This window comes from Saccopteryx bilineata, chromosome 6, assembly GCF_036850765.1.
Source record: "Saccopteryx bilineata isolate mSacBil1 chromosome 6, mSacBil1_pri_phased_curated, whole genome shotgun sequence".
NCBI lineage: Eukaryota > Metazoa > Chordata > Mammalia > Chiroptera > Emballonuridae > Saccopteryx > Saccopteryx bilineata.
The window spans coordinates 205,887,030-205,949,428 of NC_089495.1; the positions used below are offsets into that span (position 1 = coordinate 205,887,030).

Below are 62,399 nucleotides of genomic sequence, written 5' to 3' on the forward strand. Positions count from 1 at the left end.
GGCCAGTTCACTGTCCCTCAGACCGTTGGAGGGCCAGACTATAAAAAAAAAACTATGAACAAATCCCTATGCACACTGCACATATTTTATTTTAAAGTAAAAAAACAAAACGGGAACAAATACAATATTTAAAATAAAGAACAAGTAAATTTAAATCAACAAACTGACCAGTATTTCAATGGGAATTATGGGCCTGCTTTTGGCTAATGAGATGGTCAATGTGCTCCTCTTACTGACCACCAATGAAAGAGGTGCCCCTTCCGGAAGTACGGTGGGGGCTGGATAAATGGCCTCAGGGGGCTGTATGCAGCCCGGGGGCCGTAGTTTGGGGACCCCTGTATTAATCATAATATTTATCAAGCACTCACCAGGTGCCGAGCCCTATGCTAAGCATATTGTACGTATTAATTCAAGGATTCTTTTTTTGTTTGTTTGTTTTTTGGGTTTTTTTTTTGTATTTTTCTGAAGCTAGAAACGGGGAGAGACAGTCAGACTCCCGCATGCGCCCGACCAGGATTCACCCGGCATGCCCACCAGGGGGCGATGCTCTGCCCACCAGGGGGCGATGCTCTGCCCCTCCGGGGCATCGCTCTGCCGCGACCAGAGCCACTCTAGCGCCTGGGGAACCATCCCCAGGCCCGGGCCATCCCCAGCACCCGGGCCATCTTTGCTCCAATGGAGCCTCGGCTGCGGGAGGGGAAGAGAGAGACAGAGAGGAAGGAGAGGGGGAGGGGTGGAGAAGCAGATGGGCGCTTCTCCTGTGTGCCCTGGCCGGGAATCGAACCTGGGACTTCTGCACGCCAGGCCGACGCTCTACCACTGAGCCAACCGGCCAGGGCTTAATTCAAGAATTCTTAACCTGGGATCTTGTTGGGGTCCATGGATGAAATTTATCTTTACTGACCATTGATTAAATTCAGCAGTTCCTTTAATTATGAACACAGGACACGAGCCACCCACCACAGGACACAGGGTATCAGCAGTGCCTGAAACTTTATCACCAGTTTGAAACACAGCTGCTGTCCTAGCCTGTCAGGGGTTATGGGGACCTCAACATGTTAATTAACACTTACCGTTACTTTGAAATAACGGTACTTATGAAATCCGCCACCACGAGGTCTTGTTACGTGAGCGTTAACCAAGAGCCGTGTAGAGTACTACCTCCCCGTTGTGCTTTTAAAAACTATTTTGATGACCATGTGTTTAACACAGTTTGCGTCCCACGGCGTGACAAATATTCCGTCCTCCCCTGACCCCCTGAGCAGCTCTGACACCGGCGGGTGGCAGAGGGGGGCGTGAGGCGGAGAGAGGGCGTGCTGTTAGCTTCAGGTCACGCTGGTGTGGAGCGGCCGTGCCTTGTTAACTCTGTCCGCTGTCTTTACGGCCCGTGGGCTGCTGTGGCCTCGTTCTTTATATTCCGTGCAGGCAAGAGAGTATCCCGGGGCAGGTGCCCGGGCACACGGATGCATGCATCTGTTTCTGGGTGAGGGTGCGGGAAGTGTGTGCTGGAGGAGAGGGAACCGCACACCCTTGTCCTCTCTGGGCCTCGGTCTCCTTTCTGAGATCACTTTAAATGAACGGCATCCTCATAGCTACGCCTTGGGCCCTGGGCTTGAAGGGCTGGGCGGGGGCGGGGGGAGGACTGAGAGGCCAGGCAAGGGTGGGGGGCAGCAGGCTAAGGGTGCTGGGAGGGCAGCCATAGCTCCAGGGCGCAGCCTCTGACCTGGGACAGTCTAGAGATGTGACCTGGGACAGCTTCGGGGGTGGAGGGTGGTGGCGGGGGTTGGGGGGAGGAATCTCCAGGGTAGTGGATACACTTCTGGTGGTGAGACCCTCCCGGGAACTTGTGACTGAGGACTATCTGACACCACAGTCCCTGTGCCAGGCGGCCTGTGGGGGTGGGAGTGCTGTGAAGGAAGGCCACAGCTCTCCTTCTGCTCTCCGCTCGCTGCCACCACAATGCAGCGTCCTTTATGTCTGGCGCCAGACCCGCGGTTTGCCGCCCATCGCTGCGTCGAGCAGTTCTGTGACGTCGGCTGGGCGTCCTACGATGGAACTCAGTTCTGACGCTGTTTGAGCATCAGATCCCACAAGACTGCATGTCAGACACCCGTCTGGAGTCCAGGTTGTCACCCAGGCTTCTGACAACCAGTTACGAGTAAGGAGGCTTTCACGACCCCCTTGTCAGGCTCAGTGTATGAGTGGCTCACAGACTCAGGAAAACAGTTCACTTGCTCCATCACCGGGTTCTAGTAACAGAACACAGCCCAGGAACAGCCGACTGGAAGAGCTTCCCTCCTCTCTGGGTGCTCCACTCTCCGCAGACCCGGAAGCTCTTGGAACCGGTCTTCTTGGGTTCTCATGGAGGCTCCGTGCCATAGTCATGATTGAGTAACATGTTGGCCACTGGTGATGGAGTCAACCTTTAGCCTGTCTCCCCGGGCGGGGACTGGAAGTTCCAAAGGTTACCGGCACTGGTTACCATCCTTCGGGGCTTCCCGAAACTCACCTCATGGATACAAACTCAGGTGGCATAACACCACATTCCTGTCACCTAGTACGGCTCTGGAGCAATTTCGGGAACTGGTGACAAAAGGCCGAGTATAACAAGAGATGCTCTCATTGCTCTTAGCGCTTGGACAATTCCGAGGGTTTTTGGGGAGCTCTGAGCCAGAAACGGGGATGAAGAACAAATCTACATGTTCCTGATTATAAAGGACAGGATCGCTGGAGCTGAAAAGAAAGAAAGAAAAAAAAAAAGGGCAGTGGCGTCCCAAGTCACACAGACAACCCAGGAAGCATATCATATCCTTTCTTATTCATGAGTCTTTCCTGTGCTGGCCAGCTGCTACACTAAACATGATGACTTAGAAAGAAAGGGAAGCAGGGGGCCGGCCATTGTTTCCTTCCCTTTCGATCTCCCTCACTCATCAGCAAGGAGGAAGTAGAGTGGTGGTCCCAGGTGCGCATGTCAGGAAGAGAAATACAAGCGGTTCAGTTAGTTCGGGGCAGCATCTCCACGGTGCTGGCGACAATGAAATACACCCACGTGCACGAGCTACAAAAGAGGAATGGTGTTGTTTCAGCGATTCTGCATGTGTGGAATGCTATTACGTGTGTGTCTTTAAAACTGTCATTGCGGCCCTGGCCCTGGCCAGTGGCTCAGTGGATAGAGTGTCGGTCCGGCATATGGATGTCCTGGGTTCCATCCCCGGTCAGGGCACACAGAAGAAGTGACTATCTGCTTCTCTCTGCCTCCCCTCCCCCTTTTCTCTCTCTTCCCCTCTTGCAGCCAGTGGCTCAATTGGTTTGAGCGTGGCCCTGCATGCTGAGGATAGCTCTGTTGGAGTGTGTCATCCTCAGGTGCTAAAAATAGCTTGGTACTTGGGCATCGGCCCTAGATGGGGTTGCTGGGTAGATCCTGGTCGGGGAGCATGTGGAAGGCTGCCTCACTAATTCCCTTCCTCTCACCTAAAAACAAACAAACAAACAAACAAACCATCACACAATATAAAGACAAATGGTAAAATTCACACACATTACTTGAATTTAGAAGTTTTCTTTTAAATTGTTTAGAACAACATAGAGTAATAAATTTAAAAACCACTATGACAAGTTGAGAGAGACTAGAGGATGGGAAACAACTTTATATTACAGTGCGCCCCCCCCCACCCGCATGCTTTTGGACAAGGGCCCCGGGTTCCCATTTTGCACTGGGCCCTGCAGGTCACACGGCTGGCCCTGTGGGGAATGCTCGCAGGCAGGAGATTTCCCTTTCAGAACCCAGTCGCCATGTTGTGAGGAAGCCCAAGCCACAGGGAGGGGGCAGGCTCCACATCAGGACTCCAGTCAACAGTCCTACCCAGGCCCAGCCAGCCTTTGAATCCTCCCAGCCCGGGTGGCAGAAATAATGCCTGCAGATGATTCTATTCCCACCTCTCCGGGCCTTTCCCACCCCCGCCCCAACTTCCAGACACCTCCATCCGTCTGGGTCTCGGAGCTGAGACCCCGCCCTCCCGGGGTGGAGACAGGCCGTCCCCTTGATGCCCCATCAGTTCCTGACCTGTAGTTTCCTTGGGCAAAATAGAATAAAATCCTTTGTTGTTGTCTCTGCTAAGGCGGGGTAGTTTGACATGCAGAAATAAATGTACCCCAGTTTATTCATTTGGGTTGATCCCCCATCTTTGATTAACACGCGTGAAGCTGCAATATAAGTAACTCCGTGCGTATATTTATTATGTGAGTTCAAGGCAGCTCTGTAGAAATGAGGAGGTCGTCCAAGGCTAAATGCGTATGTAATTTTTGTAGCTATTGCCAAATTCCTCTGCAGGCTTAATTTTTCTCCAGCTAGCTTGCTCTGTGTTCACGGTACATTTATATTTGTGTAACCCCCCACCCCCATATGCCCACACACAGAGACACATCCATGGAGAAAAGTGAACAAAGGTGCAGCACAGTGAGTTCCTGCAAACTGAACCCACGTGTGTAACGCTCACGTGTGATCGGGAACGAACACCCCTAGTCCACCACCCCCCCCCAAAGCTGCCTTGGCCTCCCTTCCCAGGGAACACTCGCTTCCACGGTAATTAATGCCTGTATCACTCTTCATTCGCTTCCCTCGGGGCATTTCCAGTGGGGGGCTGATGTGTGCCCCGCCCCTTGGCTGCTGTGCGGCCCCCAGAGCCTGTGGCGCACGCGTTAGGCCCCCTTGGCTGCTGTACGGCCCCCAGAGCCTGTGGCGCATGCGTCAGGCCCCCTTGGCTGCTGCACAGCCCCCAGAGCCTGTGGCGGACGCGTCAGGCCCCCTTGGCTGCTGCACGACCCCCAGAGCCTGTGGCGCACGGGTCAGGCTCCTTAGAGCCTCCTGCACCTTTCTGCTGGCTTCTTGTTCTCAGACGAGGTCCCTGTGGGACCCTGGAGTCCTTTCCCAAACAATGGGGAGTGGACACATGCAGGGCTTGGCGTCTCTCGGCTTCACATTTTCCCTAAAAACTCTGGAGTCCACTCCCCCTTGTCTGCTGCCAAGTTTCAGCAATGGCCAATGTTCAAGACGCCGGAAATGGTGGGAAAACCTGGAGATGCCAGCGGTTGCGTGGAATCTAACCGTGGTCATCGTTCACCAGAGGCCTGCCCTGTTGGAATAGGTCTTCCCCCTGCGCTGTGGGGAGATGTTCTCTAGAGCCTTGGGAAAACAGGTGTCGTGATTCCTCTTTCACTGGGAGTGACAGCCCAGGATCTGAGAGGGGAAGTAACTCGCTCAAGGTTACACACTGGTCTTAAAGGATGAAAAAGCTCGCAGACTCCGAGCTACCCCCAGGCGCTGGCTTCCTGCTGTTTAGGCTGCAACTTCTTGTGTCCCCTTCTCATTCTAGCACCCAAGACCCTGCCTGCCTCAGTCCCTACCAGAGCTCTGGCCTTTTCTGCCTGAATGCTCTAAAGCTTTCCCCTGGACCTACCCCGGGGCCTTTGCATGTGCTCTTCCCTCTGCCTGGAATCCTCTTTCTCCTGTTCACCTAATAAGGTCTCCAAACTTTTTACACAGGGGGCCAGTTCACTGTCCCTCAGACCATTGGAGGGCTGCCAAATACAGTGGTCCTCTCACTGACCACCAGTGAAAGAGGTGTCCCTTCCAGAAGTGCAGTGGGGGCCGGATAAATGGCCTCAGGGGGCCGCATTATGGCCCACGGGCCGTAGTTTGGGGACGCCTGAAAATTCCTGCTCACCCTATGAGAATGCCTTTCCCCACTGTGTCTCTGTTCTTGCGCCAGCAGCTCCATGCATGTCCCCTGTCGCATTCATTGTACTTTTTGTTGTTTGGTTCCTTCTTGTTGGACTCCTGCTTTCTCCCGGCACTCCTGGCCATGTCCCCAACACCTCGCATAGAGTTGCTAGCACACCGTCGAGGTACCCTAGAAATATTTGTTGAGGAGTGGGACCATCTTATTTGAGTCTCAACCCTGTGAAGAAAGCAGGGCTGGGCTGCTCACTCCCATTTTACGGAGGAGGAGAGTGAGGCCCAGAGAGGGAAGGGGCTGGTCCAATCTTCCAAATTATGGACATAGCCAGACCTGGGTGATTATGGTCCGGACACCCCTCCCAGACACAGAGGGACAGGTGACAGTCGAGGGAAGGGGCCTCAATGAGCCTGGGGGCTTCCGGCCTCTCCAGATTAGAATCAATCAGTGTGGCCTGTCCTTGTCCCTCCGCTGCCCAGGGCACGGAGAGAAGGGCCAGGGAAGAAAACTAAAGTCCTATTCAGAAAAGAATTTGGGGTGGTGGGCCCTGTGGCCCCATGTTCTGAAGCCAGAGCAGGGGAGGCAGGAAGTCAGAGCAGGAAGAAGGTCCTATCCCTGCCCCAGGAGAGTCCCATGGGGACAGTGGGCCTTTTATCTGCCCATGTGAGTTTCAAGCACTGGCCGGCCAGCTTGAACTCAGCAATCGCTTGTGTGTTTGTTTATCCCTTTGACCTTGGTCACAGGGAACACAAGATCTGGGTAAAGCACGCCCTGGAGCACGTGACTTGGGTTCAAGGCCACCTCTGCAACCTCTCCTTTTTTGTGACTTTGGACGAGTGACTTCATTTCTCGGGACCCCGGTTTCCTCATCTGAAGAAGGAGGAGATGAGAACAGTGCCCGTCCCATTGGGTCGTTGTGGGGCTTTTATGGATATTCTAAGGGAAGTTTTCATGAGGTGCCTGGCATAGAGAAATGTCCAGGTAACAGGACAGACAGCTGACTGCACGGGCCCTGTCCTGGGCACCTTACAGCTTCCTAAGCTCGGCTGGGGGTTGTGGAGGCTCTGGTCTGGTGTTTATCTTGTAAGGGGCACCCGTGGGACTCGGACCCAGATTTCTGCACAGCCAGAGGGCGGAACTAGTAAATGTTTTACTTGTCGAACACGACAGCCACTGCACAGTGGGCCTTGCATTCCGTGATATGAGAACATCAAGGTCAAGTGGAAATGGGCATTTCTTCCAGGACAAACGGATGTCCATCTGGGGCCCTTTTACTCAGAAGGAATCCTTCGATCCCAAAGCCTCTGAACGCCAGCTTAAAAACATAACAGGGGTGGGAAATAGTTAACCCACTGCTTTTTGGGGAGATCTTTCAGCTACATCAGCTTAGCCTGTACCCCGAGTCACGGTGTGACCTTGGGCGTGGCACTTCCTTCTCTGAGCCTCCGTTTCCACATCTGTGAAATGGGGTAATGACAGCACCTACTAGGGTTCAGGGGTGGTGCCTGCGGAACTGGCTTGGAGAAGGCACCCAGCCAACGCCTGGCGCCTCCACCCCTGCCCCCCCGGCTGACCACGTGTGGGAGACACTCTGAACCCCCCTTTCCTTTTCTCCTTCTGATCCCCCCAATGGCACTCAGCTCGGAGCAGTGGACACAGCGAGGCCCTGGTCCCAGACTTACACCATCACAGGATCTGGATGACTTTCAGGAACCGCTCTCCTGCATCTTACAGATTGGGAAACTGAGGTCTAGAGAGGGGCAGGAGTTGGCTCTAGCTCCTCAGCGACTCGGGCAGAGTGGTGGCCGGATCTAGTCCTTGGCAGGCACTGGGGTAGGGAGGCCATCTCTGATGTAGGTGCTTGGAGGGCACATTCCCTCACCAATTTCCCCCTTGCCTACTTTGCTCCAGCCACACTGGCCTCTCTGTAGTTCCCTGCAACCACCTCAGGGCCTTTGCACATGCTGCTCCTCTAGTGGGCCTATTCTTCCCACAGCTCTTCCCCTGGCTGCACCTTATTTGTCCTCAATGTAAGCAACGCCTGTTCAGAGAGGCTTTCCCTGGTCACACCCTAAGCTGGCTCCTCTGTAATCTTTTATCTCTACCTCCTATTTATTTTCCTTATTTGCAATATATTCATTTGTTAATTTAAAATTTTTTTTTTTTTAAAAAAAACAGGTTGATTTTGGCCAGTGTCTCCCTCTAGCTGGTTAAGCTCTATGAAGTGCAGAACTGTGGGCGGGCACCTTGTTCACGGCTCCATCCCCACCCCCTACCAAGACCTTGACCTGGGTGGGTCCTCAGCGCCTGGTGGTGGTTCTGTGAGTAAATGAATGCGGGCGTGAATGAAAGAGCCAGGCCTGGACATCCACACCACACTGAACTTGCACGCCTCCCCTGTGAGCCAGATCCCAGGCTCCTTGTGCCGCTGAGGAAGGGGAGGCTCAGAGAGTGGTCTCCTAGGCTGGGGCAGGAATGCACTGGGATACTCAAGGCCTTCAGACTCCCCGCCTTCGGGCCACGTGAGGACATTGGCTGTGCGTTCCCAGGTCGGTCTGATGCAAGGAAGTAACAGGGTTACTCTGGACACTGCCCGGACCAGGTTCCCCTCTCCGAAGGGCTTGCTGCTGCCCGTGTTGCCAAGGCAACGCTGATAGCTTTCTGAGGCATTTTTAAACGGGAGAGGTGAAGGCTCACACAGACATCCATCGAGGGGCGGGAAGTCTGGGAAAAGGGGGTCAAATCCCTCCCAGGCACAGAGACGGTCCATCCTTGCGCTGGCTGCTTGCCTGCACCCTGCAAGGGTCGCCTTCCATGTTGCCCGGGGCTGTCGTCTCTGGGGTGTGCACAGCGAACTCCGGGAACACACACAGGGATCTCGGGAATGTTGTGTTCCGTCCTTCTGGCTCCATCAGCACTTACCAGGCGCCACTGGGAACGACAGGTCTTGGAGAGCTTTGCAGAAAGTTCCTTCAGCCCTGGAGATTGGGGGAGAGGACACCACTCCAGCATTTTTGTGTGGTCAGTGCCAAGATTCCTCCAGAGAGCTCCGGATGAGGGAGGCAGCTTATAAAAAGCATGTGCACTGGAGGCGGTGATGGCTGTGCCACCTTAGGTAAAATCCCTTCCTTCTCTGAGCTCTAATTTCTTCATCACTAAAATGGGAAGAACTCTGGTCTGATGGAAGGAGAGGTGACAAGGATTCCGCATAGGAACCTGCAGGTCCAGGTATCCCAGAAGCCCATTCCTATGAACAGTGGTTCCCAGGAGACCCGGCCAGGGCCAGGTGCACCCCAGCGATGCTCCCACCGGGCCTTGTGCTGCCTGGATTCCTTCTGCGGATCTTGTCTGCAGCCGCCAGGAGCCAGCATCAGTGTCAGAAGGGCTTTTAGAGGTCTGCAGGTGTTCCATCTTTATTGTACCAATGGAAGCCAGAGCCTCCGAGAGGGTCAGGGGCTCTGTTCCAGGGACGAAGCCAGTCCTGTGAACCGGGGTCTGATGTTTCCTGGGCAACCCACAGAGGAGCTGGTGCCTGGGGCCAGGCATTGGGGTTGGGGACGCTGGGTGAGGACACAGAGACAGGGAGAACAGAGATGGGAGTCCCAGAGACGATGGAGAAAAAGCGATGGCCGGTTCCTGCCTTCCCAGCACGGCTGCTTCCCAGAACAGGACCCGTGTCCCCGTGACTAGGGTGGGACTGACCCCCAGCCCCTGGTTCCAGACACTGAGCTGTGAGGACACGAGCCCCGGGCCGGTGGCATTCTCTCGTCAGGAGAGAACATGAATGGGAACGGAGTCCGCATGGCAGATGGCAGGACTGAGAAGTGAGGAGGGACATCCTCTGAACCCCTGGGTCTTACGACACTTGGATGTCTGGGGTTTCCTTGCCTGCGCTGGGGAGTCCTGGCTTGGAAGAGCGGGAACGGTGAGAGGGAAGGGTGGCTCTGTAAGAGCAGGTGTCTGAGGCTAACCCAAGTCAGCTTCTTGGCTTGTTTAGAGAACTGGAGTGCAGTCTGTCCCTGAGGCTCGTGGCCTGGTCCCAGTCTCTTCTCCAGCACACAGCAGTGTGAGTGCTGTGGACACAACGATGAATGCTTGCCTTACCTGGGCCCCGGGGAAGGGATGACGTGCACCAGGGGCCGGTTTCTCACCCCGTTCACCTCTTTGGGAACTACAGTGGTACCTTGAGATACGAACAGACCAACAAACATACGAATATTTTTTTAAGATATGAGCTGCAACTCAGACCGTATTTTTGTTCGAGATCCGAGCGAAATTCTGAGATATAAGTCATGATTCGTGAAGCTGCCGCTGGTTGGCGCACTGGCACACGGGTCCAGTATCAACAGTTTGATCTAGGAGTTGACTGACTTACCAGCTCAGTTACAGAACGAATTAAATTCGTATCTCAAGATACCACTGTAATATGTATTCGGCACCTGCTTCACGCTGGGTTCTGTTGGCATACGTGGTCTCATCTCCTCCTTGCCGCAGCCCAGGGAGGGGTGGGGGCCATCATCCCCATTTCACAGACAAGACAACTGAGGCCTCGCATGGCTGAGCCACGGGCCTCAAGTCTGCCCACCTCCCAGCCCTACCCCCACTGCACACAGTAGGTCTCGCTAGGACAGAAGAGGTTGACACTGTGACGTGGGATGAGGCGGGTAGCAGAGTGGCTGTGGCCCCTCTCTGACCGTGTCCTCTGAGAGAAGCTTGTGAGGAGCCCCTGAGCTCTCAGAGCCCCGAGAGACCCGGCATCGTGTTGGATCGGGCAGCGCAGACCTGGGAGGATCTGGCCCCCGAAGGTCGGTGTCCTGCACAAGGCCCTGTGGACGGTCCCGGCCGTGCCTATGCCTGAGCCTGAGCTGGCCGGGGCGAGCTGGGCGGTCGGGCAGTGCCGAGGGCAGCCCTAGGCAGAGAGCGGGCTTCCTGGGGCCAGAAGGAGGCTCGGAGGATGCTGGCTCGTGGCACAGACAGGAAACTTAGTTCTAAACCCTTCTTCAGGGATGGTCTGTGGCTGTTTTAAGCCCAAGTTTCCTTCCAGTTGTTTTTAGAGACGGTTTGAAATCTTCGTTGCGGCTTCTGTAGCCAGAAAGGATGAGTGGCTGCGGGATGGGGGGTGAGGGGCGGGCCGTGGGGTTCTTCCTCCTGACACTTGGGGACTAGCTTTCTTTACCCGAGGGCATCAAGGCACCGACCTGCCCGAGGTCAAGCAATCTCTTTCAGATCTCCCAGAGCCCCTGCGATACCCGGGCTGCGCTCCAGATGTTGGGGCCTCGGAGCGGTGGACGGCGTGGGGTGGGAACTGACTCCTGTTGTGGGGTCGATGCAGTCAGGCCCTTCAGCCTGAAACAGATGGTGCAAGGACGTCTCCAGGCTGAGAGAGCTTGGAACAGTTGATGGCCTTCCCACCACCCTAGGGACAGAATCTGGGTCTCCATCTGAGCTTGCAAATACCTCCCCACCTGCCTGAAACTCCCCCATCCACCAGGTACACTTCTGAGGGGCCAAGTTGTCTGTCACCAGCCCATTCCGAGTACTGTGAGCCTCCAACTGGCACCCACCCGCCCCTGCTCTCAGAAGACTGGAAGGAGGAGGAAAGGGGGATTCTGCAGAGACAGGGACCCCTGAAGGCCCACCATTTCGCAACTCGGGGACAGGGAGGCAGCTGACTCTTGGGCACTCTGCGGGTCTGGCTCAGGAGACCCAGGCGGCTTGGACCAGGCCCTGGCACGGTGCCCTGTGTTTGGGTCCAGCTTGTCCAGGGAACACCAGGTCCCGTCTCCTGTGGGCCTGGCCACCGCGCGCTGCGACCGTCAGACTCGGGGCCGCACCATCATGCGGGCGGCGCGCAGCGAGTAGCTGGGGCCGCGGAAGTAGTGCCAGCGGATGCCGTTGAGCTTGCGCACGTGCTGGCGGGCGGGGTAGAAGACGCCGTTGAGGTTTGAGAGGCCGCAGGCATCGAACCACCACCCTGGTGGAGGGAAGGAAGAAGAGGCCTTGGAGGGGCTGAGGGCCCAGCTGTGGGGGTGAGGGTAGCCCCCGACCCCAAAGACTAATCAGGCTGTTGCCTCCTCCAGAGAGTCAGATCACAGGATGGAGAGCGGGCATGCAGGGTGGGAGGGGGGGCTCCCAGACCCTCTGCCCAGCCTGGGGCCTCTGGACGGTGGCACTGGGCTCCAGTTGGCTTCTTGGCCCCCCCCACCTTTTCCCTAACCCCTCTACGTCGCTGTCTCCCTCCCTTACCACCTATCCTCACAAGTCTCCATCGCTCTCTCTCCTTGGGTTTCTAATGCTCTCTGTCATTTTGAGTCACACCCTGGGTATGTCTCCTCTCTCTGTTGGTGTCTGTGCTTGTCTGTCACTCTGTGGGTCTCTCTGAAACCGTGCCCGTCTCTCTGATGGCCACTGCTTCTGTTCCTCTGGGTCTGTCTCTCTCACACACTGTTGCTCTGTCGTTCCCTGATCTGCATTTCTCCCTCCCCCCTCTCCCTCTGTACTTCTGTCCCCGTGGAGCTGTCTGTCTCCGCCACTCTGTCTCTGTGCCAGTGCCGGCGTCCCCATCTGTCCCTGTCCCTGTGTCTCGGGGGTCTCCGGTCCCCCACACCCACCTCCGGACAGCATCTGGGCGCACTTGCAGACACAGTTGTCGTTGTCTGCGTCGCGGGTGCTGAAGTTGGTTCCCTGCAGGACCAGGCTGCTCTGGCGCCCTGCCGAGCCGCTGTACCCACTCAGAGAAAGCCTGGAAGCCACCCGGAGGTGGTTTTGGGAGAGGGGCCCAGAGTCAGGTTGAGGCTGGTTGAGGAAGGGGCTCCAATCTGGTTGTTCTGGGTGGGGAGCCACAGCCTGGGGTTCTTGAGCCACCCCCCCCCAGCCCCGGATTGCCCTCCCTACCTCTCAGGGACCGGGTGGCCACTGTGTGCCAGGCCACCTCATCTTGCTGAGCCCAAGTCTTAACAGGAGTGAGCGTGATCACAATGATGATAATAACAGTGAGAGCAGTGGCTAAGATTATAAAACATCTACCATGTACCAGGCATTGCTCAAAGCACTCGTCATGGATTAACTCATCTCGTTTAATCCTCACAACAACCAGTTATTCCCATTTTACAGATGAGGAAACAAAGATCCCAAGAATCAAAATAGCCTTGCCTGAGGTGTCAGAACAAATAAGGGTGAGAGCCAGGTCCAAGCCCACTGGGGCCTGACTTGGGAGCTTTGTGCATTTTCCTCCCCAGCTGACCATCTGCAACCCCAGCCTCATCATACCCCTTCACACCTGGCCACCTCCTCCAGGAAGACTTCCCTGACCACACCGGCCCACCTGGATCTGTGCCCTGGGTGAACCCCTATCCCTGCGTGCCTTCCACATCAGCAGCCAGTTGGGGAGGGTTTATAGTTCTCTGCCAGGCTATGAGTCTCAGTCTGCCCCTTGCCAGCTGCTCAACCTTGGGCAGATGGTAATGATGGTATAGTAACAGTGACAACCTCAGTCAGCTATGGTGACTCAATGGCTTCGGTGTGTAACGGGTACAGAGCAAGGCTGGCACATGATAAACGCTCAGCACAGGTCATGCTGCTTGTCACTTGTCCCTGTGTCCCGGCCCTGGCACACAGCTGGCACAGGCTGCCACTTAGCCTGGCTGGAGAGTGTTGGGTGCTCATAGCACGGAAGGGGCTGCGCTGGTCACAGAGGCGAGGGGCCAGCTTGGGAGCAGTTAAGAAAGATCCTATAGGTAAGGACAGGTGGCCTCCAGGGGCGGCCGGGGCAGCTTGGAGTGGCTGTGGTTCTCCCGGGGCAGGGTCTGGGAGACTTCTCAGGGGGATCCAGAAGGAATGTGGGGCCCGGGCACATGGCCGGGCTAGCTCCCTGCACCTCCCACCATGGGCTCTGTCTGTGGTGAGGCAGGGGCATGGCCCTCAGCGTCCAGATCACTGTGGCCAGCCACGAAGCTCTAACTGGGCCCTTCAGCATGCCACCTGGGGCTCGATGGACTGGTGCTGCAAAGTGCCCTGCCCAGAGGCCCAGCCGACCAGGGGCTCCCGGGGTGGGGCCAGGCAGGCTGGCCCACCTGCTGATCCGGTACTGGCTTCTTCTTAGGGCCATTAAGGGCTCCTCTTGGCAGCTCAGGGATGGCAGTTCACAGCGAGGCTCGAGGCACAGGCTGAGGTCTGGGTCATATTCAGTCTGGGGCTGCGTGCAGTCAGGGCTGGACACAGTTGACTGATCTCAGGGGTCACTCTGGCAGCCCTGGCCTCTGTCCTGTGCCCAGGTCCTGGGTGCAGGCTGTGCCTCTCTTCCTCCCCCACTGGGAAGTCAGCCTAGGGGTCTGTGACCTCTGAGGCACTCCCAAGTCAAAGACCAGGAACCCCCACTTGTCCCGTTGTTCAGGTGCACTTTGAATAATGTTTACAGCTCAGTCCTGGGGAACCCCAACAAACACACGCATCTCTGGGGATCCCCTACATTAGAAACAGCAGGCGTGTCTTCCATGTGTCGGTGAGTCTGTGCGTGAGTCCATGTGTCTGTCGTGTGAGCATCTGAGTAGCATCTTCTTGCCTGCGTGTGTGTGTGTGTGTGTGTTGCGTGTGTGCTGGAATATCCACCACGGGTCCAAGGCTGTGTGTGTGTGTGTTGCGTGTGTGCTGGAATATCCACCACGGGTCCAAGGCTGTGCTCTGGAATGTGCCTGTGCCTGTGCTTGTGCATGATTTCCCACAGGGCTTCTGTGAGGAACTGTCTTTTGCACACGTGTCTGGGGGTGTGTGCTTGTTTCTACAGTTATGTGCATGTGTGCTCTTGTGCCTTGCACGTCCCCCAGGGGTGTGGCGAGCCCTGCATTCATGCATGCGTGTCTATCTTGGACTTGTAATCAGATCTGGGAGGGTGAGTGCCTCCGGGAGGCCTGTGCCCAGTGTCTGTGTGTGCCCGGTGTCTGCATGTGCCCGGTGTCTGTGTGCCCGGTGTCTGTGTGCCTGGTGTCTGCATGTGCCCGGTGTCTGCGTGTGCCCGGTGTCTGCGTGTGCCCGGTGTCTGCGTGTGCCCGGTGTCTGCGTGTGCCCGGTGTGTTGTCTGTGTCCCCCCTCTCCCCTCCCCACGGACCACTTTCTCTCCAGGCTTATGCATGCACTGCAGCTGGGCTCCAGAAGCCCCCGTTATTGTGATTGACAAATAAGGGTGCCCTGCCTGCCCTGATGGCCACGCCCCAGCTGCTGACTGGCGTAGACTGCTGCCTCTGGTCCTGTATGGTGGTGGCACAGGGACCAGCGTCTTTTCTGTCGTGTTTTCCCGGGCCTTCGTCTGGCAGTTTCCGGGCCCCGCTGTGCTGTCCAGGGTCTCTCCCCCACCCAACCCCCTAAGCTCTCCACGAGGGAGCGGGGACACTTCCCTATGATCACAGCAGCCTTCGAAGGGGCCTTGCTCAGGCATCAGGTGTCTGCGGCCAGCTGAACGTCAGCTCTCTGTCCTTTTACAGAACAGTTCCAGTTCCTGCGATGCCCTCCCTGGTCCCTCTCTGTCTGGAGAATGCCTACTCATTGCAGGCATCACCTCAGTGCCTCAGTTTCCACACCAGTAAAATAGGTGCCATAGCGCTCACTTTGGAGTGTTGTGGGAGGGTAAATAGAGTAACGGGCCTGGGATGTAGTAGGTGCTCAATAAATGCGCATTCCTTTTCCAATGCAGAGCCAAGGGCCAGGCTGCCAGATGGGCTCATATCAAAGCCTATCCTGTCACTAAGAAGCAGAGGTTCTGAGAAGCCAGGACCTTGGCCCACAACATGAGCTGGATGGAGCGGCACCAGCATGAGCCCAGGTCCCCCGATTCCCAGCACAGGACAGGCTGGGGAAGTCACCTCTTCTCCCCCAGGCCTCTGTGGAATGACTGCTGCAGGAAGACTGGCCCCAGGACACCCCTCAGCATGAGCAGCGTTCACTCCACCCCACCCAGCGGCAGCTGCAGGGACCTGCTGAGTGCTAACCAGCAGCCTCCAGATCCCATGATGGGGACAGATGGTAGGAACGGAAACACCCAGGGACTGACCCTTGCTGCAGACCCGGAAGCCGCTGGCTCAGGGTCCCCAGCTTGCCCGGGTGCCCGGGCCCGGAGCCCACCTGTACAGCTGCGCCTCGCTGCCCAGCCGGAAGTGCTCATACTGGGCGTGGGCCTCGCTGCCGTCCCAGTCCTGCAGCTCCACGCGCAGAGAGTAGGCTGCCCTGCTGGTGAGCTGGTGCACCAGCTCGTTGCCCAACCAGTGCTCCCCCGCCGGGTCCCCGAAGCCCTAGGGGGAGAGGAGGGTTCAGGGTGGGCTGTATGCCCAGGAGGGAGGCTGTGCCCCTGATGGAGGAGCTGAGTTGGGCCAGGGTCTGAGGCCACTTACCCAAAACCACTTTGCTTCATGATGAAGTTCGTTAAGTACAGTGTGGGTGTACTTGGGACGAAGGGAGTTCTCAACTCCTAGAGCAGAAAGACTGAGACTTTCGCAAATGTAGAAGCCTATTTTTAAAAAACTGAATCGGGCCTGACCTGTGGTGGCGCAGTGGATAAAGCGTCGACCTGGAAATGCTGAGGTCACCGGTTTGAAACCCTGGGCTTGCCTGATCAAGGCACATATGGGAGTTGATGCTTCCAGCTCCTACCCCCTCCTCTCTGTCTCTCTCTCTCTCTCTCTCTCTCTGTCTCTGTCTCTCCCTCTCCTCTCTAAAATGAATTAAAAAAATTTTTTTTAATTAAAAAAATTGAATCTATCTGTGATGGCGCAGTGGACAAAGTGTCGACCTGGAATGCTGAGGTCACTGGTTCGAGTCCCTGGGCTTGCCCAGTCAAGGCACATACAGGAAGCAACTACTATAAGTAGATGCTTCCTGCTTCTCCCCCCACTTTTTCACTCTCCCTCTCTTTCTCCCCTCTCTCCAAAAATCAATAAATAAAATCTAAAAAAATATATAGTCATGAACATTCTATATTCAGAAGCTTTTTTTTTTTTTTTTTTTTTAATTGAATCCCAGTCCTATTAACTTTAAGAACAGGCAAAACTGAGCTGTGTTGCTAGAAGTCAGAATAGTGACTTCCTTTGGGGGGAGTACTGATCAGGAGTGGGGCACACGGAGCGTTTCTGGGTGCTGCCAGTGTCCTGTGTAGCTCTGAGTGGTGGTCACGTGGGTAGGTCTCTATGTAAACATTGACTGAATCTTGCACTTAAGAGTTGTGCACTTAAAATTTTTAACCAGCTGCATAAACAGTACAGCAAACTTTGTTCAGTGACATGGAAGCCACTGTGGAATTTTAGCAACATAGAAACGTAAAGAAGTGGGAGTGACGGGTGTCCTAAGGCCACGAGAAACCAACGTCATTTTGGCTAGAATGGTGGTCGGCAACGTCATGAGTCAACAGAGCCAAATATCAACAGTACAACGATTGAAATTTCTTTTGAGAGCCAAATTTTTTAAACTTAAACTATATAGGTAGGTACATTGTTATTAACTTAATTAGGGTACTCCTAAGCTGGCCAAAGAGCCGCACTCAAGGGGCCAAAGAGCGGCGGTTTGCCGGTTCAGCACCAAGGACAGAGCGCACATACGCCCCACTCCCCATTTCCGTCTTGCTGCGCGCCTCTGATTAGATTGAGGGTTACTCTTCAGCACTCTCTTTGTGTCCATCTGCATCTGAGCACCCGAGATCTCTGCTATTTTGAACAACTGCCCCCCCCCAAAGGCTCTAGAACACTCACAGCGTCCTTCGGTATTTATTTTTAAGTATTTGTCAAATGGAGGGCAAACGGGCACAAAAAACATTGTTGCATTTCCTGTTATCTTTTGCCCGTTTCTTTTGCTTTTGAGAACCTTGAAGAGCTTTTCAGTCAGCTCGCCGAAAATCCTTTATTCGAAAGTTAATTTAAAAATCGAAAGGCCATTGGGCGCTAGTTCTCAGCGTGTAAAAGGCACACACGGTCTTTGAGCCAGAGGTCCCGCGCCCCAGCACCGCTCCTGCAGACGCGCGCGCCTACGCGCGTACAAGGACGGGGAAATTCACTGAAGCAATGCGGTTAGGGGCGGGAGAGGGCCGTGACTCTTTCCTGTTCCCTGTCTTTGTAGTCTTTAAAAAATATATTTTAGCAATGGATGTACATGGTCTTTTCTAAAAACTAAAAGAAAAAAAGCGCTAAGTTTTCATTATTAGGGTCTATGTCAGAACTTGGGAAAGGGAAGTTCAGTCTCGGAGCCTGGAGTTCCTGCAAGTAAACGCGCCCTGGGGAAATTGGTTTCAAGGTGCTTGGTTTTAGGAGGGCTCACTCCCCACCCCCCAACCCCACCCCGGAAGGGTTAAGGACAAATCATCCCCCTGCCCGCCCCCCCCCCCCCCCCCCCCCGCCAAGTTTCAGAGCTGACGTAAAGCTGCTCGTAAAGCCCCTCGTTGGGGCAGCAAGGTTACCTGTTTGTACTCTTCCCAGTTCCGCTGGAAATTCACACTGCCGTTCTCACGGCGCTGGATGAGGGTCCAGCCTCCGCCACTGGCCTCCATGTCACAGAAGACCTGAGGGAATTGGGGGCGGGGAGGGGAGGAGGCTGTTGGGAGCCCTAGGAGGCAGCCAGAAGCCAGGGGGAGCTGGCCAGAGAACCTCACATCACAGCAGGTGAGCGTGGTGCTCATGGCCTCAGAATGGTGCAGGTTCCCCACCCATTATTGTCCCTCTCCTGGAGGACAAGTGATGCCTCTCAGAGCCTTTCCTTCCTCGTTTGTAAAATGGGATCGTAATACCCGACCTTTGAGTGCCTCAGTGTCTCCTCAGCAGGCTGGGATTGTTGGGAGAATGAAATGGGAAGAACAGAGCCTGTCACAGACCAGGAACTAAGTAAATGCAGGCTTTTCGCTCTCTGTTGGCAGGGTCGCTGTAGGGACTAAATGCCAGTAGATGTAATTGCTTGGCACGCGGTACAGACTCAAGAAATGCTGCTCCATTCGGTGGACACGTTATCTGAGCACGTCCTGTGTACTGGGCTCCCTTCAAGTCACTGGATGCCAATATGGACCTGATGTCCACTGCCGGGCCTGGCCCCCAAACCTTCCTTCCTGACCTCTGCCTTTTCCCTGGACTCTCCCTTTTCATCTGTTAACTGGACCTCAGAGCTCAGGGCAACCTTGGGAGCCACTCACTGATGACAGTCCCTAATTTCCCAGGTGGAGCCGTGTGCCTCGGTCCCTGCCCTCAATGGACGATATGGAAACTAGAAATAAAGTTCTTCGTGTTCAGACCCTGGAATTTCGGGGTTCGTTTGTTAGGTCAGCTAGCATTGCCTTAACCGACACAGAACTGTTTCCTGCGATTCCATCTTAAAGGCATCTCCGGGGAAGGTGCCGGAGGAGGGTATGCACCTCTGACGCTGGGAACCTCCGCATTAGCCCCTGAGTGATGCCTGGCTGGGTGGGGGCTCTGCAGGGAGGGGCACCCCCCCTTCTGTGGACTCTAAGATGTTGGACAGGCCTGAAGTTGATGTGGGAGGGGGATTTCCCTGTGAGGCCCTCGGCTCAGCGCCTCTGATAGCCTCAGCCCCCCCCCCCCAGAGCCCCCTAACCTTCCTGGGCTCTGTCATATTGGCCACATGGATGGTGTAGACGCCACTGGCATTGGCCCCGGAGCGCTGGATCTCCACACAGTCCTGGAACACCTGCTCAGGGGCCCTCACGGAGGCTGCCGTGGACAAGCAGAAACAACGGGGGAGAGGGATGAGCTGAGGAGAGAGGGGAGGGGCCAGGCGGGCCCTCCTGCCTACCCCGTGCGGGGTTCTGGGCTGGGAAGTGCTGGGGACAGGGAGACGGATCAGACCTGGGCAGGATTTCTAGAAAAAGTGGCAGGGGGGTCGGGTCCTGGGTGAAGAGGAAGAGTTGTCCGAATGGTGAAGGAGAGGGTGTTCCAGGCAAAGGGAACAGCATATGCAAAGGCTCCAAGGTGGGAGCAGTCCTGGTGTGTGCAGGGAACAGGGGGCAGTGAGGGGAACAGAGGGAGGCCGGGAGGGGAAATGATCACACCGTGAGAACAGGGCTGAGGCCGGAGAGAGCTCTGGCTGTTTGGTCAACCGGAGAGGGTCAGGGCCAGGCTGGCTCTGAGGGTCACCAAGGAAGGACATGTTGGGTTGAGATTTCAGCAGGGGGCTGGGTCAGCCCTGAATGTCAGGCTGAGGAGGTCAGACTGTGCCAAGGAAAAAGACTCTATGGACCAGAGGGATAAGACTCAAATCACAGAGACCAGAGAGGCGGCTGCTAGAGTCTTTCAGAAGCGGGTAATTGGGGTCTGAACTCCAATGCGTTCTTCCAATTCCACAGACCAGACAACTGAGACCCAGGAGTGACGTAGGTGGCTCCAGGGCACACAGCTGGCTGGGGCAGAGCCTTCCCTCGCTCTAGGGATTTGTACTTGGAGCTCCTTTGGGTGGGAAGCCCTGGGTCCCCTCCACAGCCCCCCCCCCCGGTACAGCATTGTCCCGTTTGGTCCCAGGCACTGTGCTCAGTCCCTTCACATTGAACTTCCCTGGTCTCTGTGCAAGAACTCGGTGAAACAGGTGTTACTATTATTCCCACTGTAGGAGAGGAGAAGTGAGGCTCTGAGATGTCAGGTGACCTGGGCACAGGCCCAGTGCTAGTAAGGGAGGGAGCCAGAGCTCGAACTCTGGCTCACCTGACTGCAAAGCCCTGTGCTTCCTCTGACGCCTCTCCCCCGGGTCCCCACCTCAGCCCACATCAGGCTGAGCAAACAGGCCAGGTGAGCGAAGGCCGTCTCTGATATCGTGCATGGGTTAGGTTTTTTTTTTCCTACCTGTGTCCCTGTCCTTCTAACATTCTGAATGCCCTGAGTTCTCCACCTGCTGCCAGCCTCCGCGACAGTAGGACAAAGCAAAGCAGGAGGGAGTGGAATGGAGGGGTGGCTTCCTGCTGAATTTCAGGATGCCTGGCTCCTGAGCCTGTCTCCATCCAATCTTCTGTTCTACACTTGGGGACTCACTTTCTTTTGGTGTCTCCATGTAGACAGAGGAGAAATAATGCCGTACCACCCTTCCCTGGTGACAGTGTGGCAGGAGGGCGGGCCTTTAAGCAAGGGTGCCAGAGGTGTCCGACACGCCCTTCCCCCCAGACTGGTGAGCAGACATTGGCCAGAGCTGGCGACTGGGTTAGTGGTGAGCCTGTGGGGAGAGGCGTCATGCCGGGTCCCATGCGCTGGGCAGAGCTTCAGGAATTTCATGTATGGGGTTAGTCCCGGCAGCCTCCCTGCCAGGGCCATGAGCCTGCTGGTGATGGGTTTGGGTCACTCTGCATCTCATGGTTTGGAAGGTCTCTGCCTCTCCTGTCCTGGCTGCCTTGGGTCTCAAACCGTTACCCAGCAGGGTCTGCCTGACTTAGATGGAGCCATGGTGCCCTCCGCTGTCCTCACATCGCTGCCAGCCACAGTATCTGGCACCCGACGCTCTTGCTAGATTTCTCGTGCTGGAAAGACTTTCCAGTGGCGTGGTAGGAGGGACCTTTCCCTGGGTCTTTCTTGCCAAGCCATCCTCCTCTCCCTGGTTCCAGTCCAGCTTCCTAAAGCGGTCCTCCCCTGTTTACAGCCCCCACGGGCTCCCTGCTGCCCTCAGGTTAAAGTTCCCTTTCCTTAGCACAGCCTTTTAGGCCTTTGGTGGTCTGGAAAGTCCAGAAGCACTGCTAGCAGAGCATCGGGCACACAGCAGGCACTCAACAAATATGCATTTCCCTCTCCTTCCCTCAGAGCCCCACAGATGGAGGGGTGCAAGAGACGCAGGCCCAGTGTTCACTGCTGTGTGCCCGGCACCCCACGCCCCGGCCCGGCACACAGCGGGTGCTCAGGAAGTGTTTGCTGACTGACTGAAGCTGGGGCCAGGAATGCCACGGCCACGCCTGTGGGCCCCATTAGAAGGGGCCAGTGAGGAACGGGGAACGGGCCCATGCATTGTTCTTCCTCCTAAGTCAGGGGCAGCGGTGCCTCCTCACTTCTGCTTGGCCCTCTTGGGCCCATGGGCAAGGGTATTAGGGTGAGAGGAGTCCTCCGGGGAGCTCTGAGTCCCACCTCTCCATTCTACAGGTAGGGAAACTGAGGCCCAGGGAAGGGTGGGGCAAGCCCAAGCAAGCGGGAATGGAGTATGGATCCTGGAGTCCAAAACTGTTAGTCTGAGCCGGAGGTGCTCTTGTTATTATCGTCATTAAACACATGGGGAAACTGAGGCCGAGAGAGGGGCAGGGGCATGCCCAAGGTTACCCAGAGTCAGGGAGAGGAGTCTGGGTGGGTTCCTGTTAGGACTGCTGTCCCCAGTATTATTATGGTTTGTTATTTTTATCTCACAAGTGGGGGCAGAGGGGTGGGGGAGTGCTGGCTTCCAGGCCGGGGAAAGGACCAGGAGGATAAGCAGAGTTCCCGTCCACGCCCCCCGGCCCTCCTCCCGCACCGGGCGCCCCGCTCACCCGGGCCCTGCGCCACCACGCGCACCAGGCGCTGCACCGACTCCAGCAGCCGGCGCTGCTGGCGCTGCAGGAGGCTGGAGTTGCTGCTGGCGGCGCGCAGGCTGCGCTCGAGGCCGGCCAGGGCGCCGTTCTGGCGGCTCAGCAGGCGCCGCAGCCGCTCCTTCTCCCCGCGGAGGCCGGCCAGCTCCGCCTGCTGCTGCGTCTCCAGGGCTTGCACGCGCGTCTCCAGCACGCTGCGGGCGGGGCGGGGCGCACAGCGGTGAGCGCACCGTCTGCGCAGGGCAGCCACTCCTGAGCGCCTTCCTTGGAGTCCCCCGTTACAGACCCGCGCTGACACTCAGAGAGGTAGAGCGTCCAGCCAGGGTTACAAAGCCCGGAGGTCCACGGCACAGAATGAGGAGTGGAGCAAAGAAAGCCTCGGCCGGGAGTAAGATGGATTTGGTTCCAGTGGGGGAAAGAGGTGGGGGTGGGAGGAACGTGCCAGCAACCAGGTAGCCAGGATCAGGCCCCAAATCTGCTCGCCCTCTGATCCAGCTGCCCGCTCTCAGGAAATGCCATCCGGGGAGCAAGGGCAAGCATGCCCGTTGGGAGGGGACTGGTTCTGACAGAGTAAAACGAAATAGCCCAAATGCCCGACAGCCGAGCCTGGCCGAGTCTGTTCTGTTTGCTGTTCCTGTAAATATTCTGGAGCCACGAAGAGGAAAAAGGCAGGGCCGTTTGCATGGAATTGGAAAGATGCCCAGGACTTGGCGCGGGACGACCCTGGCGCACCAATGCCACTAGTCTAACTGCACATGCACGGGGATAAAACGAGAGAAAGAAAAGGAAGTATTAATGTTAATGGAGAGCGTTGCAGGTGAACTTACGGGAAAAGGCGCCGAAATACCCGTGGAAGGATAGAGTGTGGTGCCCGTGTTGTAGAAGAAAAAAAAAAAAAAACAGAAGAAAACCCCACTAAGTGCTGTTACTTGTGCAGAGCAGGTCTGAGTGAATGGAGACTAGCAGAGAGGAGTGGGGATGGGAGGGGGACGACTTTCCCTGTCATTGTATACAGGTCTCTATTGTCCGATGATGTAAGTACGAGACATTTTTATAACGAGTTGAAAAGAGAGAGAGGAAGAGAGAGAGAGAGAGAGAGGAGAATTTTTGAAACAGAAAGAGGCGTTTGACTCAGCTCGTCCCCGTTTGGCATTTTATCTCACAGATCCGCTCAAGGGCGCACAGCGAGACCCGGGATGAATGTTATCCAGCGCATTACTGGTTGCAACTGTAAAACAATTTGGGAGACAAGCTCGATAGGCATTCCCTGGGGCTGTGGGGACAGAGGCAGGGACAGCCGGACAGCAAGCTTGCGGATGCGGAGGTGGATGGGCAAGCGTGTCGTGCACTTATATATAAGAAACATTTCCAGGATGACCAAAAACAAAGCAAACCCCCAAACCAAGCTGCCCACGAGTGGAATGCTGCATTTGTGTTTAAACAGGGTGAAACGGGGCCCTGGCCGGTTGGCTCAGCGGTAGAGCGTCGGCCTGGCGTGCGGGGGACCCAGGTTCAATTCCCGGCCAGGGCACGTAGGAGAGGTGCCCATTTGCTTCTCCACCCCCCCTCCTTCCTCTCTGTCTCTCTCTTCCCCTCCCGCAGCTGAGGCTCCACTGGAGCAAAGATGGCCCGGGCGCTGGGGATGGCTCCTTGGCCTCTGCCCCAGGCGCTAGAGTGGCTCTGGTCGCGACAGAGCATCGCCCCCTGGTGGGCATGCTGGGTGGATCCCGGTCAGGCACATGCGGGAGTCTGTCTGACCGTCTCTCCCCGTTTCCAGCTTCAGAAAAAAAATAAAATAAACAGGGCGAAACGGGACTATTCATATGTATTTATAAGAAACCTACATTATCAGCTTATGGAATGTCAGCTCTACTGGGGCAGGGATTTCCCCCTCTTTGTTCACTTCTGTAGCCCCTGTGTCTATAATAGTTCAAAAAATACTGTTGGGCTCTGCCTGGCTGGACAGCTCTGTTGGGTGGAACACCGTCCCAAAGCACAGAGGCTGCTGGTTTGATCCCTGGTCAGGGCACATGCAGGAACATATGTTCCTGCCTCTCTTTCTCTTTGTCTTTCCCTTCCTCTCCTACTAAAATCAATTAAAAAAAAATTGTTGGTTGAACAGATAGAAAGACACATAAGACACTAGAAGAGTGGCGACCTCTGCTGTGGGTGGGGCAGGAGGGACAGTTTTTCTTCTATGTGCGGTTACACTGACCCATTCTCCAGACTAAAACGCTAAGTCCAAGCAGGGCAGAAGGAATTTCTCCCGGATCGCAAAGTATGTCGCAGGAAGAGAGAGAATTTGGGCACACTCAGATTCTCGAATTTTAGCCATTGCCACGGGGCGAGAGCTTACTGGTGACATCCATCTTCACTGATTTCTAGGCACCTGGTACCCATTCAGAGTGATGTCAAGTGTCCCAGTCCTTGCCCTCCCCCACCTGGGGGCGGGAGAATAAGAACAAGAAGGTGACAGACTGTCATTAACTGCACAGATCAGAGGGAGCCAGGCCATCCTATGGCCTTATCTTGACCTGTGATGAGACAACAGGTCCCGCCTGCACCCAGCCCTGTGCTGCCTCTGCCTGCTGGTTTGGCCTCCTCCAGCATCCTGACCCTGGCAGGTTTTGGAGCTGAAATCAGCCTCCGGTGTCTGCCTCCCTGCCTTAGCCGCACCCCATGGCTCTCCTTCTTTGTGGGGTAAAGGCTGTTCCCCTCTCGCCTCTGTATTTGCTTATAAATGCAGAGACTCTCCAACCCGGCAGACGAGGAACTGGTAACTGTGGCTGCTTCTGGGAAGGGAAGTTTGCGAATGAGATCAGATTTGTTTATTTACGAATAAGTAAATCATTTAATTAAAATTTGCAGGGCAAATTGTGTGGTATGTAAATTGTAGCTCCATAAGGCTGTTAAACGTTTCTAAAGTACGAAAGTGGAGAAAGAAAAAGAAATAAAAAGGAAGGGAAGAAGAAAAGGAAGGCAGGGAGGGAAGGAGGGAAGAAGGGAGGGAAGGAGGGAGGGAGGGAGGGAAGGAGGGAGGGAGGGAGGGAAGGAAGGGAGGGAGGGAGGGAGGGAGGAAAGAAGGGAGGGAGGAAGGAAGGAAGGAAGGAAGGAAGGAAGGAAGGAAGGAAGGGAGGAAGGAAGGAAGGAGAGAGAAAGAATCAGGATGTTCTGAGTTCCGGGAAGATGCCTGTTCCATGTCCCCACCGGGGTTGGGTGACTAGGCTCTGCGCCTGCTGGGCCCCCAGCCCCGGCCTCAGCCCAGCCTCCAAGTCCACCCTCCCTCCAAGCTTCGGCCGGTCTCTGACCCTGATTTTCGTCCTTGCCCCTGCCCACGCCCAGTCCCAGCCCTAGCCCCAGATGGGCCATCACCCCAGTCCTAGTTCAGACCCCCAGCTCTCTCTGCAGCCCCTGTCCTAGGCACTACCCCGAGTCCAGCTTCCGGCCCGGCCCTGGCTCTCCCAGCCCGCCCCGCCCCTCAGCGTGGGCCCCTGCCCCTCTCCTGGGCCGGTGCTGTGCCCACCTGTTGTGGCCCTGCAGCTGGTGGAGCTCGTGGCCCTGCAGCAACAGCTGCTTCTCCAGCTTGTTGGTGGACAGTGACGTCTCCAGCAGCTGGATCTCCATCCTTGACGTCTGGTTCAGCACCTGCCTCGGCGAGCGGGAGTGGGTGGGGGGCTGCATCTCCCCGCAGGAGGCCTGCCCACTGCCCAGCAGCCGTCCGTCCACCTGCCCGCGGGCTCTGCCATTGCAGACACCTGCTGACCTGTTTCCACCCTCCCAGCAGTTAGTTCCTGTGGTTGTCCACTCACTCATTCATTCATTCATTCATTCATCCATCCATCCATTCTCTCACTCACGGGCCAGAACTGCTGAATGGTCTGCTTCCTGAATTTGTTGTCCCCGTCACTGCCCATGGCCGTTCCATTGCTCCATCTGCTCAGGCCCCAGGAAGAGTCACCCTTGACCCCTACATCTAATCCACCAGCAAGCAAGTCCCATCCGCTCTGTCTTCCAAATGGCTACCTGACCACTTCCCCCCTCCTCCACGGCCCCACGCTGGCCCTGGCCTCTGTCATCTCCCGCCCTGTGTCCTGTGCCAGTTTGCTGCTGGGGCTCTCTGTGTTCTCGCCCTTGTCCCCGACAGTCCATTCTCTCTGCAGCAGCCTGTGGCAGCCTTTTAAGATGTGGCCCCTCTGCTCAAAATCCTGCTGTGGCTCCCACCTCTTGATGTGGAAAAAGCCCAGTCTTCACACGGCCTGCAAGGCCCTGTGATGCCATCCGCCCCTCTCACCTCTCTGACCTCTCCTACCACACTAGCCTTCTTGGTGGTCCTGGAGCTTGCCAGCCCAGTCCCACCTCTGGGCCTTTGCACATGCTGGTCTCCCTGCCTGGACTGCTCTCCCAGTAAGGGCTCCAATCCCCCTTCTCAGTGGTGAACTTCCGGGCTTCGCTATCTAAAGGTACACTCCCTGCCGCTCTCGTCCGAGCTGTTGTCTCCTTAGCACCGTCGTCATCTCATCCGTTCATGTTCAGAGGCGGATTAAGGTCGGTTGAAGCCCTGGGCGCAGAAGAAAATGTTGGGCCCCTTACATTAGAAAAAAGTGTTCAAGTTGGGGTTTTGCAGGGCCCTTCAGAAGTTGGGGCCCAGGGCGCGTGCCCGGTGCACCCGCCGTTAAATCCGCCTCTGTTATGTTGTATGTTCTGTTTCTGTTCTCGAAAATTCTCAGAGAGCAAGCTCCGTGGGCCTCGGGATGCAGACCTGTGCTATTTAGTGCTGTCAACTAGAAGCAGGTACCTGCAGCAGTGCCTGGCACGTAGTAGGGTTCAACCAACACGTGCCCGTTTCTTAGTCACCTGGTCATCCGTCCACTTAATCGTCCCCCTACACATGCAGCTGTCTCCTGTCTCGTCACTTGCCCCCTGAGGGCAGGGGGCTGGGCTGTCCCTCTTCATCCCAGTGCCCAGCACAGACCTGAGCATCGGAGTCACAGAGGCCAAGGAGCCAAACCCAGCATCACCCCCAGCACTCATGGCCTGGTGGGAGACAGTTCTATAACTGGGTCATCGGCAGAGACCCCAGGGGGGTACAGACCCAGAGGAGGCCCTGACGTTACCCAGGAACGGAAGTCAAGGCAAGATGACCGGGGCTGTGAGCCAGCCTGGTCGCCCCCCCACGCCGCCCCCGCCATGCCGCCCGCCCTCCCTCTGGTACCTGGGCCTCCACGTCCGTCAGCTTGCGGGTCTGGGCGGTGGTCTGGCTCAGGAGGCTGGTGCCCAGCTCCAGGATGGTGGCCGTCTGGTTCTGGACCATGTGCTGCTGGACCTGCGCCAGCTCCGACCTCAAGTTCATCTGGATGTACCTTTCTAGCTGTGGAGAGACCGTGGGCTGAGGTTGTGGGCAGGGGCTGGGGATGGCTCCTGCCCCTTCCCTGTGTCCCCAGGGAGGACACAGAGCAGCCAGCTGAACTATTCCAGCAGCTTTCTCTCGGGTCTTTCTTCCTCCACCCGTGTCCCTCTCTCCCTACTCCGTCCTCCACGGGGCAGCCAGAGGGAGCCTGTCAGACCTAAGTCAAACCGCATTCTTCCTCGGCTCAAAACCCTCCCAGGCTTCCTATCTCCCTTGGGGGAAAGCCCAAAGTCTGCTATGACTGCAGCTTCCTGCACAACATGGCCACCCGCTGCTGCTCTGATTTTCCCTTTTAGTCCTCTGTTCCTTACTCACTCCAGAGGCAGCAGCCTCTGTGATATCCCTTCAACACAGTAAGCATGTGCCTACCTCAGGGCCTTTGCACGTGCTGTTTCCTCTGCCTGGAAGCCCCTCTCCCCATCATCCCCGTCAGCATGCCTCCCTCCTTCATGTCATTTCAGGTCTCTTCTTACCACGTATCAATCTCTGACTTTATATTACATCTATTGCCTGTGTTTCCCTTGGATTTGGATTGTCAGTTCCATGAAGTCAGGGACTTGGTCCCGCTCACCATTTTGCCTCCAGGTATATAGCACAATGCTTACCACACGCTGGGTGCTCAGTAAATATGACTTTCAATGGCTTGATAGAAAAGGGGGAGCAGTGAGGGTCAGGGCACAGCCCCCAAAGTCATGCCCATTTCCCAGCTTCCTAGGGGAGAGCCCGCAGCGGAGCATATGGACACCTCTTGCCCAGTATAAGAGTTTGTAGGTCCATCTGCCAAACTGGACTTTCTTTTGTTTCCCTGGCTCTCCCATCTGCCAAACAGGGCAGATCAGGCCAGTCTCCAAGGATTCTTCTCCCAGCCTGAAAGTTCTGGGATCCGACAAGGTCACAGGTATCGTGCATTTCTTTCGTGTGTGTGTGTGTGTGTGTGTGTGTGTGTGTGTTTCCGAAGTGAGAAGCGGGGAGGCAGTCAGACTTCCACATGCGGCTGACCGGGATCCACCCAGCATGCCCACCAGGGGGCGATGCTCTGCCCCTCTGGCTCATTGCAGCCCAAGCCATTCATTCTAGCGCCTGAGGCGGAGGCCATGGAGCCATCCTCCGCACCGGGCCAACTTTGCTCTAATGGAGCCTTGGCTGTGGGAGGGGAAGAGAGAGAGAGAAAGGAGAGGGGGAAGGGTGGAGAAGCAGATGGGTGCTTGTCCTGTGTGCCTTGACTGGGAATCGAACCCGGGACATCCACATGCCAGGCCGGTGCTCTATCGCTGAGCCAACCTGCCAGGGCTCATTTATTTCTTTGACATGATGCTTTCCCCCCAAGAGCAGATGTCTGGCAGTGACGCCAGGATCAAGTTGCAAAGGAGGAGTGTTCTCAGGGCTCAGTGCCCCCCGTCCACTCCTTCTCCATTCTACACACGTGCTGGCCTCTTGCCACCCCCCTTCCGCCTTCCAGCCTCCTTCCTCACTCTCTGCCTCGTCTACACGAGACCCCACTAAGGCAGCTCCCGGGGTCCCTGGAAAGACTGGTTCTCCCCGGGGAGAGGTGGGGGCCAGGCTCTGGCTGCTTCCCCCTCCATCTCTTCTCCTCTCTCCCATCCATCTCAGTTGGCTGTGCCCCTCCCTTCCTCCCCAGAGTGCTTTCTAGAAAGAGCCCATTCCATTGTAGTGCGGAGTCAAATCCTGAAGGGGGCGCGTGTGGGCGCAACGGCAGTGGTCGGAACAGTGGTTCTCAGAGTGCGGTCCCTGGAGCCTCAGCACCAGGGAAGCTTGTTAGAAACGCACAATTCTCGGTCACGCCCCAGACTCCTGAGTCAGAAACTCTGCGGAGGCCCCCAGCCACCCAGATGAATTTGATGCGCAGTCAAGTGTGAGGACACTGGGTGGAGAGGTCACAAAGGGGACTGAGGACCAGGGAGACAGGCACTTCTGAGCTTCTTCCGTCTAACCTCTCCCAACTGCGCTGTTTTGGCCACGCCTTCTTCTGAGCTTCTCAAGTCTCTGTCCCGTTGCCCGCCCCCCTCCTTCCCCTGCCTCCTCAGGGCCCCTCCCACTGTCCCCTGCAACATGCTTCAATAGCTTCCATCTAAAAAATAAAGAAAAAAAATATCCGGCCCCAAAGACCCCTCCAGCTGTGCCTCCAATGTCTCTGCTCCCCCTCCATAATACCATGTCTCAGACAAACTGTCTCCACTTTCTCCATCCTCGCCCTTAAAACAATGTAACAACATTGTTGTGGTGTACTTCACACATACAAAAAAAAAAAAAGGATAAAGAATTATATGGGCCCTGGCCGGTTGGCTCAGCGGTAGAGCATCGGCCTGGCGTGCGGGGGACCCGGGTTCGATTCCCGGCCAGGGCACATGGGAGAAGCGCCCATTTGCTTCTCCACCCCCCCCTCCTTCCTCTCTGTCTCTCTCTTCCCCTCCCGCAGCCAAGGCTCCGTTGGAGCAAGGATGGCCTGGGCGCTGGGGATGGCTCCTTGGCCTCTGCCCCAGGTGCTAGAGTGGCTCTGGTTGCGGCAGAGCGATGCCCCGGAGGGGCAGAGCATCGCCCCCTGGTGGGCAGAGCTTCGCCCCTGGTGGGCATGCGTGCCGGGTGGATCCCGGTCGGGCGCATGTGGGAGTCTGTCTGACTGTCTCTCCCCGTTTCCAGCTTCAGAAAAATACAAAAAAAAAAAGAATTATATGATAAAAGCTGTGTAGTTAAACCACGCTCAAAAAAAATATATATATATATATGTAATTGATCCTGTTAATTCTGTGCACCCCCCGCCCTGGCCTGACAAAGGCAGGGTCGGGGGACACTTCCCTGTTCTCATCTGTTTCTCTATCTCAGCAGCAGTGAACTGAGACGACCACTCCCTTCTTCTGGAAGCACTTTCCCCTGGTTTTCCTCTTGTCCTCCCCCCACCCCCACACCTCCTCTCTGCTTCCTCCTAAACCAGGTTCCTACACCTTGGGGGGGGGGTCTCCGAGTCTAGTCCTGGGCCCTCCTGTCTCTGAACGTTCCCTCCCTAGGTCTAGGGTCCTTCATGGGGGGAACCACAGGGTCTGTGAAGAAAATTCAGCGGGTCCATGAATGTGGGCGGCAAAAGAAATGTACATCTTTTGTACAGTAGCCTGTAATTAAAATTCGGCATGTCCTTCCGTTGTGAGCACAGCCCACACACCATACATACCACTGTGGGTTGACTTCATTACCGATAGAAATCATGCACAGTTTCATGTCACATAGTAACACGTGTGTTATACAGTATGGCTCCGGAATCACAGCCATTCTCCAACCCGCCACTGGATGACGCTACAGCCAAGAGCACCGGACTTAAGTGTAATGTTGCGATTTACAGTTGCAACCGCACTGGGTGGTCTGATGCTCTCATCTGATCAGTTGCATCGGGGCCCTGCAGCAGGTGCTCCTGTTGGTCCCAGGATGTCCACCCCCCCTCCATGCGGATGACACCCCCTCTGTCTCCCACCCAGACTTCTCCCCTGCATGTGCCCCCTACCCATTGTCCCACAGGGGTTCCCGACGAGCAGCTCAAGCCAAAGCACCCAGCGCGGAACGCCTGACCCCTCAGCTCCCACCACCCCCAGCCCCTGCATCCCCACCCCGCCCTCCCTGCGGCTTCCCCCTCTCAGTAAATGGCCCCTACCAGGCCTTACGCCCCACACCCGGACCTCACCCTGGACTCTTCTTTCTCTCACCTGCCCTACTCCACCCACCAGCGAGTTCTGGCCACTGCGATCACAGAGCAGGTTTTGAGTTGGTTCATTTCCCTCTGCCTCCATCAAGCCAGGCTACCTTCATCTCCACGGGTCAGAGCCTGCTGCCCCCCCCCCCGCCCACCACACCTGTTAGCCCCCCAGGGCTCTAACCTGTGGCTGGCAGGGCGCCCCACGGTGGGTGAGGGGGAGCAGGGCCACACTGAGGCTGCCCTGGGACTTCCCCATGAGGCACGCACCTCCTGGGACCTGGTTTAGGATGCAGACTCCTAGGCCCCGAGCTTCGGCTCCACGCTGTCAAAGAGCGGGTTCGTTCCTGCCACAAGGCCTTCCGGGCAGATGGACCAACTCAGGCCCAGAAGGCTTGCCCAAGGTCACGACGTGGTGGGCTAGGTTCCGAGACTCCTGGCTCGGGGGCTTCCTCGAGGGTCTGCAGGGCTGGGCGGGACCTCGGGGTAGCTTGGGGGGGGTCATCTTGAGTGACAGCAGTTCCTTTGGTTCCCTCCTTAGTCTCTCACTGGTCCTTGGGCGGCCAGTGGCTGGCGGGACCAAGGCCACCCGCAGCTGGGACTCATCACCCTAGTTGCCAAATACGCCCGCCCACCGCATGAGCTCTGGGATGGGTAATCCAGGCCAGATGGGCCCAGTGTGGCCAAGGTGGGGCTCTGGGGACTGATGTCAGCCTGTGTGGTGGGGGTCTGGGCCAGGACGCAGGAGCCAGCGGAGGCCCCGTGGGGACACCCACACAGGGCGGGGTGCCACAGCCTCCTCCTGCCCCCACCCTTGGGCCTGCGCCTTCTCTGCCCGTCCTCATGTTGGCCAGTTTTTAGGGCTGAGATGGAGAATGGGGGCCTGGACTCCCAGCCCCCTTCCAGCCTGCAAAGAGGCTGACCTTTGGCCCTTGGGCTACTCTCCCCCTCCCCCCTTGGCCTTGGGCTTGAGTTCTGACTCTGTCCCACTGCAGCTGGGGGCCTCTAGTAGTTGAGAGCTATGTTTCTCTGAGCTCACTTTTTCAGTGGGTGACATGGGACAGTCAATCCTGCTCCTTGTTGAGGAGAAGGCATTGGAAAGGGCCTTGAGGAGAGGGAGGGAGCTTTGACAGGAGAGGGGGAGCAGACAGGTATTTCGGAAAGACAGCCAGGTGAGCATCTGTGAAGGAGCGACCTGAGTAGCCAAGGAGGTCTTCTGGAGCTTTTTTATCTCCTGCATTGTTTAAATAACAAAGAAGACTTCCACTAGGGATCAGATCAACAATTCTGGTCCCTCCGCCCAATGGACTCCACTCAGCACTGTGAAGGAACCCTCACAGCATGAAGGAACCCTCAACCTGAATGACTCTCAGGTGTTTATTTTTTTATTTTTTTTCTTTTTCTGTATTTTTCTGAAGCTGGAAACGGGAAGAGACAGTCAGACAGACTCCCGCATGCGCCCGACTGGGATCCACCCAGCATGACCACCAGGGGGCGATGCTCTGCCCCTCCAGGCATCACTCTGCTGCGACCAGAGCCACTCTAGCGCCTGGGGCAGAGGCCGAGGAGCCATCCCCAGCGCCCGGGCCATCTTTGCTCCAGTGGAGCCTCGGCTGGCTGCGGGAGGGGAAGAGAGACAGAGAGGAAGGAGAGGGGGAGGGGTGGAGAAGCAGATGGGCGCTTCTCCTGTGTGCCCTGGCCGGGAATCGAACCCGGGACTTCTGCACGCCAGGCCGACACTCTACCACTGAGCAAACCGGCCAGGGCCCTCTCAGGTGTTTAAACGCCAGACGCAGAAGGCTACTTGCTGTTTGATTCATTCCTATGACTTTCTGGAAAAGTCAGAGTCCACTGCCAGGGGCTCGAAGCGTGAGGGCAAGGACGGACCACAAAGGGACGCAAGAACTTTCTGGAGTTAGGCCACGTCTATATCATGATTGTGGACTGTACACGTTTGTCAGAACTCCTCGGACTATATGTCACAAGGGTGAATTTCACTGTGTGGAGAATAAAATACTATAAAAACCAAACCCACCCAACAAAGGTTCTTTCCAGACGCCCCAGGTATAAATACATATCGTCATAACAAATGCGTGTCCTCAGAGAACTCCCTCACCCTGCGTTTCACGCATGGATCGCCCCTCCCCCGGGATTATTTCTTGAGCGCCTACTACATGCTGGGCGCTTTCCTGGGTACCAGGAAATTGGGACAGAACAGAATTGACAGGTTATCTGATTCCAGGGTGTCCCACTAAATCCATCCATTAAATTCCAACAGTGATGAGAGCTCGGAAGAAAGTAAGATGGGGTCGTGATCGGGGTCCGGGGCAAGTTCAGCCCCAGGGGCAGGGGGGCCCTCGCTGAGAGGGGGGGTGTCGGAGCCGAGCCTGGTGAGAAGGGGCCAGCCAGGGGAAGTCGGGAAGGAGGGAGGGGACTCTGGACAGACAGACGGAGGCAGAGACGAGTGCGGAGGCCTGAGGTGGGAGGGTGTCTGGAGCGGGAGACTCTGACCTCACCCCTCCTGGCCGTGTGGCCTTGGGTGAGTCACGTCACCACCTGGTGCCTCAGTTTCCCCGTCTGTTAATGGGCGGGTGCTCTTGCTTCATAGGCTTGTGGTGAGAATTAATTGCAGTAATTCTCTCAAGCGCGGGTCAGCGTTGAGCACGCATTTAGCGCCTAGTCGGTGCCCCGTTATCTTTCTTTATCCTGCGTGCTCTCTGGGAGGCAGGGAGGGTTTCCAGCTCCACTTTGCAGAAGGACCAGATGACACAGGTGGCTGGCTGCCCCGGGACCCCACCGCTGGTCAGTAGCCCCCACTGGGATGACCTGTTGACCGCGGCTCGGCCTGCCTCAGCTCCCACAGAGGGTTCCTGGGGTCCATTCCAGACATTTCCGAGCTGGCTCCACGGTTAAGCAAACGCTCCGAGGCCCGAGGCACAGGCTGTGTGTGGGGGAGGGCAGACCTCGGGCCTGTTTTCTCACATTTCCTGCCCAAGGAGAAGAGAGGGAGAGGGTCTGGACACCCCGCCAGCCGAGCCCGGGACCTAGAGGGAAAGCCGGAAACACATGGCCCTGCCCCCAGGGGATGGCCAGGATGAGCCGCTTGCACAAATAAACCCGTCCCTCTGGGGAGAGCCGTGTGTGCCTCCCACCACAGGCCATCGCCAGGCTGAGGGCATCTGTGCCAGTCTTTCTAGGCTCCCTTCTTGGTAAAATAACCTTATTCCTCCAAGAAACAGATGCTGTCTCCTCCACCCCAACCCCCAGCCCCAGACAGAAAGCAGCCAGCGGTAAGGTTAGGAAATCAAACCCCGGGAGATTTGATTCGACAACTGAGATTTATTTCTTGTTTGGATAACCCAGGGCTGGAAATGCCAAGAATTTACGGGCAGCCCGGGGAGGCCGGGGCAGGGAGGGAGGGTCTTCGGCTGGGCCAGGGCCCCCACGCCCCCCACGCCGCCTTCTGCTGGACGTGTTTTAGGCCCACGGCCACCCAGGCGAGGCCTAGCGACCGCCAGGCTGAGGGGCTGAGTTATTCTGAGGCTTGATGTCAGGGACCCGGAGCAAAAAGCAGAGCTAGGGGCAGTGCCAGGTCTGAGGCTTGATGTCAGGGACCCAGAGCACACACAGCAGAGCTAGGGGCAGTGCCAGGTCTGAGGCTCCTGCCCAGCCCCTGAGGGCTCCCCCTGGGCTTGGGGAGCGGGAGGGGAAGAGAAAGAGGGCCCCCCCCCCCCGCAGAGCAGCCTGGCTGAGGGGTAGGCGCTGGCCATTGGCCGGTGTGTCCTCCAGTGTGAACAGAGCGTGTAGACACCTGGGGAGGTAGAGGTGGCTGTGGGGAGCAGGTTGCCTAGTGGTTAGAGGGGAACCTGAGAGACTTGGGGAGATGCCAGCCAGACAGGAGGGAGAATCAGAGAGTGACAGTGACACATACACTGGAAACCGAGGGGGCCGCTGTGACGGCCCCAGGAGGGAACCGCAAGAGGCAGAGAGACACAGAGATAAAAACAGAGAGGCAGAGACAGACAGTGGCGTGGGCACAGAGGGCCAGCCGGTACTGGTACTGGTACCAGTACCAGCACTGGCATGGGTGAGAAAGTGGAGGGACCCACAGTGTCGGGGTTCGGAGTCTGTCCTGCCCTGGGGCCCCCGAGACTCAGAGGACGGTGTGCTGCCCTTGGGTGCTGAGGGTGGACCAGGAGCCTGGGGGGGCTGTGTCCTCTGCAGAGTGGGCCCCTGGGGGGGCACTTCCCCGCTGGGATGGCTGGGGTCCCTGGGGGTGGGGGGTGACAGAGATCAGCGTGCGCCTCCTCTGGGCACATGCTGGGGGCAGATGCTTCCCCAGCTCCGCCACTCCTGACCCACACGGCGTGCCTCTCCGACGAGGCACCGGGGGAAGGGCCCGCGCTGGGTCCCGGAGCGAGGCTGCGGCGAGACCGCAGGAGGCCACGTGGCTAACCACTGAGCCACCCCGCTCCGCGAGGGAAGCCTGCTCTCTGGCTGGCTTGGTCGTTCACCCCCTCCACATTCCTGTCTGCTGCCAGGAGCTGATGTACGGCCCACCAACCATCCGGACATGAGTCACGGTGGCTGGAGCTTTCCAGAGGAGGAGGAGGAGGAGGGGGAGGGGGAGGGGGAGGGAGAGGGGGAGGAGGAGGAGGAGGAGGAGGAGGAGGGAGAGGTGGAAGGAAGGTGAGCCCAGCAGAAGGAAGGGAAGGGGGAGGGGTTCGTGGGAAGGGAGCGGGAGCAAAGGCAGGGTGCACGCCCCCCTGCCCACCTTTTGCACACCTGAGCACAGGGCAGAAGGGCCCTAGAAAGCTGCATGCTGGGAGAAGGGTGGGTGTGGGGGATGCCAGAATGCTGAGGCGGGAGGGGGCCTCCACCGTCTCTCTCTCAGACCGTGCCCCCCCCGCCCTGAGGGGGCATCTACTGTCTCTCTCTCTCTCTCTCTCTCTCAGATTGTGCCTCCCCCCCCCACCCTGACACCCTCCGGTCACCAGAAGGGACCTGGAGTGTGGAGGAAGAATCATGGGTGGTTTTCCTGCTGTGTGAGTGGCAGGTCCCTTCCCTTCCTTGGCCTCAGTGTCCTCACCTGAACAGGGGGCCACTGAGAGCACCCCACACCCACCCAGTGAGCAGAATTTTGCTGGGTGCTGGGGCTGGGGAGGCAGGTTACCTCCTGTCACCCCTGGTCACCCCTGGTGGCCATGGTGATGATGATGATGATGATGATGCTACTAGACAAGGCTATTTTGAAACTCATTTTTGGGGTTTTTTTTGGCCTCTTCTGGGATGTTACAACAGAAGCCAAAAAGGGACGTTGGAGTTTCAAGGACTCTGGACTGAAGGAATGCACAAGAGAAGAGCCAGAGGACGGTCCCAACCGCGGCCACAGAAGGTTGCGGGCGTCCCTGGTTGGGGCCAGGGCGAGGGGCAGGGAGAGGGACGGCTGTGCCAATGCTGCCCATCCCTGAGCCAGGCGTCCAGTGTCTCAGCTGAGGGGAGGAAGGGCCCGGGAGGGGTGGGACCCATGTTTCTGTTTCCAGGGAGCGCCCCCTGCCGGCAACAGCCAACATTGATTGAGAGGCTGCTCCATGCCAGGCTCCGGGCCGAGGGCTTCCTGTGCCTCGTCTGGTTAAATCCGCATGGTGGCAGTTAGTGTTGTCACCCCACTTTGTGGGTGAAGAAGCCAAGGGTGGAGACGCGGGAAGGGTCGGACGGTTTAAGGAGGTTGAGGGGTTGCGGAGGGTGGGGCTCACAGCCTCGGAGGGAAGAGTGGCCGTGGGCCCTGGAGGAGCCCCGTCTCTGAGCCCGGAAGGCCCTGGGGACCGGAGGGCACTTCTCTCCCCCCCCACCCCACCCCCACCCCCGTTGTTCCAGGGAAAGAATGAGAATGGGGTGGGGTTCACCATAGAGGCTTGAGGAGGGTGAGGTTTGGAATCACCCTTATGGGATGGGACTGGGGACAGGTGCCCAAAGGGACACACACAGATTTCAGGGTGGCGTGGGCCCTCACTGGGTCAGCTCCAGCGTGTGAAGACCAGCGCTCCCTGGAGGGGGACCTGGGGGAGGGGGATGGTAGAGGCTGGAAGTGTCGCAGGGCCGGTGGTGGGAGAGCAGGTGCACAGAGGACCACCGGAAGAAGGTAAGCGAGGGTAAGCGAGGGCCGAGGAGACGGGCAGACGGTCTGGGCAGGAACGAAACCGGAGGTTAAGTGCGCGTGCGCCCGGATGTGTACAGCAGTGCCTGCACTAAGCAGGCTGTTAGCTGTGTAAGGTGTGGGAAAGCCGTGGGCCTTGAGAATGGGTCAGCCCAGGGTGTGGGCAAAGGCCGCCCTTTGGGGAAAAAGGAGGAAGCTACCAGAACTTCAGTTCACATGATTTCACGTGCTATCTTCTTAATGTTCAGTTTTGTTTGTGTCATGCCCTGTACATATGATCTTAATATGGCTGCAGACGCATACGCATAAAATACATGTGCGCAGATGGGGGAGCAGACGCTGTGGCTCGGACACGTGAGTAAACCATTCGGACACCGTGGGGCAAGGGGGCCCGTTCCTTGAGAGGCACCTGGGGAACATTCTCGCCTCCTCTGTGCGCGCCTTGGTCTGGAAGCCGCGGTCTGCCCTTTAATACACTGGAAAGCTCCGAGAGTCGGTTTACTCCCCTCCATCCCCCACTGTCGATGGGACTGACCCAGGGCCTGGGGCCTGGGGCCTGGGGCCTGGGGCCTGCTCGCTCCCTCGGGAGCTCCTACTTAGGGGACCCGGCAGGATGCCCCTCCTGCCCGAGCATCCACCCAGGGCCGCGCCTGCCTCCTCCACCTCTGGACCTCAGTGCCCCGCCGAGGGCCTGGCGCATAGTAGGTGCTCGGGGTGCTTGTTAAATCAGCGAGGACGGGAGATCCGAGAGTTGCTCCTGCCTTGGGCCACGACGGGGGTGTGGGGGGCAGGGGGGTGTCCTCATCTCCTTGACCTCTCCCACCCCACAGCCCCTCCATCAGCACAGCCCCTTCCTCCTCCTTCGGAATATCCCGGAACCTGACGATGACACCTATTTCCCAGCCAGTCCCCCTGCCTCAGGCCTCCTGCCCGTCCTCCCTGGTGGTGGCAGCAGCCTCCTCCCTGGGCCTCAAATCTTCACCCTGTCTGTCCGTTCAGACTGATTCAGGTTTGTCTCTCCCGGCTCAGAACCACATAGTGGCTCCCGTGATGCTCGGGCCAAGAGCCAGAGTCCTTCCGGAGGCCCTCACGGCCCAACGGGGCTGGCTCTGCCCTCCGCTCCCCTCTCGGGTCTCGTCCCTCAGCCCGTGGTCCCCCTCCCTCTCTGCTCCGGCCACCCTGGCCAGCCTGCTGTTCCCCAGGCACCCCGACAGCATCCCCACCTCCCCACCTTTGCACCTGCGGACCCCTTTGTGGTAAGGGCCTCCCCGCAGGCACCTGTGTGGGCTGTTCCTTCAGGTCACTTGTTCTCAGAGTTCACATGTCACCCCCCCTCGACTGCTCTGGCCTTAAACAACCACCCTGGTCACTTCTCGCCTCTTCCCCTCCTTCATTTTGCTTCACCATCTGACATAGTAGATTTTTACCGTTCATCTCTTTATGCCTCTTGTCCCCCTTGGTCCAGAAAGGGACGTAAGGTTCATTTGCTGTTGTATCCGCCCAGCACCTAGGAAGGGCCCGCCCCATAGTAGTAGCTCTCCACCACTTTCTATCGGGCGAATGAATGAATGGCAGTTAGGGGGTCAGGTTTCCGGAGCGGACCCTGCCCGGTCTTGCTGTGTGGCCTTCGGCCCATCCCTGCCCTCTCTGGGCCTTGTTGTCTCAATCTGTACAATTCAGAGACAAGAGTCCCGTCAGCCTGGCCCCTGTGCCCCCGGAAGGCCTCTGGGGCGGGTGCTCCAGCTGCCAGTCGCCGCCGCCACCGCCGCCACCCCCTCCGCAGGCCCGGCTGTACCTTCTGCAGCCATTGCGTGTTGTTCTCCAGAACCTTCTCCAGCTGTCGCACCCGCTGGGCAGACCACTCGCCGAGGTTCAGCGCCGTGGCTGGCGAGTCCCTCTGGAGGCTGTTGGAGCCCCGGAAGGTCTCGGGCCCCGGAGGGCAGGGTTCGGGCTCGGGCAGCACGAAGGTGTAGCTGCACTGGCCCTGCTGGACCCGGTGCGCCCGGCGGCGCCCTCCGGCCTCCTGCCCCCTCCGCTGGGCCGCAGTCATGGTGGCCACCGTGAGGAGGAGGCCAGCCAGCAGCATGGCTGGCCAGGAGAGCATCCAAAGACGTGACGACGATGACAGTGAGGGGTATGCGGTCAGAGTCCCCCGGGGCCCCGCTCCGCACCCAGGAAGTACCCACTGTTGGCCAACAGCGGACAGGTTCGCCCGCAGAGCGGCTGCAGCTGCGAACCCCTGTCTGGCTGGGCTCCACCCGGACGGCTATTTATACTTGCTCCAGATGCCACAGCTGCTCCGCTCCGCCCACCGCCTCCCTCCCGCTCCCACACTCTCCCTCACCTCCATTCTTCCCCCTTTCCCTTCCTTCCTCCTCACTGGCCCTCTCCCGACCCTGTCTATGCACCGTCCCAGCTCTGCCTGCGGGCCCTCAGAGCCCTCTTCCTACCCAGCGGGGGCCTGGCCGCCCTGCCGGGGTGCAGGAAAGACAACAGCACACACACATGCACACACACACACACGCATGCACATGTGTGCACACATGCAGACTCAAACCCACACAGACACCAAACCCCCGACGCCTGCCATGCCTGCTTCAGAAAACCAAAAGCTGCTGAACTCTCTCTTCCTGTCTCTGTCTCTCTCTCCAGCCTCCCCCCACTAAGGCTGGAATCTCAGATTTCAGCCTCCCCCCCCTCTAAGCCTGCCCTTTCTCCCCCCCCCCCCCAGCTCAGTCCTGCGCTGGCTGTGTTAGCACTTGGAACACAAGTGAAGTGACCCCGGAGAGAGCAAAGGGAGGGGCCGAGGGGTGAGGCTGGCCGGACACAGAAAGTCCTCACAGGGCTGGTGGAGCAGACCCTTCGCTGGGCAGCTGGCTGTGTCCTCCCTTCTCCCTTGGGCCTCAGGGGATGTTGTGGCCCTGAGGTGGCCCTGGCTCAGTTCCTGTGACAGTCCTGAGATGTTGTCCCGTCCTGGGCCAGACTGCTCTGGGGCCGCCTGTGGCTGGGCTGGAGGGCGGAGGTAGCCGGTGGGGAGAGGGGCCTGGGGTGCATCCCTGGAGACCCGGGCGGCTGGCTCTGAAGCCCATTCTGCAGCCGCTGGCCCCTGAGACCTCGGCGGGCAGCCTCACCTTGCTGGGCCTCCATATCCTGACCTATCAGCTGGGGAGGCCCCACTTCTCGCGCACGAGGCATGTGTGTGAGTCCTCAGCATGGGGACTGAGGGCCCGTTGACCCATCTGCTGCTGCTCCAGAGCCTGACTCCACAACTTGTCAGCTGTTTGACTTTGGGCAAGTCACTCAACCTCTCTGTGCTTCCTGTTTCCTCTTAACAAACCAAGGAAAACCCAGGCAGGGGTGGACAAAAAGTACGGTCCCAGTTGTGAGGCCGCGACACACAGAGTTCATGAAGCCACTGTCGTCATCCCAACCCGCCTGTCTTTCTTTCCGCACGAACAACTGTGAAGCGACTCTGGCCCGCCCCGGTAGGCGCCGTCCACTTCCCAGGGTGTGACATGAAAAGTAAGCAAGCTAGAGCAGTGCTGGTTCAGGGCGAGCACCAGATAATCCATTTAAATCGTTGTCCGTGTCCTAGTTATTCTCAGCCTCCCCTCCCCCCAACACCCACCCACTGGACAGTTCGCCCCGTGAGGGCAAGGACTGGGGGGCCGTGCCTGCCGGGCAGCAGATGCCCGGAGTCGGGGGCGGCTCTCCCGGGTGGGCTGCCCGCTGGCTTTCTCTGCGTTTTTCCTCTGAGTGAGGGCAGATCCGGCTGTTGGGTATTGTTTTTTCCTTTTGTTCTCCCAAATCCTGTCAGGAGAGTCGAGCAGGGCAGGCAGCTGGGGACAGTGGCTGACGGGGGGCTCATCCGGAGGACGGAGGACATTCCACCAGGTGTGTGGGGGGCTCTGGCAGGAACAGGAAAGGCAGCCGGTTATCAGGCACCAGCACGCACTGAGCTTCCCGTGTACCGAGGGCCCCGCGCTCGCACCGGCCTCGACTGTCGGGGGTCGCACCGCCTCCGACCCTGCGTGCGAGGCCAGTGTCATTATCCTCCCATTAGACGGAGGGGAAAACTGAGCCCCGGAGGAGGAGAGGGATTGCCGTAAGGTCGCCCAGCCTGGAGTTGCTGGAGCACAAGCTGAGCCTCCAGGCTGGCCTCAGAGCCCCACCGACGCCTTTGTGCTTACCCTCCCTGGGCGGCGTGCGTGCAAGGATGGGGGGCGGGGGGGAAGCCTCAGTCTCCGCATCTGTGCACTAGGAGAGTGTTAAACCTCCTCGTGGGCCATCAAGATGACGAAGGGAAGCTCCTGGCCCAGGCAAGGCATTTAATCTTATTGATGGAAAGAATGAATGAATGAAATCTAACTTTCTTCCCTGCAGAGGTTCAAATAGACATGGGTCCTGAAATTACCCTAGGTTCTCTCTGTGTAAAAGAGGAAACAGAATTACCTGTCCACAGAGGAAATGTAGATAGGATCAAAAGGAGAGTTCCAGAAAGCCTGGAAGATGACCCTGTCAACCTCTGTACCTTCCTTGCAGCACCCTCTGCTCACCTCAGGACCTTTGCACGTGCTGCTTTCGCTTGTTCAGAGCACTATTGTCTACACATACTCACCTTCAGTTTTCATCAGTTTCCCAGTTACCGTGGCTGCCAACAAATTACCCTGATGTTTCCTAGTGGCTTAAAGCCAAAAGAACCATTTATTATCTCTTGGGGTTTCTATGGATCCGGAATTTGGGGCAGCTCAGCTGGGCGGTCTGCATGCATTGCTCATGGGATCGCAGTCAGATGGTGGCTGAACTAGGATCATGTTGAAGGCTTCTTCAACTCACCTGTCAGCAACTGAGCATCCCCCCCGCCCCGGCCCAGGTGCACATCCTCAGAGAACCAGGTGGGAATTATAGCACCTCTTATAACCTAGCCTCAGAAGTCAATCAGTGAAACTTCTACCACATTCCGTTGATTGGAGGGGGGTCTTCCCAGGCTCGAGGCTGGGGACATAGACCCCACCTCCTTATGGAAAGATGACATTGTCACAAGAAGACCATGCAGGAGAGGAGTTGTGTTGCTGTGGCCATCTCTGGGAAATGCTACAGGCTGAAGAATTTCTTTTCATCTTTTTTTTTCCAGCTTAAATGTTACTGACACATACCTGCACGGGCCCCTTAGCCCTCTTCAAACTTTAAATCAGACCCCCCCATAGTCCTACCCCTTTATCTGAACCCTTCCTTCTGAAGGGGCTAAGTGGTTAACTGCTTGTGTAGTTACTCGTCTCTCTCTGTCCTCAGCATTTGATAGATGTATATAGTATGCTCTCAGTAAATACCTGCCGAATGAATGAATGAATGAATGAAGAAATACAATGATTGAGCCAGGCTCTCCCTGACAGGAGATGGGAACTGGGAGGGGCACGGTGGAGCCACCATGGGCTAACACCATCCCGGCGAGCCTGGCTGACAAGCCCTGGGCAGCCTTGGGCAGACTGCTGACCGCTTTGGGCCACAATTTTCTCTTCCTCACTTGGACAGCATGAATGGGCCCTATTCACGCCTCCTGCCGCTTAAAGCACACCCCGAACCCCTTGTACTGTGCTGTTCGTGTCCCTGAGGACATGGCCAGGGCATCTCTTGGGGCCACTGATGGACCACGGTGAGGTCCTGGCAGGAAACCCTGCGCTGATGACGGCCCTGGGGGATATCTGTCAGTGTCCCCGAGAGGTCGAGGGGTACATCTGTGGAGCAGGAATCATTGTGTTCCCGTGAGACCTCCATTTTCCACTGTCCCAAACCCAGAGCCACAGCACTGTTCACAGAACAGAAAGGGCCCCAAGGCTGAGTTTTGAGGCCACCTCTGTGACGCAGGCCTCACAATTAAAGAGCCCCACACTCTGGCACCCAAATCTTGATTCCACTGTAGCAGGTGAGACTCGGTTTTCTTATCTATAAAATGGAGAGAACAGTCCGTCATTAGCAAGCTGTGGGGGAGAGAGTCTTCCAGGTATAAGAGCTGTGTAACCAAAACATCCCAATGTTTAGTGGTTTAAAACATTGACAACACCTATTTTGCTCCATACACACGCAATTCCGGCCAGGCTCAGTGGGGACGGCTGGACTGGCTCCATCCGCTATGGAGGTGGAGCAGCTTGGAAGGCTAGAGCCCAGAGCCATCCGAAAGCTCCTCCGTTCACAGACCTGAGACCCGGGCTGGAGCTGTCAGCCGGGATGACTGCACATGGCCTCTTCATGTGGCATGTGGCCGGGGGCTTCCTCACAGCATGGCGGCTTGCGTCCCAAGGGCAAGCGTCTCCAGAGAGTCGGGTAGAGGGTGCCTGACCTCTTGTGACCTAACACCTCACAATCACGCAGGGCCAACTGTTCCGCAGTCAACTGCTAGAGGCAGTCACAGAATCGCACCCCAGTTCGGGGGGGCCGAGGAGGAGGGACTAGGCTACTCGTTGACACAGACTGGTTCGGTTTCTGAAGGGCCTGTGGGATGAGGGATATGGTTGGAAAATAAAAAGCACTGTCGCAGGGGAGGGTGAGAAAACGCCGTGGAAGGACTTCGCACGTAAGCTTTCAATAGTTCGTGGCTATGGCATTATCTGTATTATCGGAAAGAGCTAGTCTCTCTTTGCATTTAAAAAAAATATATATATCCTTCGGGCCCTCTGATCGCTAATGGTGAAGCAGAACGTGGAGTTTCTGCCAGAGAGAGATTGGCCCGGAGACACCCTGGCACTTGTCCAAAGCCACCCAGCCTATCAGCATCCAGTCCATTTGCAGCTGGACAGGCCCCCAACACAGCTGCCTCTGTTACTGGCCACGCTCGTTGCTCTTTCCCGGGGTTATCCGCCCTAGCCTCAGTTTCTCCTCTGAATAATGGGAGTGTCCCGGCTCTGCCGCCCCAGAGGCTGAGGGGACCAGGGTGCGTGTGTGTGTGTGTATGGGGGGGGGCATGTACCCTCTGCTGTGCTGCTTAGCCCGGGCCAGCAGCCATGCCAGCCCTGCCCCAGGCCGGGGGAACCCGGCCGCCTCGGCGCCCGCGTCTGGCTCCTGTCCCAGGACGTGAAGAACGGCCCTGCCAGGTCAGGGCACACATCTATTTTGGAACCTGGGACCCCGTGGAGGCTCGGAGGAGCCTGTGACCCAGAGAACCAACAGGGCTCTCTCTATGTTGTTTGTTTTTATTGAACAAGCACAGCGTGTCCCTTGTTAGAAAAGCCAGAATATATATATATAATCAGCAAGAGGGAAAAAAGTCCATGTTGCCTGTGCTCTCCCTGGCCCGAGGCCAGCACCACAGCTGACCTTCGTGAGGACTGTCCTCCCCACCACTCCTGCCGCCACGTAGATTATAGATGCATATATTTTTTGGATGGGTTTTCTGGCAAAAGCAAACCAAAAACAAAACAAAACAAAACAAAAAAACCCCAAAGATACATTCTCTAAACTTGTTTTGGATTTTACTTATTTTGGATTTATTTTTTTATTTTTTATTTTTTATTTTTTTTTAACTTTTATTAATTTTTAGAGAGGAGAGAGAATGAGAGAGAGAGAGAGAGAGAGAGAGAGAGAGAGAGAGAGAGAAGGGGGAGGGAGGAGCAGGAAGCATCAATTCCCATATGTGCCTTGACCAGGCAAGCCCAGGGTTTTGAACCGGCAACCTCAGCATTCCAGGTCGAGGCTTTATCCACTGCGCCACCACAGGTCAGGCCATGGATTTATTTTTTGAGAGAAGGAACCTGTGTAGTGCACGGGCTACTCTAACCCGGAGTCCCCTTCATTCCGAATGAGCACATCAACATTTTGCATCTTAACATTTGGCAAATTCGTCCAGATTCTTCAAGAAATGAAATGTTATTATTACAGGGTAAGCTGGCATCCTTCCTGTCCTTCCCCCCCCCGTCTTATTTCTCCCCCTTCTCACCCACAGACCCCTATATACAGTGTGTCCGTAAAGTCATGGTGCACTTTTGACCAGTCACAGGAAAGCAACAAAAGATGATAGAAATGTGAAATCTGCACCAAATAAAAGGAAAGTTCTCCCAGTTTCATACCTATTCAGTGCAGTTCGATGTGGGCTCACGCACAGATTTTTTAGGGCTCCTTAGGTAGCTATCCCGTATAGCCTCTACAGACTCGTCACTGACTGATGGCCTACTAGAACGGGGGGGGGGTGTTTCTCCACCAAACTGCCGGTTTCCTTCAACTGCTTATCCCACCAAGTAATGTTATTCCTATGTGGCGGTGCTTCGTTATAAATGCGCCGATATTCACGTTGCACTTTGGTCACGGATTCGAATTTAGCGAACCACAGAACACACTGAACTTTCCTCTGTACCGTCCACATCTCGACTGGCATGACTGTGGGCTGCTCCGCTGTATACACGGTGTTACGTCATCATCTGCGCATGCGCACATGCTACCACCTCATCCTACAGAAACTGGGAGAGTTTTCCTTTTATTTGGTGCAGATTTCACATTTCTATCATCTTTTGTTGCTTTCCTGTGACTGGTCAAAAGTGCACCATGACTTTACGGACACACTGTATGTGCCCATAAATAGTGTACATTTTAACATCTATCCACGAGTAATGCACATTAACTATTTTCTTTTTTCTTTTTTTCTTCTTTTCCAAGTGAAAGGGAGAAAGACAGACAGACGCTCACGTGTGCCCCAAATGGGATCCACCTGGCAACCTGTGTCTGGGGCGGATGTTCTGCCCATCTGGGGCCATGCTCTCAGCTGAGCTATTTTTAACAGTTGAGGTGGAGGCTCCATGGAGCCATCCTCAGTGCCCGCGGGGGCGATGCACTCAAGTTGAGCCATGGCTACAGAAGGAGAAGAGAGAGAGAGAGAGAGAGAAAGAGAGAGAGAGAGAGAAGGGGGAGGAAGAGGAGTGGAGAAGCAGATGGTTATTTCTCCTGTGTGCCCTGACTGGGAATCCTACGCGGGACATCCACACACCCCACCAATGCTCTATCCACTGAGCCAACTGGCCAGGGCCACATAAACTAATTTCAAAACTTAAACATATGCTACGAAGCTGTAAGCAATGTCCTGCTGGCACGGTATCTTTTCCAGACCCATCCAGTTTCCACGTGTAGAGCTTCTGACCGCGTTGTGTTCTCTTCACCGCCGCGCAGCATGGCCTCAGTGCCATGGCGGATGGATATTTGAGTTGATTCAACTATTATTCCGCTATTCCTAACCGAAGCAGCTGTGTCTGTCTGAGACACGCGCCCTTGTGCCATGACCAGAGGTCCCTCTAGGGTGCGTATGGAGGAGCGCCCCTTCCGGGCCGTGGGGCAGCTTCAGTGCCAGCCGGAACGCCCCGCCTGGTTGCGCGCGAGCGTCCGCGTTGCTCTGCATTCGTGCCACCCTTGAGTGTTGTCAGGTTTTACTCCTGTGGCCATCCGATGGCTGTGAGTGGCGCATAAAAAACGGCGTGTTTTATACCCTGTTTGTTTGTTTGTTTCACCTTCCTAGTTACCACTATATTGTAAACTACTTTCCTTGGGCGGAGAGTCTTCTGTGAGCACGTGTTTAACCGCAGCACGATCCTCCACTGGGGCGCTGCTGGGATTTTCTTAACCGGTTTGTGGCCGTGGTACCAGGAGGGGGGTTTTGTTTCTGTGGTCAGTTGGGCGTGCCGCGTGACTTGCTTTGACCACTGAATCTGACAGAACAGCTTTAAGAATTGTTCCATGATTCTCTGTCCTTGCTTCCCGGGCTGCAGAGAGCCGACAGCCTTGTGTCCAGATAGCTGCAGCATCGAATGGTCAACACTTTTGGCCCCTGTGTGGCTTCAGCGAGCTCACCTGATGTTCCCCACTGGGGACAAGAAGCATGAGAAAGAAAGAAAAAAAAAAGAAAGAAAGAACCTTTGTCGTGTTGGTCTATTTGTTATGGCAGCGTAACCCAACTATTTTGGGTTGAACTCTGTCCCCCCCCCCCAAAAAAAAATACATGTTGAAATCCTAACTCCCAGAAGGTGACCTTATTTGGAAAAAGGGTTGTTGCAGATGTAATTCGTTAAGAAGAGGTCACATGGAGTAGGTGTCCCCCTAACCCAGCATGCCTGCTGTCCTTACACCATGATGGGAAGATACAGGGGCAGAACTTTCTGTGAAGACGGAGGAAGAGATTGGAGGGGACGCAGCCTCAAGCCAAGGAGCTGCAGGGGTGGAGGGCCACCCCCCGGACGGCAGGGCGAGAGGCAAGGACCCCACCCGGAGTCTCAGAGGGAACGCGGCCCTGCTGACACCTCCGTGTCTGGCCTCCAGAGCTGCGAGGGACTCGGTTTCCTCTGCTCTAAGCCACCCAGTGTGCTGAGCTTTGTTACGGCAGCCCTGGGAAAACGATGCTTTAACTAACACCCTGGCCAACACAACAGCCGGTGAAGGGGACCTTTATTTATTTATTTTTAATTTAAAAAAAAATTTACTTATTCATTTTAGAGAAGAGAGAGAGAGAGAGAGAGAGAGAGAAGGGGGAAGAGCAGGAAGCATCAATCCCGTATGTGCCTTGACTGGGCAAGCCCAGGGTTTCGAATTGGTGACCTCAGTGTTCCAGGTGGTCGCTTGATCCACTGCGCCCCCACAGGTCAGGCGAAGGGGACCTTTCACAGACATCACTGTGTCTGTCTGTTCGGTGAGACTTCCAGGTGCAGCACTCAGCGCTCCACAGACAACATTCATTCCTTCGTTTTTGCTCGTGTATTTTGCTTACTATGTGCCTGCTGTTGTGCCCAGCGGTGCCTTGAAGATGTGGGTGACACCGGGGCCTGGGCCCTGACACAGCCGACTTTGAGCCCCCAGGGTGGATGGAGAACTCCCCCTTAGTCCACCCCGCGGCACGCTCCGGCCACAGCAGGGTGCGGGCTCCCTGGCTTCTGGCCTCGGACGGCTGGGGCTCACCCCTCTTTCCCACGGAGGGGTCCGGGGCCGGCCACGTCGCCCTCTCCAGGGTCTGCCTCTGGGAGGTGAGACAGTAGTCCCTGCCTTGCAGGGGGTGTGGGAGAGTCGAATGAGTGAGGGGAGGGGGTGGAAGGGCTGAGCCCAGGCCTGGTGCGTGGCGGGCTGAAAGGGGAAGGTGGGAGCCAGGAGGCCAGGCCGGGGCATTCTGGGGGACAGGCACGCGGTCCCCACACCGAGCCCCTCCTTGGCAGAAGCCGTCCTCTGAGAGCTGGCAGCAAGATGACGTCCTATGAGGGACCGAAGTTCTCCAGTTGGCCGGGGGGGGGGGGACTGTTTTTGGCCTGGGGGCTGCTGTCCATAGATCCGTTCATTTATGCAGACATTTCCCAGGCCCTGGTCTGTGAAAGCCACCCCGAGGGCCTCTGTCTTTGCCGTCCCTCGTCCCTCGGGCTGGATCGCTGTTCTCTCACTGAGTGTCGTCTGATCATTCTAGCGAGGCTCAAGGATCAGCTCTCAAAGAAGCGTTTCCCTGGGCACTCTATGAAACACCCTCTTCATCCCTTGCCTACTGAGGGTTCTTTACGGCCTTCTTATTATCTGGCATCGTGCTTTGATTTATTTGCTGTCTGTCTCCCCTCTTGGGCTGTGCGCTCCCGAGAGCACGGCATTTCCCCCCCCCCCTCTCTCTTCCCCCCCACACACACACACACTCACACACAGAGAGATGGAGGCTAGGTCCCTTGAGAGATAAGGCCCAAGCCTGAGTCCCTAGTTCTATAGAGACATGGGCACATTCCTGGGTCTCGGAGAACCTTCTGCAGAGCAAAGGACAGAGATGGATACACCTGAGAGTCAAGGACCTTGCAACCCCCACCCTGCCTCTGGCTGGCTGTGTGACCTGGTGCTCGTCACTGCCCCTCTCTGGGCCTCCCTTTTCTTCTCCACTGGAGGAGGGGGCTGGTTTGGCTTCGCTGTTTTCCAGCCGGCTGACCATGGCTAAGCTATTTAACCTCCCGGTGCCTCGGTTTCCACGGGGGCGGCCAATGCCCAGGGTTGGGGTGAGGATGAAGCGCTCAGTAACTGCCAGGAATTACTGCTCTTCCTATTGTTTTCCCATTCTTTTGCTGCTGTTGTTGCTGTGAGGAGGCCCCTTCCAGCTTTCAGACTGGTCTGGTTGCTGCCTAGACCTTCTACCCTCAGCCCGTGTTGAAGGGTCGTGTTCTCCGCCCTGCCCGATGCTGTGCCTGGAGTGGGGGGGTGGGGAACACGGCTTGGCCTCCCCCACCCCGAGATGGACCCCCGCAACCTCCCTCCACCTCCAGCCTTGCAGCTCTCCTTGCCCGATGCCCTTTTGAAGGGACCCAAGCTTTACTCCCCTGGAAAAGATCATTTCCTCCAGGAGAAGAAGTCAGGCCAGAGAGCATCTCTAATGCCTAAAGGCTACTCAGAAAGATTTTTTTTTTTTTTTGAGAGCCTGGAGGGAGCAGGGTGGGGGCAGAAAGGCATGAGGGAGGGAGTGGAGCCCCAAGCCTTGGCTAGGTCCAGGAGGACGGTTCTCCCATGAGGACCCAGGGGACGGGGTTTCTCAACATGCCTCATGCTTCCCTGCCCGCCCTGGCCGCTGGCCCAGCCTCGGAGCGCCTGCTGCCCCTCTCCATCTCTCTCTGTGTGTGTGGGGGGGGGGAGAGAGACAGAGAGAGAGAGAGAGAGAGAGAGAGAGAATGCCCTCTCCGGAGGGCGTCCCTTCTCCCCCTGTCCTGCCCTGGCCCCACTGGAGAGCAGCAGCAACTTGGACTGCTCTCGTCTTGCCCTCCTGATTAAAATGCAGAAGGCGCCTCTGTCCAAAAAAAAAAAAAAAAAAAAAAAAAATCCTGTGGCTGAGCTCTAAACGCTCCCAGCCTTCTTGGCTGAGTGGCCACAACTGCTGGCTGTCCTCATGCAATACTGGAAGGGACGAGGGGACGAGGGAGCTGGGGGCCAGAGTGGACCACAAGCCAGGCCAGGCTGCAGACCCCTGGGGCAGTGCTCGCACTGGGCAGGAAACCCTGTGAGTGGAGGGAGGGGTGGGCAGCCCGCCGCCGCTGCCGCTGGTCACTCCCCAGGCCTCGGCTCCTTCCCCTGCAGTTGGTGGGTAATCATGGAAGGTTTTATGCATAGACGGGTGCCAGGCCCACTGTAAGCACTTGCTAAATGCCCCCCATAAGCCTACTGTAGCCCCCAGACTGCCACTGTCCCCTCATAAGGGCTTTCCTGTCCCTCTCCTGCCGCCACCATGAAACTGCTCTCAATCAGTCACTTGCCACAGTCCAGGGAAGGGGCCCCCTGACTGCCTCCCTCAGAGCTCTACCCAGGCACCGAGCTGTCACCAGGGAGTTCAAAACACCTTCACCAATTTTGGGCAAGCCCCCCCCCCCTATACTAGAAGGAATAATAATTGATTCAGTGAAAGAATATCTAGGAGGATATAAAGCAAAGAGTTAAAATTTTGTCTGGGTCCCCTTGACCGCCCTCCCCGGCTCCCTACGCACAGAAGGCCGTCGTGGACGCGCCCTGCACACGTAGGCCAGCAGCTCCTTTTGTCTCCTGCATGATGGGGTTTGGCCGGGGCAGCCAGCCCACCAGCCCGGGGCGGCCGGCCCACCAGCCCTGCGTCAGGAGCTTTCATCGCCGCAGAGTGCACCGCCCAGTGGCTGGGCCACCCTTGTCCGCGGGACCAGGGCCCCTGGTGGAGACGGACCTCTGGACTGTGGTTCCTTCTGTCTCTGACGGGGCCGCCGGGAAAGTCCTGGTTTGTCCGTGCCTCTTTGTCCACACGGACACTGTCTCTCTCTCTCCGAGGCAGATCCCTGGACGTGAGGCTGGTGGACGGCATGTGCTCTTTTCGTGTGGGGACACGGTCACATCCTGTTTTCCTGTTCTAGACCTGCACGCTCGCTGCCCGCAGCCCACGGGCGAGGGCACCGGTCACCCCTACCCCAGCCCATCCTGGCGGTCCCCTTCCTCTCTGATTTTCTTGTTCCATTCAAGGTGGCAAGAGGGTTGAGCATCCTTCTCACGGCCATGCTGCTGGGGCTCCCGTCTCAGTCAAACCACACTGGTTGAGCTCAGGGTTGACCTCTGTCTCGATGGCCGTGGTCACAGGCACTTGCAGGAATCGGGGGTCGGCAGGGAGAGGCTCAGCTCCACCAGGGAGTGCAGGGAGAGCTTTGGAGTCGGGGTTCTGGAGCCGGGTGGCCCGGGGTTTGAATCCTGGCTGGGCCCTTGTTGGCTGGGTGACTTTGGGCAAGTTATTCAACGTCTCCGAGTCTCGGCTGGGTCATCAGAAAAGCCGACCTAGCAGGAGCATCTAGTTCAGACAGCTGTCCTGAACTTGCAAGTCAGGACATACTCAATGCTCCAAACAGTGCCCGCTGGGCACGTTCCCGGCTGGCGTTATCCGGGCCCCTACAGCATAGGAACGAGACCGGGAGTGATACCAGGGCAGAGACAGGGGCAGCTATTGTTTATATAGTGAAGGCTGACTTTGCCCCGTGCTTTGCTTGAACCGCCTATTTAATGCTTACAACTGGCTCCGAGAGGTGAAGGGACATACTGGCCGGGACTCAGGGCTGTTCCCTCCGTGTGTGCCGTTGCTCAGGTCCCGGTGCGGAAGGTGGCTGGTGTGAGGGTGGCCTGGCCCGGCCCGGCCGGCACATGGGATTTTCAGGACTGCAGTCTGGTCCAGAGCAGGAGTGTTAATGAGGAACAGATGTACATAGAGGCTGGGCCCCCTCCCACTTCTCCTCCGCCGCCTGGGGCGGGGGGCGCTGATCGCTTCCAGATGGGCTCGGTTCTGAGCGGTACCTTAAGTGACTCCGTCTAGGTCCCCACAGGGCAGGACTTCCAGGCCCCTTCCCTGGCTCTCGGCCTCCTCTCACCCTGGTAGGTACCTGGGTTTGGGCCATGAGGCCTCAGGAACGTCCGCCTTTCTCAGAGCCCCCGCTTCTCCACCTGAGATGCAGGTATCGTCCTCCGGGCTGGCCCGGCAGACCTGTTGCATGCCGGGAGACCCGAGGGGGGCGTGAGAACCGCTCCCCCACCGTGGAGGACTGCGCACCCGGGACTGGAGCTCCCAGACCACCTGCCCCCGTTAGAAGCAGAGCTTTTTTTTTGTTTGGGTTTAATTTTCTCTTTGTATTTATTTTCCAAATGTATAACACCCATCGCATGAGAGCTGAACGTACAGAAGGGCGCAGGGTGAAAGTGAGTCCCTCTCCACTTCTGCCCTCCGCCCACCCGGACACACACACACCCCCCCCCCCCCCCCCCCGCAACCGCAGCCGCCAACGTCTTGTGAATCTTCCCAGAAATATTTTATGGGCGTGCAAAGAAATTCACATAGAGTTATTTGTTGTTTTTTTTACCCAGTGGTGGCCAGCCTCACTCACTCTTTTGCTCTGTCCTTTTGTTACTGAACCGCACACGTTAGAGATTTTGCGACAGTGCTCCATAAAGAGCGCCTCCTTCTTTTTTGACACCTGAGTAAGATGATGGTGGAAACATCGTGCAAGTGTTCTGCATGGACCCTGACCAACCAGAATGGATCCCAACGGGGCACCATCGCCGCCTCTGGGCGGTGCTGGGGGCGGGGGACCGTGCCAGCTCTGCGTCTGTACAGTGTTCCCATTGCATGGACGAGCCAATATTACTTAGCCAGCCTTCAAGGGAGGGCGCTTAGGCTGTTCCCAGTGTTTCATTTTTTTCAGTCAAGGTGGCAGTGAATGGCCATTTCGTACATCTGTGGGAGGATATATGTGGGACTCTACTCGGGAGGTAAACTGCATTCCACATCAATATATATAAAAAAAATTATTTCACCCTGGCCGGTTGGCTCAGCAGTAGAGCATCAGCCCGGCGTGCGCAAGTCCCAGGTTCAATTCCCGGCCAGGGCACACAAGAGAAGCGCCAATCTGCTTCTCCACCCTTCCCCCTCTCCTTTCTCTCTATTCCTCTCTTCCCCTCCCACAGCCAAGGCTTCATTGGAACAAAGTTGGCCCAGGTACTGAGGACGGCTCCATGGTCTCCGCCTCAGGCGCTAGAATGGCTCTGGTTGTAACAGAACAACACCGCAGATGGGCAGAGCATCGCCCCCTGGTGGGCATGCCGGGTGGATCCCAGTGGGGTGCATGCGGGAGTCTGTCTGACTGCATCCCCGCTTCTCCTTTCAGAAAAATACACACACACAAAAAAAATTATTTCAACTCATACCTCATACCACATACAAAAATGAACTTGAAATGAACCAGAGATTTAAAGGTCAAACCTAAACCTATAAAACATCTGGACAGAAACATAGGAGAAAATCTTTGTACTCTTAGGTGAGGCAAAGACTTTTAGATAAAACAAAAAAGAAAAAAAGAGGTGGAGAGATTGAGCCAAAAGGACAGAGAGAGAGAGAGAGAGAGAGAGATGGACAGCAGTGTGGTGATTGCAGTGGGGAGGTGGAGAAGGGCGCAGGAGAGACGAACGGTGATGGATGAAGACTTGACTTCGGGGAGAGGTGAACACAACACCGCGTGCAGAGATGTGTTGAAGAATTGGGCACCTGAAACCTGGATAATTATGTTAACCAGTGTCACCCCCATAAATTCAATTAAAACAACTTCTGACCACACCGTTAAGAAAATGAAAACCACAGATTGGAAAGAAGAAATATTTCAACAGTAATATCTGTTTCTGTCTGTTTCGAGTTTTTGATCAGTTAGCAGAGGTCTTGGATAGTTTGCTGCTCCCGCATTCGGTGCATCTATATGCAGAAGTGTTCTGTCTTCTGGATCTAGTGTCCCCTTTTTTATTTTTATTTTTTTGCATTTTTCCAAAGCTGGAAACGGGAAAGCAGTCAGACAGACTCCCGCATGCACCCGGCCAGGATCCACCTGGCATGCCCACCAGGGGGCGATGCTCTGCCCCTCTGGGTCGTCGCTGTGTTGCATCCAGAGCCATTCTAGCGCCTGAGGCAGAGGCCACAGAGCCATCCCCAGCGCCCGGGCCAACTTTGCTCCAATGGAGCCTTGGCTGCGGGAGGGGAAGAGAGAGACAGAGAGGAAGGAGAGGGGGAGGGGTGGAGAAGCAGATGGGCGCTTCTCCTGTGTGCCCTGGCCGGGAATCGAACCGGGACTCCTGCATGCCAGGCCGACGCTCTACCACTGAGCCAACCGGCCAGGGCCTCTAGTGTCCCCTTTATCGTTTTGAAATGTCCATCTTTGTCTCTCATTACGGTTGTTGTTTTGAAGTCGGCATTGTCAGATATGAGTATGGCTACACCTGCTTGTTCTTTGGCTATTATTTGCTTGGAGGATTGTTTGCCAACCTTTCACTTTGAGTTTACTTTCGTCCTTGCAGCTTAGGTGTGTCTCCTGAAGGCAGCATGCGGTTGGGTTTTGCTTTTTGATCCAATCTGCTCCTCTGTGCCTCTTTAGGGTAATTATTGATGCTTGAGGATTTCCTCGAGCCATTTTAGGTTTTGTTGTCTGGTAGCTCTTTGTCTTCTTTGGTTCTTCTCTTTTGTGTTTCTGCCAATTGTTTTTGTTTGATGGTATTCCATACTTCTTTCCTCTGTTTCTTCTCTTTTTTTTTTCAGCTATGTGTTTCAGTAGTGGCTTTTTCATGGGTGGTTACCTTTAGGTTATTAAGAGAAAACGTTTCATATGTACAAGAGTTGTTTGTCTTATGAGTGTTCTGCATTCCATCCTCCTTCTGCAGATCTTTTTCCTCTCCCCCTTGTATGTTAGTGTTGTCACAGAGTATCCTTGTTTTAATGGTAACCTTGTTGGAGCTTTTACTGGTAGTTCCGATTTGTTTTGTTATTTGTATCCCATAGAATAACCCCCTTGAGTGTTTCCTGCAGTGGGGGGTTTTCTGGTGATAATTTTTCTCAGCTTCTGTAGGTCTGGAAAAGTTTCTGTTTCCTCTTCATATTTGAAGGATAACTCTGATGGATCTAGTATTCTTGGCTGGTCATTCCTCTCTTTCAGTACTTTGAATGTTTGGGTCCACTCTCTTCAGGTTTGTAGAGTTTCTGCTGAGAAGTCTGATGGCAACCTGGTGGGTCTTCCTTTAGACATTATGTTTTTCTTTTCCCTTGAGAAAATGTCTTGAGAATTCTCTCTGTCATTGAGTTTTGACCAGTTTATTATGATGTGCCTTGGAGAAGGTCTGTTTGGATTGAGGTAACTCGGTGTTCTGTTTGCTTCTTGGATTCAAGGTTTTAACTCTTTCCACAGGCTGGGGGAAGTTCTCATCAATTATTTGTTTGAACAGGCTCTCCATCCCCTTCTCCCTCTCTTCTTCTTCTGATACATCCATTATTCTTATATTGCTCTTTCTGATGGAGTCAGACAATTCTTGTAGAGCTCTATCATTTTTTACATTTATCTGTACCTTTCCTCTATCTTGCCTGTTTTATTCATTTTTCATTTCATATATTGAGTTCTTCATCTCTGTTTTAAAAGTTTCAATCTCCTTGGTCAAGTACTCATTTTATTCAATAATTGGTTTTTTGAGCTCATTAAATTGCCTGTCAGTGTTTTCTCACGTCTCATTGGAGTATTTTCAGAACTTCAATTTTGAATTTTCATTTTCTTTCTGAACTATGTCTCTTGTGTAACCATGGTATTTGTTTTCTTCTTCCTTTATGGCATTTGAGAGTGGCATTGTTAATAAATCTAACAAAACAACAACAAGAAATAAAAAGTACAGTAAAAATAGAAAAAATTAAAAATAATGAAAAGTAAAAAAGAAAAAACCACAAAAAAGAGCAAAACCCCAAAAATAATCAAAAGCAAACAAAACACCCACAAAAACTAAAAATAACAAGTACAAAAATTAAAGAAAATGGGCCCTGGCCGGTTTGCTCAGTGGATAGAGCATCAGCCCAGCTTATAGATGTCCTGGGTTTGATTCCCGGTCAGAGCATACAGGAGAAGCGACCATCTGCTTCTCCCCCCCCCTTATCTCTCTTTTCTCTCAGCCAGTGGCTCGATTGGTTCCAGCGTCAGGTTGCCAGGTGGGCCCTGGTCAGTTGGGGCACATGTGGGGGAGTCTGTCTCCCTATGCTTTTTTAATTTCATTAAAGACAATGAAATGCAAAAGAAAAAAAGGCGAGTTCCGTTTTAGAGGTTTTTCTGTTTTCTTCCAGTAGGTGTCGCTGTATCACACGTGTTAGCTCTGGGACGTAACTGTCCACCGCTGAGATGTTGCTGTCGCAATGCTGTGGGCGGGGCTGCTGTTGCGATGGTGGGTGGGGCTTTACGGCTCTAGCAGTGGCATCTCAGGCTGGGGGGGGGGGGGCATTCCTCCTCACGTCTCCACAGACCCAGGACCAGACGTGGAGCACCTCTGCTCTGTGGGGTAAGGCTCCGCCACTCTCCACTCTCCATCCCGGGCATGGGACCCGGGAGGCTGGAGGTCGCACGTGGCTTCTCTGTCTTTGCCCAGTGCGGGCTGCCTGCAGGCCGTGGGAACCCCGGCCGGAACCCCTCGTTCTGCCCCCTTCTCTCCGCGCCCCCAGTCTGTCCGCTCCTCCCGGCAGAAGGAGACGCTGTCACTCCTGACCTGTCCCCTCTCTGGAGCTGGCCGCCAGGGCGTCCTACCTTGCGCCCCTTGCTCAGCCCGCCTCCCCTTTAGTCGGGTCCAGGCCCGGATCTTTGAGGCGCTCCTGCGAACCCAGCTTCCTTTGCGGCGTGACAGGTGTTCAGCGTGTTGAAATTTCAAGGGGAGAGACAGAGGGTGTCCCTCAGGCCGCCAGTACTCTCTGTGTTGTGATTTTGATAGATGTTGTCCGTTTTCCTTCCGTCGTGGCGGGCCATGTCCCTTCTCCTAGGATGGTGAGGAGAGCACCAGCTCACCCACCGCACGTGGTTTCGGGATCTGGCTCCTTGCCGATCAGATAAGTGAAAAATGGTACTTCTGTGTGACTTTATTGTCATTTAATTTGAGTGAGGTTGATCTTTTCCAAGGTGTGTGTGTGTGTGTGTGTGTGTGTGTGTGTGTTCAGAGTCCTCTGTGGGATGACTTTCCAATGACTGTAACTGGATCCTCCGTTTTGTGGGTCAGCTTGCACGGCTGCTGGGAGGACGGCAGGGGACACGGATGTGAAGGTGTTTGCAAGGCAGCCAGATGGGAGTAATAATGATGCACTCCTGACCGAGGAAACGGAAGCCAAGGAAATGAAATACTGCCCCCAAAGCACTCAGCGCCGTCGGGCACATCACACGTGCCCAGTGCACATCAGACGTTGTTCTCAGTCATCACGATGATCACGATTACGGGTATTTTTGTTGGTTATAAGAATGCGCACTTCCTGAGTCAGAAGGACCACATGGGAAAGTTGCAAGTTTTCCTCGATATAGAAATGGAGAACTAGAATGCTGTTCCCACCCCAGCTGTCTTAGCAGGAGGTCAGGAACTGCCGTGGTCAGGATCACTGGCCGTGGGATGTTGGGCTGTGGGATGTGGAATGCCACTCAGCCAGGTCACCGTTGCAACTCCTGTTTGGTCGGAGGCAGGAAGCAGTCCCCCCTCTCCTGCGCCCCCCCCCCCCCCCCCCCCCCCCCCCCCCGTCCTTCCCATGTCTTGCTGAGAGTCAAAAGTAACACATGCTCCCTCGTTCAGAAAAATGTCAGTACACTCAGGGCTGTTGTCCTGTTTCTGGTTGGGCGGCGCCCTCAAGTGACAGGAGGTGGCAGCGCGAGGCAGAGCCAGGCTGCAGTGTCAGCCAGGCGACAGGAACGTAGGCAGGGACCCCTCAGCTCCCGCCAGGCCTTGTTCTCTCCCACTGGAGTAGCACTGCAGGGGCCGGTGGCTGTCTCCCCTCTGGGCTCTGTCCCCTGCCCTCTGGCTGAACACCAGCCTCTGAGCGTCACCTGGAAGAGGCAGTAGTGCGGGAACCTGTCCTTCCCCGTGAAACGCCCCAGTCCTCAGGAGAACCTGGGAGAGGCGGGGATTGGGAGGATGCGGAGCTGGAGGGGAGGGGCTGTCTGAGCTCCACAGGTTCTGGGAGGGCTGTCGGCCCTGAACAAACTCTATCTTCTAATTTGAAATGTAAAACATAACCTTGACCACAGACCCCCGCTGAGAACAGAAAAACAGCCCCCCTCCAGGGAAAGAACACGGCCAGGGGACGGACAGTCCCGCTCCTCTCTAGGTCTCTTAGGACTGTGGCTTTGAGAAACTTCAGCATCCTAGCATTTGAATCTTAGCAGGAAAGTCTGTATTTAAACCCCAGCACTCTGGCTGGAGCTCACCTGAGAGCCCCCTCTCCGCTGAGCTTGGCTTGTCGTACTCGTTCCACACTACGTTTGCTCTCACTGTCGGCTCCCAACTGGGATTTTTAAAAGCACTCCGAAGGATGCTGGTTCAGTCCCTGCTCAGGGCACGAACAAGAAGCAGCTGATGAGTGTGTATGACTAAGTGGAACAATACCTCAATGTTTCTCTCTCTCTTTCTCCCCCCCCTTCTTCCTACCCCCTTCTCTGTAATCAATCAATAGATAAAATAATTTTTAAAAAGCAAACCAGCACCCCAGAGGATGCTGTTGGGCCGGCCACCCATGTTCGGACAATGCATTAAATCCCGTCATACATTCTCTCCACCTGTCACGTGGGGAGACGAGCCCAGAAAGAAGGAAATGATTTGGTCTTGACCCCACAGACTGGGCTGGGACTCGAACCAATGTCTTCCAGTGCTGGGGCCACCGTCACCAGCAGTGCAAGGTGTTTAGATAGCTCTGTGGGATTGCCACACCTCCTAGGTGTCCCTGGCCCCTCTGGCATGTCAGATAGAGCACAGATGGGTTCCTCGGGCCACTTCTGTGACCATGGGGCTAAAAGGAACCGGGGGTGGAGGGAGCACAGCGTTGCTGTCTTCTGTCACAGCTGAAGTCCCTTCTTGAGAAGGACCTGGAGGGAGAGGGCCGAAGCCACCCCCCACCCTCAGCCCTGACACACCCCCACCCCCACCCCTGACACACCCCATCCCCACCCCTGACACACTCCCGGCCCCACAGCCCTGACACACCCCCACCCCCAGCTCTGACACCCCCCCACCCCCCACAGCCCTGACACACCCCCATACCCAGTCCTGACACACCCCTGCCCCCAGCCCTGACACATAGCCACCCCCAGTCCTGACACACCCCTGCCCCCAGCCCTGACACATAGCCACCCCCAGCCCTGACACACCCCCACCCGCAGCCCTGACACACCCCCACCCCCAGCCCTGACACCCCCCACCCCCACAGCCCTGACACACCCCCACCCTCACCCCTGACACACTCCCGGCCCCACAGCCCTGACACACCCCCACCCTCACCCCTGACACACTCCCGGCCCCACAGCCCTGACACACCCCCACCCCCAGCCCTGACACACCCCCACCCCCACAGCCCTGACACATCCCCACCCCCAGCCCTGACACCCCCCCACCCCCACAGCCCTGACACACCCCCACCCCCACAGCCCTGACACACCCCCACCCCCAGCCCTGACACGCCCCCACCCCCACAGCCCTGACACACCCCCACCCCCACAGCCCTGACACACCCCCACCCCACAGCCCTGACACACCCCCACCCCCACAGCCCTGACACACCCCCACCCCCAGCCCTGACACACCCCCACCCCACAGCCCTGACACACCCCATCCCCACAGCCCTGACACACCCCCACCCCCAGCCCTGACACACCCCCACCCCCAGCCCTGACACACCCCCACCCCCACAGCCCTGACACACCCCCACCCCAGCCCTGACACACCCCCACCCCCAGCCCTGACACGCCCCCACCCCCACAGCCCTGACACGCCCCCACCCCCACAGCCCTGACACACCCCCACCCCCAGCCCTGACACGCCCCCACCCCCAGCCCTGACACACCCCCACCCCCACAGCCCTGATACACCCCCACCCCCACAGCCCTGACACACCCCACCCCCACAGCCCTGACACACCCCACCCCCATAGCCCTGACACCCCCCCACCCCCACAGCCCTGACACCCCCCCCACCCCCAGCCCTGACACCCCCCCCAGCCCTGACACATCCCCACCCCCAGCCCTGACACGCCTGGCCCCGCAGCCCTTGCTGTTCCAGTGCTGACAACCTGTGTGATTTAGACCCGGCTCCTTCCTACCCATCAGCAGGATGCCTAGGAAGCATTTGCAAAATCCTTTTTTATTTTCTTGTTCTTTTATTTAAAAAAAAAAGGGGGTCTTGAAACAACAACAGAACATTTCAGAGGCACAGACTTTTGCAGAACAGAAGCTGGTGGTCTGGCCAGGTGAGGAGTGGGGGAGGGGCTCTAGCTGGCCTGAGGGAGGTGAGAGGCGAAGGTGAGAGTAAGGGTGTGTCATGGGCGTCAGGGGTTCCCCCTGTGCCAAGCGGAGGGAGGCTGGGCATCCTCCTGGGATGGGGGGTGATGCTGGAACACCGTTCGCCCGCCCCAGCCTGCTGACTCCCCCTTCTCAGCCCCCCCACCCCAGACCAGCAGGTCTCAGGTTCTTCCCCTCTGAGTTCAGACCAGCCAGTAATGCCAATGCACAGTGGGCGTGCCCCTTCCTGGGCGTTCGGGGAATAAAGGAAGAAGGGGCACCGCGGTGGTGGGGTGACACGCAGTGAGAACAAACTTGCTTCTAGGCTGGGTCTGCCTGAGACGACCCCCCGCCCCGTCCCTTCTGCCCGGCGTGTGGGCTGTGCCAGGGAAACACACATGCTCAGTGGTGGTGTGGGTGACGGGCAGTCCGCTCTCGCTCCTGTTATGGTCCCCCCACCCCCTGCTCTGCCCGAAGGCCCGACGTCACTTCTCAGCTGTGGACGTGCCGGGCAGGGCAACCAACAGGTGGGAGGCACGGCCCCTGGGTGCTCCATGTGTCTTAGGTAAGTCTCTTCCTTCTCAGGCCTCAGTGTACCCACGGGTACAATGGGTAGAAGGCGCCAGGGTGGGGAACAAAGTGGCCTGGATATCCTTCAAGTTCCTTTCTGCTCCGATGGCCTCTGTGGGTGAGCTGGTTCCCCCAGGCCTGACAGGCCACCTGCTGCAGTGCTCGGACCCCCGCGGACACGGAGGACCATCCCACCAAAGAGGAGGGCGCAGAAGGAGCACTGGTGGGGTGTGGCACGCAGCTCCCGGGAGGGCATGGGGCTGGGTGTCCAGCCGGAGGCCCCCTCATGGCTCCCCCACGGCCAGCTGGGCACTGGGCGGCCCCAGAGCCTCTTCCGGAGGCTTCCTCGGGAGTGGTGGCCAAGGGCTGTGGGAACGGCTTCCACAGACTGGCCAGAGCAGGGGGCACGGGGCCCTGGGGTCTCCTCCAGGGCAGAAGCAGGGCTCTCGGTCAAGGAGGTGGCCCCAACCCGGCCTTTGGCCGCCCCTTCTCTGCAAAGGCGGGGTCAGGGCAGGGTCAGGGAAAGGGCTAGAAAAATGTATTTCCTCTCTTTAAGGAGTAGATAGAGAAAGTGGGTGGGGTCAGGTCTCAGTGTGGTGTGTGTGTGTGTGTATGTGTGTGAGAGAGAGAGAGAGAGAGAGAGAGACAGAGAGAGGGAGGGAGGGACACTGGAGAAATGAAGAACAGGAAGAAGAACGGGAGGAAGGGAAGAGAACGGCAGACAGGTCAAGGGAGAGAGAGAGAGAGGAGAGAGAGGGTCAGGGAGGGGATCCCTGGATAGGAAGGAAGGACGGAGGAGAAGGAAACAGCTGTGGAAGCCGTAGGAAATAACGGAGGAAGAAGAAGAGAGGGGCCCTGGCCGGTTGGCTCAGCGGTAGAGTGTCGGCCTGGCGTGTGGAGGACCCGGGTTTGATTACCGGCCAGGGCACATAGGAGAAGTGCCCATTTGCTTCTCCACCCCCTCCTCCTTCCTCTCTGTCTCTCTCTTCCCCTCCGCAGCCGAGGCTCCATTGGAGCAAAGATAGCCCGGGCGCTGGGGATGGCTCCTTGGCCTCTGCCCCAGGC

General features: G+C 56.6%; 1 protein-coding gene across 3 annotated transcripts; it reads right to left on the reverse strand.

Moving 5' to 3' along the window:
- Window positions 1-3,195: 3,195 nt before the first annotated feature.
- ANGPT4 (angiopoietin 4) lies at window positions 3,196-39,717 on the reverse strand. 3 transcript variants are annotated; one of them, XM_066235631.1, is made up of 9 exons: window positions 39,293-39,717; window positions 27,449-27,604; window positions 25,760-25,881; window positions 22,198-22,430; window positions 19,308-19,423; window positions 18,166-18,267; window positions 15,849-16,015; window positions 12,347-12,477; window positions 11,474-11,709 (listed from the first exon to the last, which is right to left on the reverse strand). In XM_066235631.1, the coding sequence occupies exons 1-9, from the start codon at window positions 39,599-39,601 to the stop codon at window positions 11,552-11,554; spliced, it is 1,494 nt and encodes a 497-aa protein (XP_066091728.1). In that variant the 5' UTR covers window positions 39,602-39,717; the 3' UTR covers window positions 11,474-11,551. The 3 variants fall into 3 exon arrangements, with proteins under 3 accessions (XP_066091730.1, XP_066091729.1, XP_066091728.1); XM_066235633.1 differs by lacking the exons at window positions 11,474-11,709; window positions 12,347-12,477 and adding an exon at window positions 3,196-3,471; XM_066235632.1 differs by lacking the exon at window positions 12,347-12,477 and having other exon boundaries at window positions 7,914-11,709.
- Between the last annotated feature and the right edge of the window lie 22,682 nt (window positions 39,718-62,399).

Bases quoted from the DNA above. Each gene is read 5' to 3' on its own strand.
- ANGPT4 (XM_066235631.1), bottom strand. From the start codon at position 39,601: ATGCTCTCCTGGCCAGCCATGCTGCTGGCTGGCCTCCTCCTCACGGTG. The intron at 22,431-25,759 runs GTGGGCACAGCA...CCCCGCCCGCAG, and splicing joins CAGCTGCAGGGCCACAACAG to CGTGCTGGAGACGCGCGTGC. The intron at 11,710-12,346 runs GTGGGTGTGGGG...TCCCTCCACCAG, and splicing joins CGCCCAGATGCTGTCCGGAG to GGTGGTGGTTCGATGCCTGC.